The sequence below is a fragment of the Thermobia domestica genome, chromosome 5 (assembly GCF_964235325.1).
Source record: "Thermobia domestica chromosome 5, izTheDome1.hap1.1, whole genome shotgun sequence".
NCBI lineage: Eukaryota > Metazoa > Arthropoda > Insecta > Zygentoma > Lepismatidae > Thermobia > Thermobia domestica.
The window spans coordinates 72420620-72492708 of NC_137458.1; the positions used below are offsets into that span (position 1 = coordinate 72420620).

The 72089-nt window shown below is 35.9% G+C and overlaps 1 protein-coding gene across 1 annotated transcript; it reads right to left on the bottom strand.

The window, feature by feature from the left end:
- Positions 1–25711: 25711 nt before the first annotated feature.
- On the bottom strand, positions 25712–30925 carry LOC145685134 (uncharacterized). The gene has a single exon (XM_081757483.1). It carries the CDS (start codon positions 30923–30925, stop codon positions 25712–25714), a length of 5214 nt encoding a protein of 1737 aa, XP_081613609.1.
- Positions 30926–72089: the final 41164 nt, after the last annotated feature.

Consider the following 72089-nt stretch of genomic DNA (forward strand, 5'->3'; position numbering starts at 1 on the left):
GGTTCCCAGGACTACAGTGGATGGTCCCTGGAAATGGCCCCTGTGCAGGACCACAATGGATGACCCCTGGAAATGACTCCCAGGACCCATGGCCCCTGTGCAGGACCTATACGAACAGTATGTGAGCATATATAATTGATTAGAAGCTACATGCTAAAAAAGGTGGGAGTAGATAAAAGGAAATGGTCCCTGGTTTCCAGGACCCATGGCCCCTGGAAATGGCCCCCATACAGGACCACTGTGGATGACCCTAGGCCCCTACGCTTCATTAGAAGCTACCTATTAAAAAGATGTGAGAAGTGAAAAATATGGCAAGCCATACTCCTTGCTAAAAAGGTGGGAGCAGATAAAAGGAAATGGCCCCTGTGCAGGGACAGTGAATGACCCCAGGACCCAAGATTGCCCCTATGCAGGACCCACACGAACAGTATGTGAGCATATATAATTCATTAGAAGCTAACTGTTAAAAAGATGTGAGAACAATAGAAGCTATCTGTTAAAAAGATGTGAGCATCCCTCGACTTGAACAACGTGAAAAGTTAAAAATAAGCCCCTCCCCCTCCTACAAGTATACTATGAAAAGGGTAATATTTATTATAGCATTTTTCTTACTTATGAGCTGAAGACTGAGTGGCACAGACGTCCTTCCTTGAGAGCCGTTGAAATTGAAATGAACGAGAGAAAATTCGTTTGGCGTGGCTTTAGTGATGTCAAGGTTAACTTTGTACCGTATAAGAATGATAAAAGTGATTATAGACTTTACTTATTTACATGAATCACAGATTACTGGCAATTATCTACAAACATTTGTATGATTTGAACTTAATGAGAACTCTGAATAACAATCACGTGCAAGGTTAAAAACCTTTATTATTGACAAGCATGAGTGATATCTAACAGAGTTAATCATAGATGGATCACGAGTTTATGTGTCTAAGTTTAAATGATATTGACGATAGAGAAACCGATAATCACGAGAACTGATGGGTTATTGATCGCATGCTTGCAATCATCTACAAACATTTGTATGATTTGAACTTAATGAGAACTCTGAATAAAAATCACGTGCAAGGTTAAAAACCTTTATTATTGACAACCATGAGTGATATCTAACAGAGTTAATCACAGATGGATCACGAGTTTATATGTCTAAGTTTAAATGATATTGACGATAGAGAAACCGATAATCACGAGAACTGATGGGTTATTGAACGCTTGCCCTATTACAAACTGAACTTGTATTTGTAAATATATATATATATATAAACAATTTGGAAACGTTATTACTTAGAGATAACCATAGAACGTCGAAAACATTTATTTTGTTATTACAATCTAATACGAGAAAATAAACTGTAACTTTAGAGATTAATGCCCCGAACTGAACAATTATTATTGTACGGATTCAATGTTCACAGTGAGAACATTGACCATGCCCCGCCTATATGCAATAAAGCACACGGACTTATGGGTAAAAAAAAAATGGTTCCGCCTATACTAAATAAAGTACTTATATATAAATCCCTTTGCTCCCTTTTTCTATATATTATAATTGTTGCTACTGACAGTGCCTTTTATAATAATTAATTGTGTGATTTTACGTGCGTGTGTTTGTGATTTTTAAAAAGTTTGGACGACCAGCGAAAATTGTAAGTTATTATTGTAGTTGATATATATATATATATATATATTCACACATATTCACTGACGCGCCTTTTGTACATTAATATTTAAACCTAGGGCTAACGAACAAATGTAAAATTGTAATTCACTTTAAAAGTATAACACATAATCGTTAACGTGCCACCACAGGCATTTACATTGAAACGTGAGAAAAAAGTGATTAATTGTAAAATATTTTTAGCATTAATGCCGCACCTATGTTTAAAATGCTATTTATGTTGCGCGCTTACACAAAAGATTTATTTTTTAATTATAGCAAACATTTACGGAAATAATTTTAAAATACCATTTCCCCTAACACATATAGGTTACGCCTTTGTTATAATTGCACTTACGCGAAAGCGAAATAAAAATTACTGTGTGCCCCTAACACATGTTGGTTGTACTTTTTAAAATTGCACTTACGCGAAAGCGAAATAAAAATCAGTGTGTTCACCTAACACATGTTGGTTGTACTTTTTAAAATTGCCCGTACGCGAACATAAAATAAAAATTACTGTGTTCACCTAGCACAAGCTGTTTGCACTTTTTACAATTGCACTAACGCGAAAGCGAAATAAAAAATTACTGTGTGCACCTAGCACATACTGGTTGCACTTTTTAAAATTGCACGTACGCGAACATAAAATAAAAATTACTGTGTGCACCTAGCACATACTGGTTGTACTTTTTACAATTGCACTAACGCGAAAGCGAAATAAAAAATTACTGTGTTCACCTAACACATATTGGTTATACTTTTTACAATTGCACTAACGCGAAAGCGAAATAAAAATTATTCTGTTCACCTAACACATACTGGTTGTACTTTTTAAAATTGCACGTACCCTAATACAGATATTTAACCCAAGGCGAACACCAACTTACATTTGAGAACGCGTTATAAAATAGTTCGTGTTATATAACTTTTGCGGACAAATTACTTGCCTAGCACAAAAATTAAATTGCCTATCTATTATTAAGCTAAGCTAAGATGTTTATATTTGCTAATGTGCCTTAGTGGAAAACCACATTTTTTTTACTAAGCTATTGTAACGTAACCGTCGCTAACGCGCCTTTACTTGAAAACCATATGGTTTATTACTAAACTAACCTAAGCTGGTGATACCTGCTAACGCCACCTATGGTAACGTAACCGTCGCTAACGCGCCTTTATTTTAATGGTGCATTATCCACCTTTGATAATAATGTATAAAATAATTATTATTTTGTTTTAACTTGTTGCTACGCGTTTGCTAATACTGAATAGTTGCTTGGAAATGCACACCGGCTCTGCCCTACCCTGAACCACTTGTTTGCGCGTATGTTTTGCCCTGCCCTAAACCACTTGGTTGCGCGTATGCTTTTTTATATAGAATAAGCGACACTGCTTTGTATATACCATGAACTTAATTGTGGAAATAACAAATGTATACCCGTTTTGCACGGCCCCGCCCACATGATGGCACGCACGCACGTTTTTTTTTCACGAATGTACTTTTTACTGCTACATGTTTAAAACTAATAAATATACGTATGCTTCCGTATAAATGCACGCACACATGGACACCAATTGCCACGCTTTTAATTTTATTTAATGTAATTATTGTACGAATGCTTCCGTATAAATGTAGACACGTTTTTCCACATGGAAATCGAATGTTACGCATTAACATTAATAATAAATATAAGCATACTTCCGTATAAATGCACGCACGCATGGGCACTAATTGTTACGCTTTTAAAATTAATCACTGCTATATTTTTATGCATCTACAATAACAAATACGCAATATAATTGATTTTACAACACGGAAAACAACATTAGCTTGCGATCGGCTAACATTCACATGGGTGTAGGCCACCATCATTTGCTTAACGCACATAAGAACAAATATATTTTCATAAGTATTTATAAAATAAATGTAGAAAAAACATTATCAATTTGAAATATTTCTAGTACATACTAAATAATTTAATGCTAAAAATGATATTAAACTTACCTTTATATATAATCTTCTTTAATTACATCTCGAATCCACTTCTCAACTTTACGTATTCTAATAAACGCGTGGACAGGAAGTGACTCAACTTCCTGTAGCAGTGTTGGTAAATCTTAATACTTTGTGTTTAGTTAGTGAATGGTAATGGAAGATTTTTGATTTAAAGAGATTAATAAATAAGAAATTATTATGAAATGGGGAATTGTTTTTGGTATACTTTATTTACAAGTGCGGAAAAAGTATATGTATTGCCTAGTTTGTAAAATAAAAATAAATGAAAATGCTTTAGGTCAATTTGTATTGTAGCCTGTAGGAATATGAGCCGATTCACTACCCTTTATGATATTTAGACTGCAAAACACAGATTATAATGTAGCACATTTGCTTATTTTATGGATTTTGCGATGGATTATATACGCAAACTAGAATGCGAAGACAATTTAGTAAGACATATTGTGTTAGTAACAGACAACTTACTAAGACACATTGTATTAGTCAAAGACTATGCAGTAAGACACAATGTGTTAATGAAAGACTATTTAGGTGGTAATCAGGGGTTAGTTACGGAAGACTAAAGATAATCAAGGGGTAGCTACGGAATACTAAAGATGGTCAGCGACTATTTAGGGGCTAATTAGGGTATACTAAAGATAATCAAGGGGGGATACTAAATATGGTCAGCGACTATTTAGGGGATATTCAAAGGCTAGTTAGCCCATAGTAAGGATAATCAAGGAATAATCAGGGGATATTAAGAATGCTTAAAGGCTAGTTAGCCCATAGTAAGGTTAATCAAGGAATAATCAGGGGATATTAAGAATGCTTAAAGGGTAGGTAGCCCATAGTAAGAATATTTAAGGACTATTAGGGGATAATTAAAGGGTAGTTAGCCCTTACTAAAGATATTCAAGGACTATTAGGGGATACTTAAAGGGTAGCTAGCCCATACTAAGGATATTTAAGGACTATTAGGGGGTATTCAAGGGGGAAGCTTAATTATAGAGTGCGGAATGAGGACTTTTTTTGCGATACTTAGTTTGAGAATAAATATTGCGGTGGGGCGCAGTACAGAATGAGGGCCTTTTGTTTTGGTATATTTAGTTTGAGAATGAATATTGCTGTAGGCTGCAGTACAGAATGAGGGCCTTTTGTTTTGGTATATATAGTTACAAAATAAATATTGCGGTGGGGCGCAGTACAGAATGAGGCCCATTTGTTTTGCGATACTTAGTTTAAGTATAAATTTTACGGTGGGCCGCAGTACAGAATGAGGGCCTTTTGTTTTGGTATATTTAGTTTGAGAATAAATATTGCGATGGGCTTTAGGATATTTTACAATTGGAACAAGGCTACATAGATTTGTACTGTTATTGGAAACACGTATAGAATGTGAATCGGAAAAAAAATGCACAGAGACGTGTTGTTTTATGAACCCGTTTGCAGACGACTTAATACTATACTAAATGCTTTTGAATAAGGCCGCTAGGTGGCAATACTTACCACATGATTACGTCAAAACATGCGTAAACTTGTTTAATGTAATGACATATATATAATAATTTCTATTCCGTTTTAATATCATTTTATTGTACGCCGTTGGACGTAACGTGTTGTTTACCCCTGACTTATTACTAGTGCTAATAGTAGTACTGAATTGAAAATTATAACATTTAGTAAAAAATATTATTACTGTTTTACAGTGTGTGTGTGTGTGGACCCTGCAGTTGCAATATATAAAAATTAGCGAGGCCATTTTTAACAGTTTTGAAGAACAACTAAGAATTAGAAGGTGAGTGTATTTCATAATTATTATTAATATATTTATTGAAAGCAGTTAGTAACCAAGACTTTTTTAAAACCAATTTAATGAACATTTGTTTAGCTGAGCTTGTTTTTTTAACCATTAATTATTTAACCAACACTTAGTAAACAAGACTTTTTAAAACCAAGTTGTTGAACATTTCTTTAGTTGAGCTTGTTTTTTAACCAGTAATTAATAAACAAGTTTCTTTTATAGTTTTTCAAAGCAAGTTATTGATTATTGCCTGTTTTGCTAGATTTTTTTATTACATAGAACTCAAAATTTTTCTTTTTCTTTTGTTTTAGATGGATTTCCTGTGTTCAACTGGTGAGTTCAATATGATTGATGAACTTTTCCTGCATGAAGTTTTACGCGGGCTTGATGACTATTCTCGTGTCTTTAGTACGTGGAAGGCGATAATGGAGCTGCAGCGATTAGGTCATCGAGCCAGTGTAAGATGTGATGCTTTATTACACGCTCTTCGTGCATTGGAAGGTAATGACCTTATACTTTTAAATCATTGCGTTTCAGCCGCCGATGTGCTTGAGTTATTTGTACATGAATTTTTTCGTAATAAGGAGTTTTACAATTATGCTCAAGACAGATTTATGTATTTAATGGCTTGCGGAGAAGGGCAAATAGATAGAATAAATAATACAGAGTTATCCAACTTTTTTGATTTTGGGTCGCGATTTGTTTTGGATGAATCTTTAATTCCATCTGAATCACCCATAACTGTAACCCCTCAAGAAAATTATAACTTGAGTGATGAAGACTTGGCATTTTTAGATGGAGTAAATCTAAATTCCGATGAAGAACAAGAAGTGAGGAGATTGGTTAAAAATGTGGACGATGCTGTGGTTAAACCCACGCAACAAGTCCAGGGACAAAATCCTGTATACAATCACCCTTGTGCACAGGATAATCATGGTTATGGGGACCAATCTGATCCTCAACCTGGACCCTCACATGCCCCTGATCCCGTGTTTGTTGGATATGGGAGCAATAATGGGAAAAGTACAAATAGTACTGATTGTAGTGCTAGTGGTAGTACTAGTAGTAGTAGTAGTGGAAATAATAATGAGGGGGAAAATCAGAGAAATAATAACTTCGAAGTAGTAAGAGAGAGCAGAAAACGGTTTCGTAAGTTTCACCTTACGGGCCATGAAATCGCGGTTAGACCTGTGGATAATGAAAGACGTATTGATAATCCACAGGCCTATATTGAAAGCTTATTTAATTTTGCATTAGAACATGTGTTATCTAATGCTCGCCCCACAGATTATATTGGACTGTACATTGATAGTAGCAATAGTAGAAATAACAAGTCTGTATATGTTCCATTTAGAAGAAAACCCGATTTTTCTGCTCAAACTGTCCTTTCCTCAGTTGAACGAGTTTTAAATTCAAATGAGGATTTCCTTTTGGGGCATGAGGTATTGTTTCGCTTCCATGTAGCGGAGAGTATGCATGGAAATGGAAGAAATGCAGCAAGTGCTGTTGAAAAGTATTCCAAACATCAAGATTATTTGGAAAAGCGTTTAATACGCATAGAAAACAATAATATGTACTGCCTTCCCATGGCAATTGTTTGGGGGATTACAAAGCACACCGCAAGTAAGGAAAGTTTATATAAATTAAAAACAAGAGATTATGATACATGGGTTCTTAAAGCAGAAGTTCTCTGCGAAATGGTAGGAGTTGACGTTAAAGCAAAGGGTGGATGTGATTTTAAAGACCTGGATTTGATACAATCATATTTAAGTGGGGAGTATCAAATTGTGGTGTATGAGGAAGATGAAAACAATGACCGGGAATATATAGTACGTTACCCGGGAGAGTATGCAGAGAATAAAATTTTTATTTTTTATAGGAGAGGTGACACTGTTGGCCATTTTGAACCCATTCCATACATTAAAAAATTACTTGGTAAATTGAAGTATTGCTATTATTGTTTGCAAGCATATAATGGGTTAGCATATAAACATAAGTGTGAAACTCACTGTTCTCTTTGTGAATGCAAACACGTACGAAATTATGAAAGTGATAAAATTAAATGTAATGCGTGCAATAGGGAGTTTGCTGAGGGTACATGTTTTCAGAATCATAAGAAATGTAATAAAGGCGGAAAATCTGTGTGTGATAATGTTAAGATTTGCAATAATTGTGGTATCATCTTTGATAACAGGCGTCGAAAATCAAACCATGTGTGTGGTGAACATTTCTGCACGACTTGTCGTAAGCATGTTGATATCACTCACACATGTTTTGTACAACAACAAAAGCCTGTACATACTGATAGGTTTATGTACATTGCATATGATATAGAAACGATGTTAAAGGCACCAAATGCTCGCGGTGAAAGGGAACATGTGGTAGTACTTGTATGTTGTAAGCATATTTGCCACAACTGTATGAATAAAGGTATCGATGAGTCCTGTAAAACTTGTGGTGATAATAATGGAAATCGTTCGTTTTCTTTTAAGACAATGACGGACTTTATTAACCATGTATTGGCAGACCGACCTGACTTTAGACGTATAATTTGTATTGCACATAATGCTAGCAGATATGATGGTCTTTTCTGCCTTAGAAATCTAATAGAAGAGCAGCATCTTATTCCTAATGTGGTAATTCAGGGTCAGAAAATTTTTAATATTAATATTGGTAATCGAATTTTCTTTAAAGATTTTTATTTATTTATTGGATGTAAATTATCTAGACTTCCCAAAACTTTAGGCCTGCGCGGAAATTTAAGAAAGGGAGATTTCCCATATTTATTTAACACCGAGGAAAATCAAAATTATGTTGGTCCCTATCCCCCAATTGAATTCTATGACCCTGAAGGACGAAGCACTGAAGAAAAACAAGAATTAATAGCCTGGCACCAAGAACGTGCGGCAAGTGGCGAGGAGTTTAACCTCGAAAAGGAAATGCTGTCTTATTGCGAAAACGATGTTAGAATTCTAGCAGAAGCGATCATCAAATTTAGTGACATTATCGAGGAGAAAACGAATGGTTTGCAATGTTTCATGACATCATCCACCATTGCAGGTCTTGCAATGCGTACATATCGTACTTTGTACTTACCTGAAAATACTATTCCCGTAATTCCCGCGTTGGGTTTCCATCATAAGACAAAGTATAGTACTAAAGCTATGCAATGGCTTATGTATATGGAAAAACAATTAGGGATAGAAATCCAGCATGCTAGGAGAGGTGGGGAAAAGTATATTGGTAGGTACCAAGTTGATGGATGGCATGAGGGACTCAACGCTGCCTTCGAATTTTATGGTTGTTACTGGCACTCGTGCCCGCGTTGTTACCCTTTCAACCGTAACGACATTTTACATGACGCTCAAGACTCATGCAATACAATGGAAAAAAGATATGAACAAACAATGCTCCGCCGGAAGTACCTAAAACGTTTAGGTATAAACCTATACGAAATCTGGGAATGTTCTTGGGATGAAAAGGTAAAGACGGATAAGGACGTACAAAGGTTTATTAAAGAACGTTGTACTAGCCTGCCTGATTTCCTTATTCCCAAGAATTGTTACAATGGTGGACGCACTGAAGTGTTCAAATCTTTTGTGAATTGCACGGGTAATGAGAAGTTATGTTACGCCGATATTACTTCGTTATATCCATATGTGATGTCACGTAAGCCTATGCCCGTTAAATCACCTAAGATACATACGGGGCCGGACTTTCCAGATGTGGAAAGTATTCATGGTGTAGTAAAATGCACTATTTTGCCCCCGAAAAACTTGTATTTTCCGATTATTCCGTATGTGGCTGGAGGCCGATTACTTTTTGGTTTATGCCGGACATGTATGGAAGAGGAAAACACTGATGATTGTACTCATAGTGACAATGAGTGTGCTATTACAGGTACGTTTTGTACTCCAGAGTTACACCTGGCTCTTCAAAAAGGGTACAAAATACTCGATATACATGAAATATGGGAATTCGAACTCATGGATCCTGAAGAGGGGAAATCAGGTGGTTTGTTCGGAACTTATGTGAATTCCTTTCTTCAGATGAAGCAGGAAGCCTCTGGTTTTCCTGCTTATTGTAAAAATGAAGGAGACAAGCAAAAATATATCGAGGACTATTATGCCCATGAAGGCATACAGTTAAATTATGATAACATTAGGACGAACCCGGGATTGAGGCAATGTGCAAAACTTTACCTCAATTCATTATATGGCAAATGGGGACAGCGCACTGATATGTCACATAGTGTAATCGTTAGTGACGAAGTTACGTTCCTTAGGTATTTAACGTCGGCAAGGTATGAAATTCAAAGTGTGGTCCCAATTAATGATGATCATTTAATTATCACATATAGAGATAATGAAACTGAAAATGTCCCACTGGAATTTTCAAACGTTATATTAGCTGCCTTTATTACTTCGTGGGCTAGACTTGAACTATATAAATTACTAACGACTGTAGGACCAGACAGAGCCATTTACTGTGACACTGACAGTATTATGTATATACAGAAAAAAGATGAGGAACCTTTGTTACCACTTGGAAACTATCTGGGTGATCTAACAGATGAAATTCCAGAAGGTTGGGAATTTACAACCTTCTACGGTCTAGGTGCGAAAAATTATTGTTATAGGCTAATTAATGCCAATGGGGATGTTCGGCACATACTCAAAATTAGGGGGATAACACTAAACGATAGGACCTCTCAAAAAATTAACTTTGAGAGTTTCTATAAATTAGTGTCTGGACAATTAGAGTCCACAGTAATAGAAAACCCAAATAGTATTGTGCGTAAACCAGGGTTCCGTATCTTTAGTCGTACAGAGACTAAGACACACCGTGAGGTAAATAAAAAACGTAAACGTGTTGACGAAGATGACGTGACTGACAATATACCAATAACAAAACGTGCGACTTTACCTTACGGATATAGGCCCACGAACGAGTAAATGTGACTTGTGTGAATGTTTTTTTTCTTTTTTAACCAGTTCGTTTTTTTATGGAAACTCTGCTTTTATATTCTTTTGTTTCTTTGGAAACTCCCTGTTAAAATTTCCAGTGGAAAGTCGTTAATTATTTGTTGGACTGCTTCTTATAGAAGTGCATTGTTAATTATTTTTTCCTTCGCTTCTTATAGAAGCTCGTTGTTAATTATTTTATTGTTCTTTCGCTTCATTAGAAGCTTATTGTTAATTATTTATTTGTTTGCTTCTTATAGAAGTTCAGGACAATCGTTGATTGTTTTCTTACAAACCTCTATTTCTTTTCTTTTTAAATGTGTGAGTGTATATAAAGCAAAAGCTCTATTGCATGCATTCATTTGAGTACAACATGTTAAAGTTTCAACATCCCTCTACCATTTTAATTGCGGGTCCATCAAGGGCAGGAAAAACATGTTTTGTAAATCGATTACTTAATGAACGTGATCAAATGTTTAGTATAAAATTTAATGATATTGTTTGGTGTTATGGTGCAGTAATACCAAACCTCGATGCACATGCAAAAATACGTTTTGTACAAGGAATACCTGACATGAATAATTTTGAAATTAAAGAAAATTCATTATTAATACTTGATGATTTAATGTCAGAAACTAATGGCGATGTTGCTAATTTATTTACAAAGTATGCACATCATAAAAAGTTAACTGTTATATTTATTATTCAAAATTTATTTCCAAAAGGAAAACATGCACGTGATATTAGTTTAAATGCACATTATATTATAGTATTTAAAAATCCTCGTGATAAATTACAAATACAATATTTAGCAAGGCAAATTATGCCTCGATATAGTAAGGAAATTGTGAATGTATTCGAAGAAGTAACACGTGAGCCTCACACTTATTTGTTATTCGACCTAACCCAAAAAACAAACGATGCATTGCGAATACGTACAAATATTTTTCCTAATGAAATTATGCATGTATACGCCAACATAAAAGACATGCATACAGAAATTTTTATTTAGTTGCTATCAAGATGTTGAAGGTAAAACAACACTACAACACGCTCCGTGCTCTGTGCAAATGCAAAAATACAAAACGAAAACAAATTTTACAAAATGCTTCAGGGGATTTAATAAGAACAATTTCTCAAGTAGCTAAAAACACAATAAAAGGAAACATCCCTTTAAATCCTCGTCAGAAGCAACGATTACGTAGACATAAAAAGATCTTGCGCGCTTTATCTCAGCAGCGTACTGCATTAAAGAAAAAGAAGAGGTTGTTACTACAGAAAGGTGGTGCACTTTTACCATTAATTTTGGGACCACTTCTAGCAGCAGTAGGCAGTAGTATTTTTAGTCGATAATTATGTCAGAATTACGTAAAATGATTTTAGTTCCTGAAAATGCAATACATGAAATTCAGTCCAATCTTAAATCAATAGATTCACATCAATCACGTTTAGATGAAGAAATGAATAATATTTTAAAACGTCATGATATTAGTGTACAACAAAAATGGAAATTATATCAACAAGCTTTGCATCGTTACTTACAGTATACATCTTCTTCTTCACATAAACCTATTACATTACCTGTTATTCAGGATGAACAAAAAGAAGAAGAAGAAAAATTATCATCACTTGCTTTGCAACAGGATAACAATACTTCTATTTTACCATTTGTATCAGACATTTTACATTCAGTACCGAAAACACTACGTAGGAAAACAGATCTATTATTAAAGCAGTTAACAAATTCTAATAAAATTCAGTGGGATAAGTCTGGTATAGTACGTATCCAAGGAAAAACAATACCTGGTTCAAATATTATAGATTTAGTAAATGATGTTGTTCGTACAAGAAAATATTCAAGAAATCCTATAGGTATTTATGAATTTAAAAATTTATTAGAAGATCTTAATGTTCCTAAAGAATTTATTGGTACACCAGCATCAAAACTGAATACTAATAGTAGACAACGTATTCGTAAAATAAGAAAATCATCCAGTCCTAAAGCAGTATCTAATTTATTTAAACATTGGAAAGAATATAGTATGTAAAAAAAATGACAAAATTATCAAAAATATATTATGATTATTCAAATCCTAATTCTTTATCAAGTATACAAACATTACATCGTAAAACAAAATTATCTAAAAAGAAAATTAAAAATTGGTTAGCTTCTCAAGATGCATATACATTGCATGCACCAATTCGTAAAGTTTTTCAACGGAAAAAGTATTATGTTAGTGCACCAAATGAAACATTACAAATGGATTTGGCAGATATGCAAAACATTGCAAAGTATAATAATAATTATAAGTATATATTATGTTGTATTGATATTTTTTCACGTTATGCATATTGTGTCCCCTTAAAAACAAAAAAAGGTCCTGAAATGGTAAAAGCAATAAGAAAAATTTTTAAAAATTTCAAGTTACCCGTGTTTAATGTCCAAACCGATTTAGGTACAGAATTTTATAATCGTCATGTAAAACAATTGTTTAAAGAATATGAAATTAATCATTATAGTGTTCATTCCGAAATTAAATGTGCTTTAGCAGAACGTTTTATAAGAACGATAAAAGAAAAATTGTATCGTTACTTTACTGCAAAAAATACTTATCGTTATATTAATGTCCTAGATCAAATTGTCAATAATTATAATCATTCATATCATTCAAGTATTAAAATGGCGCCTGCAGAAGTAAATGATTCCAATGTGAATCAAGTGTGGAAAACATTATACGGAAATACAATAAATAAAAAGAATACAAGTTGTAAATTTAGTCCGGGTGATTATGTTCGTGTTAGTAAGTATAAACATGTATTGGAAAAAGGATATTTACCTAAATGGTCACAAGAAATATTTATTGTTGATAAATGTATTAAATCTAATCCTGTGACTTATAAATTAAAAGATTGGAATGGAGAAGAAATTAAAGGAATATTTTACGCCCAAGAATTACAAAAAGTAATTATAAATTCAAAAAAAACTTATCTTATTGAAAAAGTATTAAAACGTAAAAATGGGTGGATGTATGTAAAATGGTTGGGATATCCGTCAAGTATGAATTCATGGATTAGATCCGATTCTATTCAGTCTGCAAAATGAATTCAAACCTTACACATGACTTTTACGTTACTCTTCCTTCAAATGCCAGTAGTAAACTTTTTAATAATAATACAACAGCTTCATTTCGCGTTAAATTAGCACAACCTATTGATTTAAGTGGTGGGGAATGGGGTGTTGCATTAACACAAATTAATATTCCGTGGAGTTTTTATAATGTTGGTGAAAATGAAGAAATAATAATTACTACTGTTATCAATGATAAAGTTGAACGTCATCATGTTCGTGTTACACCGGGATATTATTCATCTATCGAATCTATTCTTGAGTTAATTCCTGAAAATGTTCGTATGTTACAATATTTACAAAATAAAAATCAAATTGTAATTAAACATTCTTTAAAATTAGAAGATCAATGTATGATTGGTATTACACCAGGATTACAACATATTTTTGGATTTATTAATGAAAATACACACGATATTAAAAATGTAGTATACACAAAAATTAGAAATGTTGATTTATTATTATCACGTGGTAAATTTCCATGTAATTTAGATTATAATATTCCCAATTCAATTAATGTTTGTGTTGATATTGTAAAACATCAACAAAATATTGGACCGTTAGTTCGAAAACTTAGTGTATATAATGTACAACACGGTAATGTAAAATCTTTTGTGTTTCATACACCCCATTATGTTAAAGTTGAAAAGAAATATTTTGATACAATAGAAGTAAACTTAAAAGATGAACACGGTTTAAAATTACCATTTCGTTTCGGGACTTCAAACTTGACACTTCACTTTAAACGAAAATGATTTCTGAAAGTATTGATGATAGTTTTTACATTACATTAGTTTCAAATGCTAGTACAAATGTATATCCTACAAATAATCCAACACATTTTATTAATCAGTTGAAAAATAATATACGTTTATCAGAATCCGATTGGTACGTAGGGTTAAGTGAAGTACATATTCCATTAACATGTTATAACGTCACCGAAGGCGAAAATGTTGTATGGTACAAATTTAAAAATGCAAACCCTATGAAAAGTAAAGTTGTTGTTGGATATTATCCATCCATTCATCATTTAATAGATGAATTAAATACAATATCAAGATTTATACGATTTAGCTTTTCAAATATTGTACGTGTTGAATGCGATGATCGTGTAGAATCTGTTACATTGTCACCTACATTAGCTTTACAATTAGGTTTTTCTGAAAAATCAGATCTTGTAAAAGAACGCCGTGGATTCAAACAGCCATACGTAGATATTGGATATCCACATCAAATTTTTATTTATACCGACATTATACAATATCAATTTTTAGGTGATACAAAAGCTCCGTTACTGCGTATAGGAACAATTTCAGATATTAATTATGGAAAAGTTCAAACAATTACTTTTGAAGATATTCATTATATGCCACTTGCAAAATTTTGTTTTAACACAATTGAAATACTATTAAAAGATCATGCAGGGCGAAATTTGCCATTCCGATCTGGGACACTGACCGTAACACTTCATTTTAAACGCTCTCCTGTTAAATAATAATAATAATAAAAAAATGAGATCTAGACGTGTTACTTTACATCGTGGACGTGGAATACCATATTTTTCAGGACCTGTATATCAAAGGGGACATGGTATAGGGAGTTTCTTTAAAGGGTTATTTCGTTTTGCATTACCATTTCTTAAACAAGGTGCAAAAACTGTAGGACGTCAAGCATTGCAAACCGGTATACAAGTTGCGGGTGATGTATTGGAAAATAAACCATTTAAAGAAGCGGTTCGTGCACGTGTAAAAGAAGCTGGTAATAATTTAAAGACAAAAGCTATTAATAAAGTTGGACAGTTGCTAACTGGTAGTGGTAAGAGACGGTCACGCAAAAGAAAGGCTCCTACAATTGTAAATTTTGGACCACCAACAAAACGTAAACATATAAACGATATCTTTTCATAATGTCGCTCCTAAATTCCGATAGTTCTGAATGCTGTACCAATGAATTTGATTTCTTTTCAATACCAATGACACAAACAGCTATTGAAGCAACCATAAATGCTGAATATCGACCTATTTCTACATTAACATCAGAAGGACCAATTGAATTTGTTATTCCTGGAGAAACAGGAGAATTTATTCATCCAGCATATCTATATCTTTATGTACGTTGTAAAATTACAAAAGATGATGGTAAAAATTTAGTTAACGATGATGTTGTAGCACCAGTAAATAATTTCCTACATTCATTATTTAGTCAAATTGATATTTCGTTAAATGATAAATTAATTAGTTCTTCATCAGGATCTTATCCTTATCGTGCATACATTGAAACTTTATTAAATTATTCTCATGATGCTTCTCAAACACATTTAGCATGTGCTATGTGGCATAAAGATACTGCAAAAAATTTTAATAAATTAGATAATACAAATGATGGTTTTCAAAAGCGTACCAATAAAATAAAAAATAGTAAATCTTTTGAAATGTACGGACGTCTTCATACTGATATTGTAAGTTTAGATCGTATGCTTCCTAATAAAGTAAGTTTACGTGTAAAATTACATCGTAGTAAAGATAACTTTTGTTTAATGTCTCCTGAAAATACAAGTTACAAAGTTGCACTTGAGGAAGTTATTCTACATGTACGTCGTATTGATGTTGCTGCAGATTTAGCTATGCAATTAAATACACGAATGGTTTCAGAAACGGCCAAGTTACCTCTCACAAGAGTAGAAACAAGATCTTATACTATTCCTGCACAAGTCAAGTCATATAACCTTGATAATCTCTTCCTGGGTAATGTTCCTAAAGGTCTGGTTATTGGTTTCATTTCCAACACAGCCTTCAATGGTAAATCACATCTTAATCCATATGAGTTCCGGAACTTTAACGTTAACAAACTGCAATTACATGTTGGATCAAAATCATTCCCTCCCAACCCCCTTACGCCTGATTTTAATAATGATTTATACCTTCTAAGTTACTATACTCTGATATCAGGTACTGGTATATATTATCAAAATTATTCACATACTGTTACTCTTGAAGAATATCCTAATGGATATACTCTGTATGCATTTATTCTATCTCCAACTGGAACTTTAGATGACAACACTTGGGATGTAGTTCGTGATTCTCCTGTAAATTTAAAAGTATCATTTTCAGAAACTTTAACTGAACCAATTACATGTATTGTCTATGCGCAATTTGATTCGTTAGCACAAATAGACAAAGATAGAAATATTTATACTGATAACACCTTTTAATTTATTCAGTTGAGTAGAATGAGGGTTGTTGTACACTTCTCCGCATTCCATAATAATGATGAGGAATTTATTGTAAAGGAATTAGCAATTGTAAATCCTGACGTTCCGTTTTTACAAAATTGGATATTTAAACCACCATATCCATTAAATAAGCTGTCTGAGCCAATCATAAATACAAACAAATATCTAAGTGAAAATGTATATGGCATTACCTGGCACGAAGGCGATGTAGAGTATTCACTTCTTAAGGAAATAATTCAATCATATTGTTCAAATACCACCAGTATTTACACGTATGGATTAACTAGAAAGTGTTTTCTTGAGGAAATTCTGCAAAGAAATGTTACAAATTTGGAAGAAATAGACTGTCCAAAGTATACTGCATTAAGTTTTCACGTTCACAAGTGTGCACATAATAAACATCGTTTTGGACAATATAGGTGCAGTATTCATGAAGCATTACTATATAGTGAATATGTAAAAGTGTATGATTATGTTTTACATGTAAAAAACAGTGATAATTACATACCTACTATAATTAAGAAAAATAATAATCATGTATAGTGACGAATTGTTAAAAGTGTTAGTGACTGATAAAGTGACTGGTGCAAGTGTTACCGGGATTTATCCTATTGATAAACTTCCTGTAATGGTAGAACCACCTGCAGCACTTGTTATTAATCTTGATACATCCAATTCAAGTGGATCACACTGGGTCGCAGTGTACATTAATGGGAAAAAACATGGATTTTATTTTGACAGTCTTGCTATGGACATTCCCAAGGAAATAAAAAATTTTTTATCCAAAAATACTAAATTATATTTTACAAACAGTGAACAATATCAGCACGATGATTCTGTGTTATGCGGATACTTTGTATTATATTTTTTGCATCATATTATTCGCACTCAATCATTTGAAAAGTGTTTAAAATTGTTTAACAACAAAAATTTAAAAAAGAATGATGATATTGTTTATAAACATGTAAACAACATTTTAAAAAGAAAACACAGGTAATTTTTTTTTTATTTTTTTATTATTGTATATATTTTTTACAATAAAAATTTTTAAACTATATTCATGCATTTAATTTACAAATCCTCGTTACAATCTTGATAATGCAATAGTTAATGCTGTTGATCTTTCATATTTCCACCAGTAATTCAACTGTTGTGCGTTACGATATGCACATCCTGATTTCTTTACAACATTTTTGTGAAAAGAACAATATTCATTAAATGTATTTCCACACAAATCATTTAATGCTGGACATTGTTTTGTTTCTAAATCAATAACATTATCTAATGCAAATATTCTCTTAATCCAAAGAGATTTTTCTAAACCTTTACAATAAAAGGTTGAATTCATAGCACATAATTGATATACAAGGTTACGTATGAATGATACAGTATATCCTGTTTTGCTATCCCAGTTCAATCCGTGTAAATTCAATGTCAGCCAATCAATTTGTTTTTGGCAACCTAATGACAATAAGTTATATTCTATTGGTGATTTTACCAAGCAATGAAAATTTACTGTATCATCACATGCGCTAAGACAAAACTCACGAATAATAAATTCGTTATCAGACATTTTAAAACCTTGAATATCAATAATGTATTGATTTACGCAAGGTGAAATTTCATTTGTGCGCTGAATAAAATATGGTATAATTTGTCCAACAAATTCTGTATTTTTTAAAAGATCACAAGTTTTACGCATAAAGCATATAAATGAAATTTCACTATGTTCTTGTTCATACAATTCAAAAAGTTCACCAAGAGTTTTATCAAGAGATAAATACTTTGCTGCAAATGATCCAATATCATGAAAAGTACTTGATTTGCAATCCAGAGGATTATTCTCACGTAAGTATACATTTATTGTTTTTAATACACAATTCACATTAATATTTTTAGCACTACATAACACACATAAAACACTCACACTATTCGGATACATTTTTCCTTCTGTCTTTTCTTAATAGAACCTCTAGTAATTCCGGAAAATAGTCTATATCATTTAATAGTTCCAAATATGCTTCATAAAATTTTTCTCTTGTTAGTATTCCAATAATGTGGGTGTTGGCATACAGGTAAAACACATCATCTTCAACACTAGGGCTTGCTATAACACTCCAAGCACGGACTTCCAATGATTTTGGGGGTAGATTCATACAATCATGCGCATACACATGATACGATCCTTCTCTGCAACCATCACATATTAACGTGTCGTTAAATTTCCATTTTTCAATAGCTTTCTTTATACATTCTCGGTCCACATTTTGACTATTACAAGAACAGTCTAAACTCCAAAATCTTGATGGTGATGATGCTGGGGTTTCTGAAACTGTTAATACTGATGAATCTATTTCATCAATATCAAATTCTTCATCTGAAGATGATTCATATAATTCTGTTTCAGCATCAGATAATGATGCTTCAATATCGCAGTAATCCTTCTTCTCATACGACTGCATTGTCTGTCTTTATATATTTTCTCTCTTAGGACTTGTATTTAAAGTACTTTCAAATTCATCACGTGTTCATCTTATGCCTAATCAAATGTACTTACTCATCAATCACATGCTACTTAATCATACAATTGTAGCCCCAAATTACTTATCACATGATGTTTAGTCATGTATCAACGGTCAAAATTACACATCGTCACATGATGTTTCGTCGTTCAACAAGTTTATCTAATCGTACAAAGGTCAATTCATCCGGTTTTTCAAAGCGCGCAAAACCTCAGTTCATGTCTTAAGTTCTTCGGTAATGGATGTGCAAGAACAAGACTCCGTCTTTAGTACGGACATCAAATATGGCTAAATAATGCAATAAAATAAAATAAAGTTATTTCCTATTTTCCCAAGTTCAATTCCTGTGTCCACATAAATATAATTTCATATTTTTTTTTAAAAAATTCATTAAACAGGGGGAGGGTGTCCCTATACAGGGGTCAATCTTGGGTCATGGGGCCATTTCCAGGGACCATCCACTGTGACCTTCGTAGTGGTCATTCAACCTTTCCTTTCGTCATCTATCATTGTGAAACACATCACGTGTTCTTTATCAATCAATTGACCTTTCCCCCTTTCCTAACCCTATTGCATCACCTCCTTCAATACTCCCCCCTTATCCTTAAATAAACAAGCGATAAACTATCTCTTATCAAGGCGCGGTATCTCTTTTACGGTCACGATACTAAATCTATACTACTCCGCCCTTTGCCCCCCACATATCCCCCCGCGAATTACCTTACGGATGTTCCATATTAATGTAGTTTATAGTTGCGCGTATGTCTTGAAATACCTATAGTTTTTGTCTCACCGACGATATAGTCAGTTTCACGTATCGCTGATTACGAATCTGAGGTGAGAGTTTTAGAATTCAAGATGGATGATCAATATGGCGGATCAAAAACACGAAACTCCTGAATGTAGCCACAAATAGCTGTTTACTAGGTTATTTTGGGTCATTGGTTACGAATCTGAGGTCAAAATTCTTGAATTCAAGATTGCAGATCCAATATGGTGGATAAAAACGTCAAAGCCACAAATCGTAGTAGACTAGAGTGTTTTTTTAAATCGCTGTTTAAGTACGCAACATTCCTTGATACTTCAGCCACCACGTAGAATTATTCTGCACCCTTGCCCTTTACCAAAACCCACCACAGATATCTTAATGCTGAACGGTGTTAAAATAATTCATCAATTATCTGTTCATTATTTTCATCATTTCGGTTTGCAGCATCTAATGTCGTACTTAGCAATGAGTCATCGGGATATCTAATATTCTGTAAATGTCGTGCATGGCCTAATTACCACAAGACACTTGCAACGTGCGCACATGTACCTAATGTACGAGCACCGCTTTGACATGTACAGTAGTAACCTTGAATAACATTTTGATCATAATCCTGGTCATCTTCATCATTGGCTACATATGCTATGAAAACTTGATGCTTAGTTGCATTGCGGAACCTTGAGTAGAGACGTATGCGCAGGAATCCCGGTTCAGTTACGTTTTCGTCAAGTTGGAATTGCTCATCGTTATCTCGTATTAGTTTATCTTGGACGTAAGAGGGTGAGGGATCTACTTGATATGTGCCTACAGTCAAATCTCGTAAGTAGTTTAAGTTAAGTACAGGGAAATCAACTAGGCCTTGATCATTCAGCGGTACCCATTGACCGTTCCTTCTAATAAGATTATCTACCTCCACTCTTACTTTAACAACGTTCGGCATGATTGACCTATTGCTCATTTCTCTAGCTAATTTAATGGTTGCATCTTGCATGAAAATAACGGGATGGTATCTGTTCAAAGTAGCTCCAGCTATGCGATAGAAACTATTCAGTTTCTTTTGTTGTTGCAGATTCAACGTTTGTGCTAGAAACTTAAAAACAGATCTTAGATGCCCGTTTCTTGCCTCGACTATCCATCGACTTTTAGTAACTAGTCGAGAAGTATTCGCATCTTCTGTTGATAGTTGTCTTTCACGTGGTAGTACGAGTGCGGGCATTCTATGATCAATTCCTAAATATTCCAGTAAAGGAATTTCATCGCGGTATCCTCTGTCTACTAACACAATGACCAGGATTATGATCAAAATGTTATTCAAGGTTACTACTGTACATGTCAAAGCTGTGCTCGTACATTAGGTACATGTGCGCACGTTGCAAGTGTCTTGTGGTATTTAGGCCATGCACGACATTTACAGAATATTAGATATCCCGATGACTCATTGCTAAGTACGACATTAGATGCTGCAACCGAAATGATGAAAATAATGAACAGATAATTGATGAATTATTTTAACACCGTTCAGCATTAAGATATCTGTAGTTGGTTTTGGTAAAGAGCAAGGGTGCATAATAATTCTATATGGTGGCGGAAGTATCAAGGAATGTTGCGTACTTAAAGAGCGATCTAAAAACACTCTAGTCTACTACGATTTGTGGCTTCGACGTTTTTATCCACCATATTGGATCTGCAATCTTGAATTCAAGAATTTTGACCTCAGATTCGTAACCAACGGCCCAAAATAACCTAGTAAACAGCTATTGTGGCTACATTCAGGAGTTTCGTGTTTTTGATCCGCCATATTGATCATCCATCTTGAATTCTAGAACTCTCACCTCAGATTCGTAATCAGCGATACGTGAAACCCATTATATCGTCGGTGAGACCAAAACTGTAGGTATTTCAACACATACGCGCAACTATAAACTTCAGTAATATGGAACATTCGTAAGGTAATTCGCGGGGGGATATGTGGGGGGCAAAGGGCGGTGTCAAGTGGGGGTAGTTTGATAGTCTAACATGTGGTTGTTTGGGGTCCTTGTTGAGTTGATTAAACCAACAAATTGTTTTACATGCTGAAATCAGTTCAATCCTCCCCCCCAGCTACTTGGAGGCGGTTTTTTGGGGGGAAGGAGTGGATTTCGGTCTTTGTGCCCATTGAGACTTTTGATCCACATGTTAAGAACTATCAACCAGCGAAGTTTCAACAACATTAGCCGAAAGCCACTTTCCATAAGAAAAGTGCGAGGTCCTTTATTTTCAAGTCCCCTCCCACCTCCCTATTTAATGTGTTAAAACATTTCATTTTAACAAATTTGACAGCAAAGTGACGTGTGGAGATTCTGTAAGTACTTACGTACTTTCGCTCGTCTCTGGTTCTCATACAATTAAAATTATACGGATCGACGCTGTTCACAGCAAATAACCAATGGACAAATGAAACAGGTGTTTACTGCTTATAGTGAACTTCTTAGTATTAGTGACGAACTTTATACGGATGGTCATTACTATAAAGTACATATTGGACTCAAAATCGTGAAAATGATTCTCAAAAGGAACTTTCCTGCGTTACCTTAAGTTCTCTTCGCTGTTGGGTAGCGTATCAAGGACGGACAAAAACTTGTGCGATTGCGACAGTGAAACAAATTTGGTGTCCCAGTGTAATCGCCAGACATCTAACGCACGTCTGGACCAACGATCTGGTAAGTTCTCTGACGGCATTTCCGATTTGGGTGGACGGACTTCACGACCTGTAATACAACTTACCTGCATGATATTCTTAACTACAATGGCCCGTATGCAGTCGTTCTGACGCGTGATTAGTGCCATACTAAAGAGTTCGACTAACATATATTCCTGCAGTAGTCAGGCCTTTAGTATGATGCTAATCATACGTCAAAACGACTCTGCATAAGGCCCAATGTTTTCACAGTACTTTCGACCTGAGTCGGATTTAAATTTGGTGGGGCCTAAGCTACTGAAGGTAAAGGGACCCTTTAAGTATTGTGATGAAGAAACTACATACAGAAATGAATAAACTAGTGATATTTTAGGGGGCAGGCTAGCAGAAGGGGCTAGCCTACATCATATGAGTCTACACAACACGAAGCACTGATGCTATATGTAGATTTTATTTTATTTATTATTTTTCTTATATTTTGGAAATGTATATCCAGTTGTTTCCTTTAATTTTTTGGACCCCAAGAGAGCGGGGTCCTAAGCTATAGCTTATTTAGCTTATACGTAAATCCGGCAGTGCTTTCGACTAAGGTCTGCCTCCAAGTAGTGCTCAACTCCTGCTTCGAGCACCTTCCCGACGGTTGTTGTTTTTGACATGTGAGGTGATTTCTGTGTTCAGATCAAGTGATAACTCTGCAATGGTCTTGCAGATGATAACGGTATGGATACACACATTCTTCCTCATGGGCATCCCGACATCACTATGATAGGTGACTCATTTGTTCAGACCGATTGTATTTCACCCCAGTCAGTGCCTTCAGCGCCTCCTCAGTTCGACCAGATGGTTAATGAGTTACTTGACAGAGTACCTATCTAATCTGATGTACTAAATTCGATTGTCATGAGCTTCCCATGCTTTGTCTACCTAAAGTGTAGCTGACGTTCCTAAACCTTATATTAGTGAACTGTTTAAAAAGTAGAAACACCTTAGTCATGATGTCAAGAGACTAGCAAAGTTCCCAAAATACAGGGAAAAAAAAATAAACGAAATATTTAAGTTTTACGTCCCACGATTATGCCGCCTAGGCTAAAGGAGAAGGTGATAATGGAAAATGAGTGAGATGGTGGAATGAAGAAAGTGGGAGGAAATGGGAGAACCCGAGATAACCCACGTATACGGTGTTTGTCTACCATAAAGCTCACTTGGCCTGAGCTGGGATCGAACCAGGGACTCCATGCACCAGAGGTTAACGCTCTACCACTGAGCAATCGCGCCCCCAAAATGAGGAAAAGGCATACCTGTGATACGACTAGTAGAGTCAGGGATGGATTGACCATTAAGTGAAATAAGCACGTGCTTAGGGCAACGAAGGAAAAGAACACAACAGAAATTTTTTGTATCTGAATCTACCATGGGCCATGCAACACTGCAAATGCTGCAGCTGAACCAGGACCTACAAAAGGGTCCCACAATAAATAAAAAAAAAAATACATATTGAAACATATACAATAATAAGAGCACTCAGAGTGCAGACCTCCGCCAAGGGTCAAAAAAAATCGAAGGGGAAAAATTACCCAATAGGCTAAATTCAGTAAAAGCAGGATGCAGTCTGTGAAATTTGTATACATTCTATACAACGTCACGATGAAAAAAAAAGTAATCTTTGGAGGGGGTGAATAAAAGTAATAATGAGGTAATGATTGATAATATGAGGTAGTCTAGAAAGTAGTGAGCCTTTTGCGCACGATATGGCGTTAGTGTCCCAAATTTCAGGCTATAGAATGTCAGCAGGTCACGTCTAATTATTCGACAGCTGACAGTTGAAGCTAGTAGAGTGCAAGAAGTGTTGAAATTCTTATAATCAGAAGTAAAGTATTACGCCGTAAAGATGAGTGAACTTTTCCGCAAAATTGCGCTACATTTTACAATTTTGTTTCAATGAAGACGCAAATGCTGCGCAGGCCCGTGAAGACATTTGTAGTGTTTATGGACAAGAGGACAAGATACGTAATTAAAAAAGAAAAAAGAAAAAGGTGGTTCAGTTGCTTTCGTTCTGGAAATTTCGATATCTAATATGCTCCTCCAGAGGGTAACTAATCACAGCAAAAGTCGGTGATAGTTTGCTAAAGTCGAGCAAGACTGGCATGTAAGCACTCATGGCATCGCCAATGACCGAAATATACAGTGTTAAACCATTTGGAGAGGGAAACATGGAAGGAAAACGAGGAGTGGAAAGAAGAAGAACACAACTGATCGATAATTTGAAAAATTGAAGAAAATATTGAGAGTTGAAAAAGGAAGCTAAAGATCGAGAAACGTGGAAGCAGTGGCGGCGGTTGGACGTTAAAAGTGAGGGGGCAAGACATGATCTGAATATTTGTATATAAATGTTAGTTTTCCTGGTTGTTTCTAACATTTTGTTTGACGAAAGGTTGTATAACTAATAGGATACTATATTTTCAGTTAAAATACCGTATATCGTATATAATAGTTTATTAAGTAAATTGAGACTTCAATATATTTGTATTTCATAACACACAAAATTATATGAATTCAAAAAATACAAACAAAGTTGCTAGATGAACATTGTTATATGTAGATTAATGCGATATTAACACAATACACGTAGCTACCGTTGCTTTCTTGGTGTCACGTTTTTACACACACACACTCACCCCTGCTGGGGAGAAAAAGTATTAGTTTTTATGTTGCTGCCTCTTCATTTACTTACTGGCGTTAGTTTTTATTGAGAAGAACGCTCAGTTCTGAACATACCGCCCGCCTTGAAGGAATTTCTTCAACAAATCTATGAATGATTAATTTGGTTCATGAACTTAATATACACAACAATATATAACACAAGTTATGAATGAATGATATAAACATAAACAGAACAATGCACACACAACACAACACTATGAATCACACAATGTACACACTATGAATACACCAACACATTAACTCTCCTTAGGAAGCGGGCACAATTGACGAATAGATCTTGTTGTTGTACCTCTGGTAGTTTTCACTGTCGCCACTCGTACTATTCCGTCCTTCCCAGGAAACAATTGCACAATACGTCCAGTTTTCCATTTTAAAGGTGGAATGTTATCTTCTTTGATGAGCACCAAATCACCTTCCAGAAGATTGGGGAATTTTCTTCTCCACTTGGATCGTTCTAGAAGACTTGATAGATACTCCTTTGACCATCTGGACCAGAACTGCTGATGAAGTTGTTGTATGTATTGCCATCTCGAAAGTCTGTTGACAGGAATATTTTTCAAGTTAGGTTCTGATATGGTAGTGAGTGCGTCGCCTATTAGGAAATGACCAGGTGTTAAAGGATGTAGGTCGTTTGGATCATTTGATAATGGTGTTAGGGGTCTAGAGTTTAAGCAAGCCTCAATCAGTGTCAAAATAGTGTTCATCTCTTCGTAGGTGAGTGAAGCATTTCCCACAGCTCTCTTTAAATGGTATTTGAGAGATTTAATTGATGATTCCCATAAGCCTCCGAAGTTTGGTGATCTTGCTGGAATAAAAACCCACGTGATGTTATCAGCTGCTAGAAAGTTATGTAATTTTTGTTTATGGTGTTCTGATTCAAATAAAGTCTTCAATTCTTGTAGTTCCCTTTTTGCACCAACGAAGTTACTTGCATTGTCAGAATACAGTTTAGCGCATTTTCCTCGACGAGCCATGAATCGCTTTAATGCTCCAATAAACGCCTCTGTATTTAGATCACTAACAAGTTCAATGTGAACCGCCTTAGTCGCAAAACACACGAAAAGTGCTATATATGCCTTATGGAGTTTGGCTCCCCGTCGGTTACTCGATTTAAGGTAAATGGGCCCACAGTAGTCAACGCCGCTGTGAAGAAATGGTCTTGTTGGTTGAACTCTGTCAGCTGGTAGATCTCCCATCATCTGTTTACCATCTTTAGGATTGTTTCTGAAACATGTGACACACTGATGCACAACTTGACGAACCAAGTTTCGTCCACGTATTGGCCAATATGATTGTCGCAAGGATGATAACAATAATTGAGGTCCGGCATGCAATAGCTTCTTATGTTCTTCTTGAGCGATTAACTTTGTCAAGTTGCAGTTAGCTGGAAGTACAATAGGATGTTTCTGTCCTTCAGTAAGATCTGCTGCATTTAATCTTCCTCCGACTCTGATGATTTGCCTCTCATCCAAGTATGGGTTCAAATTTCTCAGTTGACTTTGGTTGTCGACTTCCTTTCCTGATCTCAACGCATTTAATTCCTTGTGAAATGCTTGTTGCTGTGATAGTTTAATAAGACATTCGAGTGCTTCATGTAATTCACTTACTGTAAGATGTCCATGCTGTCTGTCACAATTAGATTTTCTCATGTTGTGTGCAAATCGTAGACAATAAGCAGTTACACGTTGCAATCTTCTTAATGATGAATATCTGTCTAAGAGTTGACACGGTGTTGTAGAAACCATTACTGCTGTATTCTTTCGTCGCTCGGGAACATCACTTAGGTCACAAACATCTTCCCTCGTCTGTGAGTCTAATTTCTCAGATAGCCAGGAAGGCCCATGCCACCATAATTCATTATCAAGAATTTCTGACGGTGTTAATCCTCTCGATATATGATCTGCTGGATTCTCCTCTGTTCTGATGTGTCTCCATTCATAGTTACAAGTCAGCTGTTGAATTTCCGCTACACGATTTGCAACATACGTCTTCCATTGAGAACAAGGTCCTCTTATCCATGCTAATACAATGGTGGAATCTGACCATAAAACAACCTTATCGATCTTGCAGTGTAATGCTTGTATTACTTTCTGAGTTAGCTGTGCAAGTAACAAAGCTGCACAAAGTTCTAGGCGAGGAATAGTTGTCTTCTTCAAAGGTGCTACTCGAGATTTTGAACATAGTAAGTTTGCTGTGAATTTTCCATTTTTTGTACTAGATGTTACATATATACAAGCTCCATATCCATTCTGAGATCCGTCGCAAAATCCGTGAATTTCTACCTGCGATTGTGTTTCTTGAATAACCTTCCGCTGAACATGTAGTGATTCCAACTCTTGAAGTTGCTGCTCAAAAGTTTCCCACTCTGAATGCAATGAGGCTGGAACTTCTTCATCCCAATTCAATTTTAATTCCCACAAACGTTGCAGAAATATTTTTGCCTTAAGAATAACTGGTCCTATTAATCCTAAGGGATCAAATATGCTCGCTACTGTAGCAAGAATAGTTCTCTTCGTGATTTGTTGAGGGTTGTTTCTTGGTTTGACAGAGAAAGAAAATGTGTCTTTAATGGGATTCCACAACAATCCTAAACTTCTTGTGATGCAATCATCATTTGGTTGAATGGTGAAATTTGATTCTTGAAGTTCACTGGGTATTTTTGAAAGCAGTGAAGTGTCGTTGCTACACCATTTTCTCAAACAAAAACCACCTCTTTGCAGAAGAGTTGTGAGTTGACCTTGTAATTCATGTAGTTCTTTCTTCGTGTTTGTCCCTGTTTGAAGATCATCAATATAGAAATCCCTCATTACAACTTCTGCTGCCTTAGGGAAATTCTTCTTCTCTTCTATGGCTAGTTGCTGAAGACATCTAGTGGCTAGAAAAGGAGCTGCTGCAGTACCATATGTTACAGTTTTGAGTCGATATATCTTTATTGCTTCTTGAGGGTTTTCTCTCCACAGTATTTTCTGGTAGTTTGCATCTGAATCATGTACCCTAATGTTGCGATACATCTTCTCTATATCAGCTGTCATGACGTATTGATGTTGCCTGAATCTTGCTGTTATGGAAAATAATTCTTCTTGGATTGTAGGCCCAACTCTCATCGTGTCATTTAATGAAAGTCCAGAAGTTGTTTTGCACGATGCATCAAATACAACCCTGAGTTTGGTAGTAGTACTGTTCTCCTTCATTACGCAATGATGGGGAAGATAGTAGTCTGGCATCATTGTATCGCTCTCTGCTCTAGTTATTTCTTCCATATGGCCCAAATCTTCGTACTCTTTCATGAACGCTATATATGCCCTTTTTTTCTCAGGATCCTTCATAAGCCTTTTTTCCATTGAATAAAGTCTTCTCGTTGCAATCTCCTTGGATTTACCAAGATTCCTCACATTTTCTTTAAAGGGAAGTCTGACGATGAATCTCCCAGTCTCGTCTCTCCGGTGTGTTTCTTTGAAGTGTCTTTCACATTCTGCCTGCTCTTGACTTAATGGATGTTTTGTTGAACATTCTTCTATCGTCCAGAATTTTTGTAATTGCTCGTGTATTTTTTCTGTTGTGGAGAGGTGACACACATTTGTCGAAATGTGTGGTTGATTGTCTATTTTTCCCGCTACAATCCAGCCAAACAATGTTTTGTGCAAGGTTGGATACCCTGCCTTGAGTTTTATTTGCCCTTCACAAAGTAGATCAAAGAATACTTCCGCCCCCAATAACATGTCAATACGCTGTGGTATGTTGAAGCTAGGATCTGCTAATTCAATGTTGGAAGGTATTTCCCACAATGACGTGTCTACACGAACCATAGGTAAGTCTTGTGATATTTGCGGCAATATGATGAAGTCTAATGTGGCTGAATAATTGTTATATCTTGACTTAATTGTAGCCTGAACGCTATGGCATGACCTTGTATTAGCATTACCTATACCATTTATGTGTACAACGCTATTACTCTTTGTTAGTCCCAATAATTGAACCATTCTGTTTGTTAGAAAATTGGACTGAGAAGCACAATCGAGAAGTGTTCGACACATTTGAAAATTACCCAGTTTATCTTTAACATATACTACAGCTGTGGATAGCATAATGCTTGGTGGTCTCCTAAGATTCTGCGGTACGCTGTTTGCAGAACGAATATTCTTACCTTCATATTCCTGCTCGAGAGATGTGGTCGCAGCGAGCGTGTTTTGACCTTGACCTATTTCCCTTTCATCTTGTGGTTCATTCGCTCTAGTGGGCGATGGACAACGCGAGTAGTGCAGTAATGTGTTATGTTTTTTATTGCATATTTTACAATTACCTGATAAGCACTCATTTGCCTTATGCGCTCGTTTGAGACAATTTATACACAAAGAAAGACGTTTAACTTCTCTAATTCTATCTCCTATAGATTTTTTCAACAATGATTGGCATTGAAATAATTTGTGGGAGCCTTTACAGCTGGGACATGCATTGTTGTCGGAATACGTTACGTGTGCTGCCGTTGAGTAAGAACTCTTTTTGCCTGCCTTATTTGTTTGTTGATATTTGTTATTTGGGACTGAGGGTGTCTCTTTAGGTCTACGCTTATTATCAACTGCGTCTAAAACTTGGCAACGCTGCTGTAAAAATTGTGTCAGCTGTGACATGCTCGGTAATTCATTCGTTGATTGTGTTTTCTCCCACTCCTTATGTGTTGTATTGTCTAGTTTGGTCGCAATCAAATAAATAAGTAATGCATCCCAGCTTTCTGTCGGTTGACCTAATGATTTTAAAGCCCTCAAATGTTTTACCGTGCTGTCTAAAAGAGATTTAAGCGAAACAGCCGACTCACGTTCCACCATTGGCATTTCAAATAAAGCTTTGACGTGTTTGTTAACAATATACTTTTTGTTTTCAAAACGTTCTTTGAGTAAAGTCCATGCTACGTCATAGTTTTCAGAAGAAATTTCCAAGGCTTGTATTACTTCAAGCGCCTCCCCACGTAGAGAAGAACGTAAATAATGAAACCTTTGCACTGGCTGCAATGTGCTATTGTTATGTATTAATGCCTGAAACGTGTCATAGAACGACAACCACTCATCGTAGCTTCCAGAAAAGGTCGGAAGGTTTATCACCGGCAACCTAACTGATGGATTAGAATTGCTTGCTTCATTGTTTTCATTTTTCTTTGCACTGGAGCTGTGTTGATTTATGAACACTTCCGTCTTAGCTGCTAAATCAAAATAAGTATTCTCGAATTGCTCTCTTTCTTGCGTTTCCTGATCAATTTCTGATGAACCCTGTAACATTTCTATTTCGGATTGTATTGCATCAAATTCATCATAGCACTGTTTTATTTTCTCGTAACGTAACACTAACTGCGTAATATTCTGATCTTCTGTAAAACTATCTACAAAAGGTTTAAAACGAGTGAGTTTGGCCTTAATTTGACCTCTCTTGAAAACTAATTCTTTCATTCTATCCGTCATGCTTCACTCAAATTAAATACACTTTTAACACTTACGTTCTAAATGAGGCTTTGCTTTTACAGGCTTATTTTGTATAAGTGATACAAGGATAATATTATATTGAAATATGCACTCACTACCTACCTTGTTAACTGCACTGTAGAATCCTGATCCGGCGTGGATGGACCATTTGGTCGATGTAATCCTTGTGTAGGCGCTGGTTTCTTAATAATTCTTCGACGTTGCTTGAGACTTCAATATATTTGTATTTCATAACACACAAAATTATATGAATTCAAAAAATACAAACAAAGTTGCTAGATGAACATTGTTATATGTAGATTAATGCGATATTAACACAATACACGTAGCTACCGTTGCTTTCTTGGTGTCACGTTTTTACACACACACACTCACCCCTGCTGGGGAGAAAAAGTATTAGTTTTTATGTTGCTGCCTCTTCATTTACTTACTGGCGTTAGTTTTTATTGAGAAGAACGCTCAGTTCTGAACAATCATGAACATCTTAAAATTCTGTCTGGAAAATTGTGAGATCAGATTATTTAATAAATTTGCAAAACAAATAAATAGAAAGGATAATATTAATCATAGTAATGAATAATGATGCTTGTTTTGCTAAAGTTATATTGAAACTGAGGATTAATGAAAAACTTAATATTTAATTCCACACATGCTACTCTTAGAAAATGAAAGGCAGTAAATACTACAAGCATATGCTACGACATTTAAAGAAATATTTGCTTTTGCAACTTCTTGAAATATGTTCGTTGCCATTAGGTGCAGTTTTCACTTTCTTGGAACACATCAAAACACAACAATACTTAGAATCAATCCACACTTCAGTTATACAAAATAAACTTAAAACCTAGAATTATGTTCAATTTACTAAATTTTATTGTATATACACTCGTACATCCTTAAACACAACACTTCACTCGTATATTACACTACAAAACAATGGAAAAGGTAGAAGTTGTTTCTTATCACGTTCTTTTTAATCGATATTTCTTACTTTAGAAAGAAGAAAAGACATTTTAGGAACTGTCAATTTTTGTGCAATTAAAGAATAACTTGTGAAATAGGCCCTAGTTTTTTGCATAATGTTCTTTCGATTAGCTTCAAAGCGGCTCCCTAACATATCGAGCCCTTGTAAGAAGGAATGAAAGTATGCTGAAATTGTGCTCCAATAGGTTATTTTTTGGGGTTATTTTCCGTGGCGATTAAAACGCAATTACTGTAGCTTTCTTTACTCCACGGGAAGACAACCAATACGTATTCACGCAACAGCAAATATTATATGGCAGCATTTTTTCCTATTAATCAGTAACACATACAAAATCGTTACATTTCCAAATGAAACTATATACATTAATTGGTTACTTCAAAAAAGTGCGGGGGCAACTGCCCCCCTTTGCACCCCCTAATCGCCGCCCATGCGTGGAAGGATTCTTTTCAGACCTGAAATTAAGGGGAAAATGCTTTTATTATTTCCAGGATCTGCCAACAAGTAGAATGCTTAATGATATTATAATAATTTGAAGCTTCTGGTTCCTTGACAGTATGGATAAGTGAGAGCGCTTTTATATCGCGGGAATATTAATGATGTATAGAAGTGACTACCTGTATAACGAAGCCATAACTACAGAGTTCTTGTAAACGTGGCCCCCTTATCCTGGTTTTCATCCTATTCCTCTATTCCTGCTCTTAATTTTCAGTTCAGAACAGCCCTTTTGAAACCCAAGAGGAAGTAAATTGACCATTCTACTGGCTTAGGAGTCGACGCCAGGTTTACTTTTTAGGGGTTCAAGTGAAGGGGCACATATATTTTGGGGTGTAGCTATTTTTTTTTTTTTAACCAAAAAGGCTAGTTTTATATTACCTGTTTTATATTTACTTTTGGAAAATAAAACATAAGTTTGCGGACAGGGTTTGCCTCCAGAAGGGCGTCCCTCTTGCCCCCTTTGGTGTCGTCACGGAATAGAATCTCTGCTTTCGAGTAAAATAGATTAGACGTGTTGTTGCTAATAAATAATAATAATAAAAAAATAAAAATAAAAAACAGGAAAGTCGAACTGCATCATTCAATTGAAAATAACTTAAAGTGCCAATTTTTGCAGTGTAAACTTCTGGGAAAACTCCCCAGAAGGTTATGGTAAGATCTGGGTAAGACCTTGGAAACCACTAAACCACACCCCTTTGTTGAACACTGTTGGCTGCAAACCAAGCTTCAATGCCGATTCTCTTAACATTGGAATATTGCAGTCGTTTATCATCCGTCCTGTAACATAATCACATCTAATATTTAACCTTAATCTTCAAAAGCCTATTTCGAAATCACTTTGAAGTCAAACCTTCTTTGTACCAACGTGTAAATAATAAATACTTCCTTTAAATTTTTCATTGTCCTTGGCGATCTTTGATAACTATTCGTACCTCGACTAGTTTGCACAGTTTAGTGCTTCTGGAATATTGATTAACAAAGGCGGGGAATCGAATCTTTTAGGAGAGCAGCAATCTATATATACATGTATATAAAAGAAAGTGATTATATTTGTAACTTAATAACTCTTGAACTACCCGACCGATCTCGATCAAATTTTCAACATATTATGAGGTTCGGGTCTGGGATGGTTTCTATCATTTTACTTTGAAGGTGCAACCTTGGGGAGGGGGAGAGAGGATATATATATATATATATATATATGATCGAAAATCAGCGATATTCGTGTTGAATCCATAGTTTTCAGGGTCACTGAGATAAACAGTAACACTTCCGATGCCGCTCAAATTCAGCCCCCATTATTACTCCTATAAGGGGGATGGTGACATGAAAAAATAATTGAAGACCTGAATTGCAGAACATCCCAAGTCCACCGGAGTACTTTTGTGATTTTACAAGAAAGACAAAAAAATTATACTTGGCATGCTATTCTGTTTAGCTGATTTTTTTTATATTTTTTAAAAAGGTTTTGATTTTGATTTACGTATTATGCAAATGATTAGCCCTTAAAACATAGATGCTAACATAAAAAGAAACGCAAAATATGAAGAAACAGAGTGGATTTGGGATGTTATGCAATTCAGGTCTTCAATTGAGAATGACCTATACGAGTGTCAAATTCATGGTTTTGGAGGTCGCTAAGTTGATCGGTGACAGTTTTGGTACCCTTTATGTCCAAAATGAAACATATTCTCCCCGTTCGAAGAACAGGGTGCTCTGCTAATTTATTATATATGATCAACACAGATAGAAGGACCGGCACAGACATGTTTTATATATATATATATATATATATATATATATATGACTTAAATAATCACCTCAATACTCTCATTGTAGGCAAAATGTTTTGATAGATAAGCTTCAAAAGAAGGAAGACAGCATATCTTCATTTGCTTCAAGTGTAGCTACAGATAAAGAGTATGCAGCTTTTGAAACGGATGGAACAGTTATTATTAGTAGTATGAGGGTAAATATGACTTTATAATGCAACTGTGTTCTTGTGTAATAGCTGTAGATAAAACCTCTGTGAAGATTTTGGTTCTTGGCACTGTGGGAAATAAATCGGAGGAATATTGATTCACAAGTGACTATCTGAAGCCGTTACAACATTGTTCTTGCATGTGTGGTATACCTTATCCTAATTATCAACCTATCTCTCTATTCTAGCTCGTAATTACTAGTTTACAATAGCCAGGGCCGTCTTAACGCTTCTTTCACCATCTTAATTTCTACACCTGAAAATAAGTAAAATGTAAAATAAACACCTCAACACATGAAATTGGATAAGTTAGTTAAAATTAGATATTTAAAAAATCATAATCAATGAAAACACACATTTCAAAAACGTGAACAAGAGATGTTTTGGAGTCGGGTAACTCAATTACCCTAGGCCTCACGAGAGAATTCCATGTACGAGGAGGTATCGTAAAGTTTTAATTATCACCAGAAAGTTATTAAGATATGATGATGAAATTTTGTCAGTATTATTTTTGGTTCTTATGTGCATGATGTTAAGGAAATAGCTCCTAATTATTGTAATTTTTTATATATAGGATGTGCCAAAAGTGCCGAAAGTGCAAGATGGATAAGATTGACGCTCGTAGTGTGATAAAGTTCCTGCATCTGAAGGATAATAATGCCAGACAAATTCATAACAAGGTGAAGGTTGTGTATGGCGATGATTGTCCATCTTATGATACCATTGTAAAGAAGAAAAGGAAATTCCAAACGGGTCATTATGTCCCTCACAAACGATCTGGAACGCCATCCCTGACGAACGATGCAGAGACTGTAAAGAAATTGGAGTGTTTAAACCTCGAAGACAGACGTGTACCCATCCAAACGATTATGAATGAGACTGGTCTCAGTTCTGGTACTGTGTGTGGAAAATTATAAATGACGAATTTCACATGTCTAAGGTATCTGCGCACAAGATTCCTCGTTTGCTGACGCCTTTCAGAAACACCAGCTTATTCACATCAAGTTGCTGTCGACAAAGCAAGGGCGTGTGGCTTCCAGGCATTACAGCATCCGTCTTATTCTCCCGACCTCGTACCCAGTGACTTTTTTATGTTTTGCCAAATGAAGAATCCGTTGCGTAATCGCCATTTTGACAACACAGATGACGTCATTCATGAGGTGGAAGAGTGGTTTAAAGCACAATGTCCAGACTTCTACAATGACGGTATTCGTAAAGTAAGAAACGCTGGGAGAAAAGTGTAAATCTTGGTGATGACTACATAGAGAAGGGTACACAACACACTATTCACAACAATCCCTGTATCCTGATTTTTTTTTACTGTGATAATTAAAAGTTTAGGACACACCCTCATATTATGTGTAAAATTTAGTCTTAGAGGTCCCAGCGCAGTGTTTTGTCCAAGAGCACAAAATGCTGTTAAGATATCCTTGCTTAGTGACAGATGATACGTTGGCATACGTGAAGTAAATCCTGTCTTTGGGCAGAACACTCAGATAGATAGACAGTTGTTGATAACAAGCTCTGTGAAATTATACTTTTCAAATTAACTATGCCTATTACATATATAATTTTTGTAATAGACTGTTCTGCTTAACATTGCAACTTCTAAGTTTTGGACACCAGTTGAGGAGCTTTCGCCACCTTCGTTCTTGTATTGTCGTGCTGCCAAATCTGTCTTCAACTAAGGATATATACAGGTATATACAATAACTTGATTGTTAGTATCCAAAAATCTGTAAATCAATTGGGTATTCAGTATGCATAATATAACGACGCTAGACGGCTAGCGAATAAATCGTAGCCATGCAGTCTCGCCACTAAAAATTTTAACATTCTTCGTTATCTAAAGCTTGGAAAAGCTATTTCGAAACAAATGACGTTATAATTAAAAAAGAAAAAGAAAAGAAAGAAATTTTCCGATGCAAATAACAAAAGCAGCTTTCTTTGTAGGTTTTCGTAGTAAAAACGAGTTGGAACGAGAACAAAGACTGTAAATGAATCGGCCTACCCTGTTTGCTCAACCTCATCCTGCAGATAAGATTGCAAGGGAAATGACAAAAAAAGAAAGATAAAAAAAACTGCATCGCCAAATAGCCCGCATTAAAGAAAAGAAACAAAAAAAAAGTACACAGACTACCAAGGTCAGAAAGATTACTTTCTGTGTTAAAATTCAGGCAGCTGCAATGAAGGGTGTGACTTTTAAACGAACGTTTAGAAAAAAAAAGTAAAACAAGGAACGAAAGAAAACATGTTGAAAGGAGCGGGCTGTGGGAACGAATGACAAAATATGTAAATGCCTTCCAATGCATTCTACTCACAAATACAATATTTTATGAAAGCTTATATTGAAATGCCAAACATGACTGGAGTGATTATGATCATACCATAGTCGAATTACTTTGATTTTATTCGTTAGGAGTGAAAGATTTCGTTCTCAACACCGAAGTCTTGTGTACAGACGGCTCGGTTTCGATTCCACGTGGGAAGCTTATGTAGGGTTACCAGATTTAAAAAATTAAAAAGGACATTTTGTCTCAACACCACTACAATGTTCGGCGATTCCTTATACTATATTAAGCTTTGCGTTATATACATATAAAGACTGTTGCGTTCTTTTTTCTTTTTTTTTTTTAAAGATATGAACGAGCAAAGAAGCAATCTTATTGGTAGTCACTTTGAGCTACTTCAGGACTTCGTTGTAGTATTATAATTACTGTACGTTCCTATGGTTCAGGAGACTCTGTTACCATTTCCGGTAGGAATACGTTCCGATCCCACTTTCAGCTGTAGCTTCATGTCTCATATACCCTAGTTAGTGAAAGTAACGCTAAATTCCAAAACAAACCGATTTTGAACTGCTTTGATTTGAGTCTTTTAACTTAAATATTTGGTATAGGACTACATTGTAGCACATAAACATGTTTCAGATTCACTATCGTCATCATCACAGTGGCGGATTTAGAAGGTAGAACCCAGGAGGGACCACTGGAGGGACCAGCCAGAACCCAGACTATATGATAGGATCATGAGTTTACAATTTTTCATGGGTCCTGTAGAAGTTTCCAACTTAGCTCTCTTCCGATGGATATTACCCCATCAGGATTCTGCCGCCTATAGTCGGACAATTTGTCCATGCCGACCAGATGCCGCGGTCGGCTTGCCGGCGCCGGCATCTTTCAGCGCGAGTTTCGACCGCGACGAATAGTTGCCTTTGCGAGCGGTCGGCAAACAGCCGGAAATGAGCATTAAATGCGCCGGCACCGCCGTCGGAAAGTTGTCTTGCCGAACAGTCGGCAAACAACCGTAAAGGCGCAGTAAATGCGCCGGCGCCGCAGTCGAAAAGAGGCCGGCATAAGAAGTCGGCAGAGGGTCGGAAAGAGGCCTTTCCGATTGTTTTGCCGGCTCTGTCTGTCGGCAACAGTCGGCAAAGAGTCGGCAAAGGGAACTTTACTTGACGATTTTCGACCGCTTGCCGCCTCGGCAAAAGGTCGGTAACTTTGAACAAGTAGATCGTCGTGCCGCCGCGGACGGGTGCCGGCCGCCTCCGGCGGCCCGCCACCGTCCACGGCGGCAATCCCTCTTTTCGACCGCGACGTCCTGATGGGGTATGGCTATTGGAAATCTTTCAAAAATTTTCAATTAAAAAAATAAAAGGAAACGCTTGCTATAAGCTTGGATTTCTCTTCCAACGAGGATGTTGTTTAATACGTCACACGACCATGCTGCCATTTAAAATAAACAAGTTGATTCCAATATGGTGGCCACCAAGATGGCGGGCGACAACCTCAACTACGTCATAATATTCCTCCCTCCCACCAACATTGATCCCAATTGACTTCGGTTCGACTGCATTTACAATTTCTCAACTATTTAGTTCGGTCCAGACTTTTGGCCACACCCTGTATAACTCCGAAACTATCCGCTTTAGAGCACAGGTCTATCCCTATGCACTTTTTTTCTGTTCTAAAAATATTGTCACAAGTTGTTGGAACACCCTGTTGCTTCAATTATCTTTGTCGCTCTAAAATCTGGGGGGGCCTAGGCCCCCGGCCCCAGGCTGGGTTCGCCACTGCATCACCACCACTTTGTCTATAATTTGAACAAATTTGAAGTTCTGTTTTCTTTAACATTGAGTGTATTTTCTACATGTAGTATCTCTCTTTCTACAAAGATTTCATTTTTTGAAAATATTCTCTTAAATTCTGCATTGCAGTTTGATATGGAGAAAATGGAAGAGGTTATTTATTGTTTTGCAGTTTTTGAAGTTTGTATAACATTCTTATAAAATGAGTCTATACTTTTCTTCATCTGTTGTAACTTGTTTTAGCTTCTCAGATGACACTGTTCTCTTAACCAAACAATACTCTTCACTGAATGCCTCCACGTAAAGATTCTCAGTTTTTAACAAGACTTATTTTTATGTCATAAAAGAAGGACAATGAGGAAGTTTAAGCCACTGAGATTGAATTCTGATAACAGATTCGAGTACAGTAGCGAACAGATTTCACTAGCGTATATTTTAAAATTAGTTCAGCATTGTTCTTTATTATGGGAAACTTTATTTCATCTAAATACAGTAGTACTCCAAATATTTGAGAGTGGTCCCGGATTCGATTTCCGGTGGGGCCACTCGGCCGAAAAAGTGTAACAGTTTTTTTTTCAGGCCAGCCATCTTGATTGAGACTTTTCCTGGGCTTCCCTCATTCACACAAGCCAAATGCCGGGATGGTATCGTACCTAACATAATGGTCCTAGGCCACATCCTTCCCTTCATCGGAGAGTATGTTCACAGAGGGATACGCGACGGGCTAAATGGCCTTAGATGCCGACAGCCCAGAAGTCTAATTCCTAATTCTAACCCTAATGCTAATCCAAATATTAAAAATATCCAGCTCTCCAAATATCTGGATATACATCACGGAATAAAAGGAATACATTAAAAAAAGAACAGGTATTGTTGAATATTAACCTATTATTCTGTTAAAAAAAAAAAGCTATTATAGATATTTTTTTTTATTTCACAATATAATTATATTTTAAGATTGGATAAATTATCCGGATTTTTACACATCCGGATTGCGTCCAGAATTCCTTAGTCCGAATAATTGGAGACTGCATTACATACTCCCAGGAAAATCGTCTATTGATTCGTTGATTAGAGTTAACTAACCTAACTTTTCAGCACCAAGGACGTTTGAAACAGGATTTATTGTGTAAAATAGGATCCGGACACACATTCCGGTTTGTATGCGATATAAGTATCCTCCAGCAGAAAACGAAATCCATAGAACGTATATGCGCCTTTTAAAATAAAATAAATAAATAAATAAATAAATAAATAAATAAATGAAAACTGAAGCATTGAATGTAACCCACTTGTTTTCTTCTTTCTTGTACTATTTTCATCTTATTCAACGACAGAAACACGAACATAGAAAGCCCTCTCAAATGGTTTAGTGGCTAACGAATGCGCCTCTCGTGCACGGTTCGATTCCCGTTGAGAGAGCATTGAAAATTTGAACGTATTACGGTGGTTCGGATTCCACCTTAAACTGTAATCGACGTCTCATATAGCCTCGGTGGTCAAAGGGGTGCTAAATTTTAATCCGATGAACATAGAAACATTGAAACGATATTAAATAAATTTCCACGATTTTCAATAGAATTTTAGTTGAGTTGATTTTGATTTTAACGTCCCCTTGAGCAACGAGGCTGTATGAGACGGGGCCTAAAGATTAACGTGGAATCCAAAACAAATGAGTTCGCGACGGGAATCGAATCCGGGTCTCCCACGCCAAAGACGCATACGCTAACCGCTTAGCCACGATGGAGCTCGCAATAGAATCGAATCCACGACGAATTTGCAACCTCGAAAGTCACAGATCATACGACCTGTGGCTACCGGCTTTTAGACACCTAAAGGACAACCTAAAATGATGTATAGTGTTAGAAAAATTATCATATGCGCATTGCAATTTACATTTCCCCTATTGTCGAGTTGTCGTAGGTTACATCGAACCGAGATAGCGTGTCTAGATTTTTCTCTTTTGCAAAGTAAATAACCTACCTTCTACATAATTACGTATAATCAATACCCCTATCTACAATGTTCCGCTATCACTTTGACCTGAAGATTTAGTCTATTCTACTTCATTATATTGCACGTAAATCCCATGTTCTACATATATGCCTTTTCTAAACAGTTTGAAACAAACAACTTTTTTTGTGAGTGTTAAGTGTATGGATGTTGTTAAGCCAACTGGAGCATCTGAAAACAATGGGCTGTAAGCCAAGTTTTTGGTATAAACTTCACGCCAATTGCGTCTGCATTACAATTAGTTCTCTGTTTGTGGCCACTCAACTTTGACTTCATCAGCATCACTTTATAAGCACTCTTTCAACAATTTTCTTTCTTCATCCCTGTTATTCATATTGGAAGATATAACAGAGACAGGCAGACAGGGTTTTTAACAATTAAATGTACGAGAGAGAATTTTAGGCGTTCTCAGCAAGGTTTCTGTGATCTCTATAAACAGTAAGGCTTTAGTTCTTGAACAGGTTTCTCTTTCATTAACAGAAATATGTTTGATGTAGTTATACTCCCTTTAATTATCTTTAACTGCGTATAAAGATATGGGCTAAAGTCAATACACTTCTTTTTCACCTCAACCATAGGTTGGTTGGCAACATGGACAATTTAGAACTTTTCTCTCCTTTGGGAGAGCTATTTTATTCTTTGATAGGGGTTTTTCTTTGTATCTAGATATTCTATCCTTGGTCTTCCTCTTCCTGGTTTTCCTTCCGCCTTTCCCTCATGTCAACACAGTGATCCAGTTGGAGTGCCGAATAAGATGGCCAAGCATGCTGTTTCTTCTTTTTCCTATTATCTTCATGATCTGTCGTCCTTCGTTAGCTTCCTTTAATACGTCTTCGTTCCTTTTCTTTTCGGTCCATGATATGCGCAGCATTCTGCGCCAACACCACATTTCAGATGCTTCAAGCTTGGATATTTCAGCTTTAATCAATGTCCACGTCTCCGATCCGTAAAGCGCCACGCTCCATATCAGGGATGTTGTGCAGCGTGGCTATTTGTTCTCGACACGATAAAGAAATGAAATAAAATGAAATTTTAAGTTTAACACCCCAGAGTTATGCCTTTTATGCTAAGGGAGATAATGATTAAGGCAAATGAATGATGATGGAAGAATTGGTAGCATGAGAAAGTGGGAGGAAACGGGAGTACCTCGAGAAAACCCATGGACACAATGTCGTCCACCACAAAATTACCTAACCGGGTATCGAACCAGCGACTCTACACACCAGAAGCATAAGCATTCTACCATTGAGCCACCGTGCCTCTCTGACACGATAAAAAATAATGTGCATACAGCATGAACAAGCTACCAATTTAAAAAAAATGACTATAGTTCAAAATCAAATAAAACTCACCAGCTGAGCAAAATGATGAAAGACAAAACGTTACACGATAAATGAGCTGTCGGAAATTAGACCGAACTAACTACATTCTCGTACTGAAGGAAATTTGTCCTTATGGAAACAGTGGCAAGTTGACACGAACTCTGCCAAAAACAAATATCCATTTATTAAAATGCTACCCAGGCCCGTAGCCAGCCCTAAAACTTAGGGGGGGGCTGAAGTTAGGGGGGGCGATCCAACCATATGATAGTTCATCACCATATTATAGTTCTTTTGCAAGCCTACTGTAAAACTATTAGGGGGCCAGCAAAAATTTAGGGGGGTCCGGCCCCCCTAGACCCCCCTGGATACGGGCCTGATGCTACAATAGCAACGAAAATGCCTGAGCTCCAACCTGTAACTTCGGATTTCAAACATTTCATATGCAGTTATTTGTGATTTCACTTTTAACAAATATTTTAAACTATGTGCATTTTAAATAAATTATTTAAATAGATCTCTTTTTAATGAAGTTTGTTTTTCTTAAATTATTGATCAAAGCCTTCGTATTTTAATAAGCCTTTTCCAAAATCAATGTAAATTAATTCTGCTGCCATCTTTGGAGTTCTTTTAAACTATATGTTAGTGGGAGAAAGTTTATATGTTTGTGGCCAATTTTTTCGACAATGACGTCTCGGAAACTACAGGCTCTAGAAAGATGACGTTTTCACCGATCGATTGCAAATTCTGCGTAGATTGTCCAGTTCTAATTGAATATTTAAAATACATGGCCATTATTTCTTTATTACATTTTTAAGGGTACACTGGAAGTGTTAAAATTAAAAAAAAACTCAAGCAGTATATCCTGCGAGTTATATATTCCAACACCGCATCATTGTATACAGGGGTTGCATATGCCTCAGGCGTTTATTTCATGGCCAAATAATAATGAAAGAGGAAGGATAACCATTTCTCCAGTCTAAGATAAATCTTTATTTTAGAGTGTTTTGCCCAATGAACACATTATATCACTGACATTATAATTAATTGTGTATGTAACGTATTTGCTTATTACATACTGCATGCAGGAAGAAAGAAAACACTGGTCATTCATGAATTAGAAACTCCAACCGGAAGTAGGCTCAAATCTTGCAAACAGTGCGAGGTATTAGGAAAAAAAAATCTCTTTATGATACCCCTTGTCGATTTTTTTTTACAAGACGTCTTTCACGTGTGTCTGTAAAGGGACAAGTACAGATCTTGTGAGGAATGACAAGGAGATTCATGCTCATATGTGAATGATGCGCTGTGTAGAGAGCGTAGGTTCAGCTAGTTATATATAAAAAGTTTGCTTTTGTTATTTTATATCGACGAAAAATAGAAAATAAATACACTCAATTATAGCCTACTATTAGTATCATTTTACTGATCTGAAACCTATTGCTCAATCTAACGTAAGCATAAAATTATTTGCGTTTCGCGTATTTCACATTGAGCTTTTTGCTACGACAATCTAAGCACAGAAATTGACGTGCAACATTCACACGCAGCCCAGAGATGGCTCTGTAATGTGGTCACAAAGTCATGTGCCTTCCCAATTAGTACGAAGAAAATAAGTAAGGAAAAATATAAACAATTATTTCTTATACACATGAGGAAACCAGCAGAAAAATAGTTATTTTAACTTTAAAATAAATTTTGTATCTTCATTTTAAAAATACTTTGGATTGCAGTACAATCATGAACACAAGTTTTTAATATTTTAAAGACGTTTTTTTTTAATATTTTAAAGATATGATAAACGATGTTAACGTTAGTTAACAGAAAAGAAATAGAGTTTATTGATATGGCCAGTGGCGTATTTACGATTTTGTTTCGGGAGGGGCTTTGCTAACTTTCGGGAGGGAGGCTTTGCCTGGAAATGTGAAAATTCTGCAAGATATTTCATTTACTTTACTATACTAACAAGTAACATTTCGGGGGGGGGGGCTTAAGCCCGGAAGCCACCCCCCTAAATACGCCACTGGATATGGCTAATGCTCGGCATGTGGTTGGGAATTGAGAATTGTATAAATAAAGCTGAAAAATACGTTGGCTTTACGTAGTTTAAAGTAGGGTGTTCAGAAAGTAACTATGCAGTGCCATGTTGTGGCGTGCTAAGTCATCATGACTGATATGATTGTCAATTAGTAATACAACATTTTCCACCACTGTTTAACATATTTGAACCATATTTGAACCCTATTTGACCAGGTATTTGTAGACTACAGTATTTGTTCACAGGTCCGGTTTGATTAAAGACTAACGTCTTGTGTAACATCATTGCGATCCAGGTCATACGGCAAGTTATGAACTGCATAAATACTTTCTGAACACTTGAACACTCTGTATATGTTGACCATCAACAATTTGCCGTCATTTTCCCAACAGCTGCAAAGTCTCACTCGTGATCGTAATTTTATTTCTTTCGTAGGAATTACGTTGGGACCGTAGTATGATGCTTGATAGGTCCTATGTTGGCTAATGATTAGCATACGGTTAGGAATTGTTAATTGCAAAAATAAAGTTGAAAAGTACGTTGACCCAACACAGTTTAAGTGTATGTTGGCAAACCAACAATTTGCCAGCATTTATCCAACACTTTCCATCTTGCATTACCGATCTCAATATTTTGTAAGTACCATAGAATATTACCATAGAAAAGCGTCCTACCATATGTACTGTGGAAACCCGTTTTGATCACCTGCGCGGGATAGGAACCAACTGACGTTCGATTTCGTCACAAGAAGTTGGCTCTGCCATCGATTTTCATACGTGATCGTAGATTGTCACAGTTATCAGCATGCTTTCAACTGCGTCGTTCACAGTGGCTTCACTTGTCTGTGAGCAGTAGTTTCAGTGTGGAAAGGTCAGGTGGGAAAATTACTCTTACACCATATGTCATTTGTTTCGTCTGTTGTAGCCATTAGTAACTTAAATCAAAGTCATCGTGTATTTATTTCATTTCAGTTTTTTAGACTACTGTATGTAAATTAAGACATTTTTCCCTGCCTATTCTCTTGTGCATCCACATCACGACTCTATCACCACATCCTAGTGACGGTTGGATTCGAATAAATTCCATACATCTAAAGGTAGTTTTTTCAGTCATGAAGCAACAGGAGCTGTGACTGATCACGTGACATTTCAAGTTTCTCGCCGATAGTCTCAGTTGTCTATTAGTGATATGTTCGCAATTGGGCCGGTTAGCAAAATTCGGTAAAGCAGGACCAATGTTGGAAGTTCATTAGCCTACTCTTTCCAATTGTTGGGTTTTCTTTAGGGATGGGCAAACCCTGTTTTTATAAAAACCGGGTTCTAGAGAAACTGAAATCCGAAAAAATCGACATGTCGCTCTTCTCCAAAAAACGGTTCAATTTTCACCGAAATTGGTTTTCTTCAAAACCGGTTCGGTTTCCACTGAAACCGGTTTGGGTAAAAGCTTTTGGAAAATACATAAAAACTATTTCTGTAAAAACGGAATCGGTTTCTGGAGAACATCGAAATACTATTCGGGACGGAACCAATTTTGAAAAGAAAACGGAACCGGTTTTCAAGAAAACAAACTGGATCGGGTGGAAAACCGAAACCGGTTTCGGTGAAAACCCGTTTTTTTAATGTTCAACAACCGGTTTCGGTCTTCCTTAAAAACGAAAAACCGGTTTTTGTGCCCACCACAAGTTTTCTTACTACGCGTACGGCTAGGATATGGACTTCGTTTACTTCCTATAATTTCCTGTAATGTCGATTTATTATCATAGGGGTTTATTAATTGGATTGCAGATGTGTACAAGGAAATTTGGCGAACTCACTTACTTCAAATGGTACAACCGTCTCATAAAATGACAGGACAATCCACCTCTCTTTAAAAGCCCGCATGGTTATTGCTGTTTCCATATTAGGTCTTGGAATAAATATCTCAAATACTCAAATTTGTCTTGTTTATTTCCTCTTACGAATAAGAGTACAAGACATATTTTAAAAAGAGAGGTAAGTGACCAGAGTTATTTAAACACTATTGTGCGTGCACTAAGCTTGGGAAATTGTTTTGAACTTCTTGGCAATTCAATTGCCGTAACTTACTAATTAAACAACACTCTTCATTAAATTTTCCATCCACTTCAGCTTCCTTTTTCTGTATAAAAATACAATGTATCCTCTTCAACAGAAAACACCTGCAAAGATTAGGCAACTTTACATTACATGGTGTTGGCACAACTCCATAATTCTTCGCTTCGCTCTCGATCTTTCTCTCTCTCTCGCTCCCTCGCTTCCATGTTTTTTTTTCTGTATCCTTGTTGACTGTTCGAAAGTCAGTTTCCACTCCGCTTCACGAATACAAGGTGGGGGAGAACCAGGGGGGTCGGTTGGTTGGTTGGCTGGGGTTCGATTCCATCTATCCTTCCGACTTCCCCCCATCGTTGTCCCCAACCTACCATATATTGTCCTTTTCGGTGACAATGGTTACTTGTTTGTCGAATGATTTATGGATCTTCCAAGCTACGTGCCAACAATGCAGGGAGTGATCTCGAGGGACTAAAGTTCGGCGAACAAACCGACACACAATTGAACTCCTTCTCAAATCGAATTGTAGAGTTGTACTAGTTGAACAAGTACGTGGAGACTGTACACATTTAAAAAAGAAAAGATAGATAGAAAGAAAAAAAACTCCTTTGAGAGATTAAACCTATCGCTGTGGAAATAGTATGGAAGAATTTAATTTATCAGCTACAAATCAAGAAGAAAGTGTTTTTTTTTAAAAAAAAAATAAATAAAATAAAATAAAAAACTGAACCTGTTGATTATATTACAATACTCTTTCCCGTACTTTCTTTTCTTTCTCTCTTTCAGCATCATTTATTGGGGTATCCGGATTTCGAATCTTTAATATCTTTTACAAAAATCTCAATAATAACCGTTTTTTTTAACAATCCTTTGGTAAAATGCACTAAAATCATTATCATCGTACATATTCTGCTATTATTCGCAGGTATTTGCTGCAACTAAGAAGCTTCCATCTCCACGGCCTTCTACTAACCTCTTTGCCTCTTCACGTAAGATTTTTCTGCTTTGATATCGTCCTTAATTGTCTCCTTCGCCCTCTCCCTCTCTTTCCTGCCACCATACCCTTTAGCGCGTCCTTCATGATACAGTTCCTTCTCAGCCAATGTCCCAACCAGTTTTTCTTCGTCTTCTCAGTAATATCTGAAATTATTCTTTCTCTCCCACCATTTGTAATACCTTCTCATTCGTTTGCCGTTCGACCTAGCAAATTCACTTCATTCCTCTCCACACCCACATTTCGAAAGCTTCCAGTCGTTTTTCATCATTTTTGCGTGTCCATATTTCTGGCCCATACAGTACAACACTCGACACGAAACATTTCATGAGTCTTTTTCTCAATTCTTTACTCGAGGTCCCACAAAATAGTATTTTCTTCCTCCTAAAGGCTTCTTCCGCTATTCCTATCCTTACTTTAATTTCACGTTCACATTTCATATCATCAGTAATAATATTACCCAGGTATCAAAAAATAGTCACCTGTTCTATTTTCTTCCACCCTAATTGAATCTATATTTGACACCGATCTCTTCATTCCAATTATGTCTTTCTAACATTAATTTTTATCCCATATTCTTCACAGCCTCTTCCCTTTACGCGAGATTCGAAATTTCTCGATGCTAACCGTTCGATCTTCATTTGATAAACTTTGATCAATAATTTGCAATGTTAGTTCGACTTTACTAATAGAGATATAAAGGTTAGAAAAGGAAGGCTGGCGCCTTTACACTTTCGATTGAACATTTTTATGTCAATTGTTTGATTATCATTTGATCAGGTATGATCAACAATTTTCAATGTTTGATCGCCTTTACTAGCACAAACATAAGCTATTTTTAGCAAGGAACTTGCCATCCTTTCCTCCAGATTTGAAATTTTTCGATGCTGATCACTTTATCTTCTTTGTATCAGGTTTGACTTACAATTTCCGCGTTATCAACTAACAGAAGTATAAAAGATAGAAAAAAGGAGTACTAGGTCCTCCTACATCTCCGATTCAACACTTTATTACGTCAGTCATTAGATCAAGTATATTAGAAGCTAGTGGTCTACTTTACCACGCTTTATGCACTCTGGCTGGACGTTTAGCGGACGCTTGGCCTCTTTGAATGGACTGGTTCCACTAACATAGGCACCGGTCCATAGTTCCTCTTTCTAGACTGTAAGCCCTCGTGCACGATGTGCACCGTCAAGATCTGTCCCTGAACCTTGGCTCGCATTAGCGATGTAAAAAAAAAAAAAAAAAAAAAAAAAAAAACCCTCTAAGGGAGTGTAATAATCCCACTGAACGATGAGAGCGTAGTCCCATTTACCAGTTACTTACTGCTGGAGGCGGATTGCTTGCAAGGTATGGTGAGCGTTTCAAAGCAAGCTCACCTCCCGCCCATGCTTGCCGTTATTCAGATTTCTGGGATAAGCTTTCATGAGCTATCAAATCCAACGGTATGACAAAGCCCGGCAGAGTCCAACCCGATCCGGGAGCCCCAGGCATGCCCGAGGGGGCTTGTTTAATCCTGGGCCTGCCTACCTCTCACCTCTGTCCATTCAACGGCAATAAGCTTCGCGCACAGGGGTACCACGCACACGTCGAGATGTTTTTGTATCTCATCCCGTATCCTATGATACGTGTTAAGTCACCCTTTGAGTTTGATGCCAGCTCTTATCCCACAGAGCTTCCTCCCTTTCAGTGGGGTCAGAAACAGTTACCCAGATATCTGGAATTGGCACTTTTCCCCAGTCCCCGTTCAGTCCCTTGAATGCAGGAATCTGACACTCTCCTCCCGGTAGGATCGTCCAAGCAATACGGGACTTCCTCTAATTACGGTAGAGATACCGTGCGTTACCAGAGCCAATGACTGATGTAGATCGTTTGTCAGGCAGACATGTTCATTTGGGAGCCGTGTCTCAATTGGTACGGTCGCCCAAATAATACCTATCTTTTACGTGTTTAGGAACCACGTACACGTCGTAGATAAGGTACCGGTACATTCCGAAACCAATGGTGCGTGTATGCCACCATTGGGAGGGTTCACCACACCCTCCTTCGGTAGGGCCGTTCAAGTAATACGGAACCTTAATTAAGGTAGAGGTACATCGTACATTACCAGACCCAATAACTGATGTAGATTGTCTACCTTTAAAGACAATGGCCATTTGGGAGCGGCGGCAACCCTGGTAGGATCGTGAATCCTATTCCCTAGGCATAGTCATCACTACCTCAACACTTTTGAGGTACGAGTAAGCGTTAGGATACTAGGGAACCGATCCCGAACCCAAGAGCACGCACGAAATGCTCTTTGAAGGCAATACCTACATCATCCTCCCGGTAGGGCGTGCATCGCCCCTCTGGGCACACCACTATCCCTCTTTCATACGTGTTGGAGTACCACACAGTCTTATCTCCCGGATCCAAGGGCATGACTTGCCCATTTACGAGAATAGCCGAAGCCTCACCTCCACCGGTAGGTTATATTCTCCCACTGCATACCGTGTTGCAATATATACTAATAACACGGGAGTATGTAGAAACAATAGCACACCAGGCCACCACAATGTATCAATTTCCAACGTCTGATCGGCTTTACTAACAGCGATAGACCGTTTCAGTAAGGGCCTAACAACACGCTAGTCCCATTACGCCACCTAGCACAGGTTGGTTTGTGCTTTTCTCGCTTATTTTTATGGCGTATGTCCGGACGCATCATTTATATCGATCATGGTTAAATCTTCCTAAAGTGAATCCGCATCCAGAACACTCAGGAACATAGATCCTTCCATAAGAAAGAATTCATTAGATACTAACAGTTATTTTCCAGAAGAAAGAACTACGTGTATAAATCACGAATTCATATATGGATCCGTAACGTTTTGAATTTGACTTTATGAAGTTTGTACTTTGTTACACACACGAATTATTTTTATTATTTTTATTTTTACATTATTTTTATTGTTTTACAGCAAGAATGCTCTATCCTACTTACCTGAGTAATATTTCAATTAACATAAAAATATTGCTGATCGCCAACTCTGGAATTATAAAACCTCGAAAACTTTACCACATCTTCCTACGGACAAATACAGGTAATTAAAACGAAGCGGAAAGCATTCATAAGAGATGGCAATATTGCGTAGTGTACCCGATGCCTGTCACCGTGACCTTGTGCAGTGAGTTGTATTTAAAGAGAATTCAAGTTCTCGAAGGACATGCAGGAATACATTATAAATTATTTCCTGTGACCTAATTGTAAGTTGTTAATTGAAGAGATAAATGAAATTGTCTTTATAGACTCTAGTACCGGCTGCTGCGGGTTTTCTTTTAAAGAAAAAAATAAGTTTCTGATTTATTCCCGCCACCTCCTTTATACTTGAACTGGAAATTAATTTCAGCGGACATTTCTCTATCCTGCCAATATATATCAACTTCTGTGTTAAATAACCGAAACAAAATATCACAGTTAAGGAATGGGGCTTAAAAAACCAAAGGTCCATCGTTAAAGAAACGAAATCTCACCATTTGATCGTACACAGTGTGGCAATAGGGGGCCGCGGTGGCTCAGTGGTAGAGCGTTCACCTCTGGTGCTAGGAGTCTCAAGTTCAAACCCTGCTCCCGCCAAGTGAACTTTGTGGTGGACAAACACCGTGTGCGTGGGTTTTCTCGGGGTTCTCCCGTTTCCTCCCACTTTCTTCATTCCACCATTTCATTCATTACTCATCGTCACCGTCTCCTTTAGCCTAACCGGCATAACCGCGGGACGTAAAACTCAAAAATTTCATTTCATTTTCATTTCACAGTGTGGTAATAAAGTTCCCGGACTGATTTCGTAAAGTGAAAAATATGACTTGTAGGAAGGTGATGCCCCTTCAGCTTTCTACGTGGTCAAACTCTCCTCTCTATCAGCATTGGCAGGTCGGAAAGCCAAAATTTTTGTATATCTAATGTAATATCTATAGCAATCCGTATTTTTTAAGAGAATAAAAATATCTGTAATGATTGTTGTACTTATTTCTGTAAGCTTTTTCTTTTATTGAACACTCTAACGAAGATAATGTGGCCCGAAACCTTGGAAGGTTTTGAAGATGATTCACTAACAAGGAAAGCTATCCAACTTCTCGACGAGTATCGCATTGAAATTTGCACAAGTGAAAGGACATATTGAAAGATGGAGATATGCTTACTCTTACGATTCGCAACGTCGTCGAACCGGAAATAGAATGATCGTTCTCCCATAACCCCTGAAAGTTATGTACTATGGCCATACACGCCAGAATGTGATACACTGGGACGTGTTTTCTCACGGAGAAAATATTGCAAACTTAAGATCATAATAGTCGTTGGTGATTGTGATCTCTAGTACGTCATTGATGCGAATCGATGTCAAATGGAACACGATAAACGACCGTTAGTTCCAAACGAATACGTTTACCCGGTGTAGAAAAGGGACACGCTGAAGCCACAATGCAAAAATGGCTGTCTATACTTATTATTAATGTTATTAGCATGATTATTATTAATACTACTATTATTATTATTATTATTATTATTAATAATAATAATAATAATAATATGATTAACATTATTAATATGAGCAGTATGATGAGTAAAAGTAATAATAATAATAAGACAACAAATATGCTATATTTTTGGGCCTGTTAAGTAACGAAGGACTTTGGCCCGTGTTGAGTGTCCTCTAGCGCTGTTTAAAATCCACAACCATACCCCAACCGGGATTCGAAGTCAGGACCCTTGAGTTGCTAGCTTGACGCCTCAACCAACACAAACATGAGGTCGGCAATAAGACGAAAAAGACGACAAAGGTATAATAATAATAATAATAATAATAATAATAATAATAATAATAATAATAATAATAATAATAATAATAATAATAATAATAATAATAATAACGTTACGTTTTTTTTCTTTTAGCTTGTTTCTTATTTTAGCAAGGACTAACAGAATACCCGTTCTTCGCACGCAGAGAATACGTTTCATTTTGGACTTAAACGGTTGAACGTGGGAACTGCATCGGAACTGTTCGCCTCAGCGACCCCGAAAACTATGGATTCAACACTAATGCCGGTCATTTTCAATCACTGTTCTATATTTCCACTCCTCCTCCCCCAAGTTGCGGGCCTGAATTTGGATTTAAATGTCATCGGAAGTGTCACTCTTCATCTCAGCGACCCCGAAAACTATGGCTTCGACACTAATATCAACCAATTTTGATCACTTTTAAATGTCTTCCCCTTCCTCTTCCTTAACTTGCACCATCAAGGTAAAATTATAAGAAACATTCCAGGCCCGAACCTCATCTATGTAGCAAATTTGATCGAGATCGGTCTCGTGGTTCAAGAGTATTAAGTTTTATTTATTTTTATATGTCTCCATCTTCCCTTCCTCTACGTTGTACCGTCAAAGTGAAGTGATAAAAGTCATCCCATGCCCGGATCTGATCTATGTTGAAAATTTGATCGAGATTGGTCGAGTGGTTCAAGAATTATAAAGTCACAAACATAGTCACTTTCATTTTCATATTATAGATTTGAGTGAACTTACACATTATGTATTGAACAATGTAAATGTCAATTTAAAAATTTCAAAAAATTCTTAATTTCTGTAGGTCACACCAAAAATTCTTTTCTGTATTGCTATGAAAAATCTGTAGATCTTCAGGTAAATCTGAACACCTGACAATTCTGCTCTCAAGGCACAACTTTGTTCGTTGCATGCGCTGGTACAAGGACTGGAAGCTGTTCTAGAATCAGTAGTGTAACTGAAAATAAATGCAACAGCTTGTGTAAACACTGTTAGTTAAAGTGTACTTTATTTAATTTGCTTAGTGCAGTACCAACTATGAACGAATGTTCTCTTGAACATTATTTTAATAGTTAATCTTAGTTTACAATACATATACCATCCATAACTTACCGGTTTAATTTGAATCCTCTTGGATGTCCTTCGGTTCCTACGTAACGGTCACTTTATGGCCTCCATTTCGTCAAACCTGTTGCCTTTAATGTGTGTGTCAACTTCGGGCACAGGAAGTAGTTCGCTGAAACTAAAGCTCTCATGATAGTGACCTGTATTTTTGGCTTAGAAAAAATTATATAATTACAGTTGTGTGATGGGTCATTGTAGTATAGATTCCAATTGTTGGAGTTGATTATGTCTTGGTACGGGTCACCCACTGGATGAGTCGCTTCATATGGCGTTCTGGAACAAATATATGTTGAACGAGACCTTTGATATCGACAAAGACTTGACTCATTACATCTACATGCAAACCTAAGTTGGTGTTCACTTTACTGGACTGAGTCACGCTAAACTGTCGTCTATTACTAGAATTGTTTGCACCAGTCAAATCTACTTATACAGAGTCTAGACAATATCCGTAAGCATTCTGTAACAAACCATGAGTTTTCCTGGCTAATTTTTCCAGTTTTCCAGTTACAACAGTTGTATGCTCTATGTTGAAAATACAAGCGATTTATTTCGCACTAGGTAGTATGTAGCACTTTAAACGTCATTTCTTGACTGTTGGTTGGACTGGAGCGTATTGAAACTTGCTCCAATCGCTCTACACACATGTGCATTCGCAGCTCTGTTGTCACTAATGTGATAGATCTCTTCCTACGGTTGCGGAAACTTCAATCCGTGAACATTATTTACCGCACCCAGTCAGGATTCTTATTATTCACTTCTCTGAGATCCTGCCAGATAACCTTAAAATACACTGTGTGATCAAAAGTATCCGGACACCTGGCTCAAAATGACTTACAAGTTCGTGGCGCTCTCCGTCGGTACTGCTGGAATTCAATATGGTGTTAGCCGATCCTTAGCCTTGATGACAGCTTCCACTCTCGCAGGCATACTTTCAATCAGGTGTTGGAAGGTTTCTTGGGGAATGGCAGCCCATTCTTCACGGAGTGCTGAACTGAGGAGAGGTATCTTTGTAGGTCGGTGAAGCTGGCACGAAGTCCAAAACATCCCAAAGGTATTCTATAAGATTCAAGTCAGGGCTCTGTGCAGACCAGTCCATTACAGGGATATTATGGTCATGTAACCACTCTGCCACAGGCCGTGCAGTATGAACAGGGGCTCGATCGTGTTGAAAGATGCAATCGCCATCCCCGAATTGCTCTTCAACAGTGGGAAGCAAGAAGGTCCTTAAAACATCAATGTAGGCCTGCGCCGTGAGAGTGCCATGCGAAACAAGAAGGGGTGCAAGCCCGCTCAAAAAAAAAAAAAAAAAAAAAAAACACGACCATACCATAACACCACCACCTCCGAATTTTACTGTTTTCACTACACACGCTGACAGATGACGTTCACCGAGCATTCGCCATACCCACACCCTGCCATCGGGTCACCACATTGTGTACCGTGATTCGTCATTCCACACAACGTTTATCCACTGTTCAATTGTCCAATGTTTACTCTCCTTATACCAAGCGAGGCATCGTTTGCCATTTGCCTGCGTGATGTGTAGCTTATAAGCAGCCGCTTGACCATGAAATCCAAGTTTTCTCACCTCACACCTAACTGTCATAGTACTTGGAGTGGATCCTGATGTAGTTTGGTATTCCTGTGTGATGGTCTGGATAGGTATCTGCCTATTACACTTTACGACCGTCTTCAATTGTCGGCGGTCTCTGTCAGTCAACAGACGAGGTCAGCCTGTACGCTTTTGTACTGTACACGTGTCCCTTCACGTTTCCACTTCACTACCACATCAGACACAGTGGACCTAGGGATGTTTAGGAGTGTGGAAATCTCGCGTACAGACTTCTGACACAAGTGACACCCAATCATCTGACCACGTTCGAAGTCTGTGAGTTCCACGGAGCACCCCATTCTGCTTTCTCACGATGCCTAATGACTACTGAGGTCGCTGATAATGAGTACCTGGCAGTAGGTGGCAGCACAATGCACCTAAAATGAAAAACGTATGTTTTTGTGGGTGTCCGGATACTTTTGATCACATAGTATACATCTATCAGTGAAAACAACATATAGCTACAGATTACTTTAAGGTGGTTTAAAGTGCAATTGTTGGATGATCTTTGCCGACACATTTAATATTAATACTAGTTAATGCAATAAAATATTTCCCACATATCATGAAACTTCAATTCACTATCCATACAAAATAAACAATATCATAGTTTCATCTCCGGAGACTGTCAAAGATTTAGGAATAATGTATGATAGAAGTATCACGTTTAATACGCGTATAAGTTAGAGGCAAAAAGTTATGAAAAAAAAAAAGTCACGAAGTTTTTATTCAGTGTAAATATCACGCAAAACCATCCATTTTTCTCAATGTTTATATGTTAATGACTAATCATCTAAGCCATGATTTAACTACGTACCATAATATTTGTCAGTTAGCACATCTTTCATAAAAGGAGCTGAGCTCTGTTACAGTTTCCATAAATAAATAAACAATTTTATTGTGTCCCTTGACATCTTGCCATTGCGCCCTCCTTATTCACTTTTGACTCCTTCTATGAAATCGGGCTGGATATGGGCAGTCATATGTCTCATTCTATAATTAAACAATAATTAGCGTCAATTAGCCGCTTTGCTGGATAAAAATAACAAAAAATTAGTAATATGTTCCGTTAGTCAGTCATTTTTTACTATTACTGAAGCGCTCTCACAGCGACAGAAATAAAGAAAATATAATAAAAGATCAGAAAATAGTAAGTAATCTATATAAATAAAAATAATATATTAAAATGCTACAATAGCAATTAAAAGCGACTGAGCTCCAACCTATAACTTTGGCTTTCAAATCTTTAATTTACGGTTATGTGTGATATCACGTTTAACAGAGACAAACATAACATTTTAAGTATGTGTACTTTAAATAAATTAGTTAAATACAGTACATCTTTTTCATAAAGCTTATGTTTTAAAATCATTGTTCCAAGCCTTTGTATTTTAATAAGCCTTCTCTAAAATCAATGCACGTGAATTGTGCTGTAATCTTCCGAGTTCTTTTAAACTATATGTTGTGGACATTTATATGTTTGTGGTCAATCATTTCGACAATGAGATATCGGAAACTACAGGCTCTAGAAAGATGACGTTTTCACTGATCGATTGCAAATTTCATGTAGATTGTCCAGTTCTAATTGAATATTTTTTTAAAAAAAAAAACATGGCCACTATTTCTTTATTACATTTTTACGGGTACATTGGAAGTGGTGAAATTAAAAAAAAAAAACTAAAGCATCACATCCTACTCATTATATATTCCAACACCACATTGTTGTACATAGGGGCTTATATGTCTCAGGCGTTTGTTTCATGGCCAAACAATAAGGAAAAGGAAGGATAACCATTTCTCCAATCTAAGATAAACCTTTATTTTTGGAGTATTTTGCCCAATGAACACCCCGTATAACTGACATTATAATTAATTGTATATGTAATGTATTTGCTTATTACATACTGCATGCAAGAAGAAAGAAACTGGTCATACATGAATTAGAAACTCCAACCGGAAATAGGTTCAAATCTTGCAAACGGTGCGAGATATTGAGAAAAAATAATCGAAAAAAAGTCTCCCCTTTATGATACCCCTTGGCTGCTTTTAACCAATACGTCTTTCACTTGTGTCTGTAAAGGGACATTGTATGTTGTGAGGAATGAGAAGGAGATTTCTGCTCATATGCGAATGATGCGCTGTGTAGAGAGCGCAGGTTCATCTAGTAAAAATTAAATATTACTATTCTGGGCCGAATTTGGATTTAAACAGAGAGCTCCTTTGTGGCTAAGCGGTTACCATACGCGCCTTTGGCCTGGGAGACGCGAGTTCGATTCCCGGCGGGAGTTTATGTGGTTCGGATTCCACGTTAATCAGTAGGTCTCGTCTCCTATAGTCTCACTACTGAAAGGAACGTTATACTAACTCAACTCAATTGGATTTAAACGGCATTGGAAGAGTTCAATCTCAACGACCCCGAAAACTATAGATTCCCTAACAGCACAAGATGTGCTAGGCATGTGCCATTTAGATGTTTCGGCTACTTTTTAAGTACCCGATACTTGGTACATATGATATTCATGTGCTAAGTATGTACTTCAGCTACCTACAGTTTTAGGTACTTGTTACACCTAATTGATATTTGCAACTATGTACCACAAACATAGCATTTATATACCTAACTCAGTTTCGCACTCTAACAGTCATTTGTTTTTATGTCATCACTTGGGACATATATCTTGTCATGTTCTAGGTACGTCCTTTAGGTACATATTGTTTCAGATATCAAGTACAGTTTCAAGTACCAAGTCTGTAGCCAAGTCGGAAGAGCACGCGGCTAGCAATCCAAAGGCTGATGGTTCGCGCCCACTTTAGGGTAACCCTACATTTTTTTTTTTTACTTGTTTAAAGTGTTGTTTAGACTCAACTTAATGTAAACATATTTTGGGGGAGTAATTTTGTGGTTCATTGACGCTTTGGCATGGGGAACATACCTAGAACATACTAGGCACGTTCCTCAGGTACATGTCAGGCATGTGCCTAGAGACGGACATAGACTAAGACTATCGCTTGCCATCCATGTGATTTCTCTCTCAGAGGTACATAAGGCACATACTGGACACATTCCCATGTATCTGAGGAAGCATGATAGGCATATGCCTGCTATGTAATTGTGCTGTTAGGGTTCGACACCAATATCGGCCATTTTCGATCATTTTTATATATCTCCTCCCCCTCCTCTAAGTTTTCACCCTCAAAGAAACATAATAAAAACCGTGCCAGGGCCGAACGTCATCTATGTTGAAAATTTGATAGAGATCGGTTGGATGGTTCAAGAGTTATTAAGTCACAAGCATAGTAACTTATTTTTATTTATATATGTAGATTAAAATTTAAAAGTTAATCATGACGAATGTCTAATATCTCATTAACCAAACCGTGGGGATATCTTTTAGTACTAGTGTCATTATATGATAGATGGCGTCGTTATCGTATTTGTAAGTTTTTAAGTTTACAAATACAAACGAAAGAAAAACATAGGTTTTCAATCGAAAGAAAAATAAATGTTCTTCTTGATTTTCTCGTAAACATCGAATGAGGATTTACACCCATCCATATCATTTTGGTCAACTGAATCGTCTTTGGCCATTTTTGAATACTCCACTATGTTATATAAATATCGTATATTATTTATATAATGAATACAAGTTATTGCATACTCAATAGAGGTTGTAGTTTTAGTTTCCTCCTCCAATGAATAAGTAAAATATATACAACTCCATGAAGTAAGTTGAACCAGTGATTGGAAAAAGGGAATAAGTACATTTTATTCACGATTTTAAACTGAAATAGCAGATGTGTTTCTTTAAGATAGTTACATCGTTGAGTAGAAAACAGGAATATTTAAGCAGCTCCATATGACCAATGTAGAAGACGAAATTTCTCGCTGATCGGAATAAGGGGATAACTACGTTTCTTATTACCTTCTTCCAGTCACTACAGGACACCACCACAACTGTAAGACTGTGTGTAAGTAGACAGCCGCTAGAGCTCCCTGCTGTCATTACGATTAGAGATGTGGGACGGGTAAATATCCAGTAGGTAGGTAAATAAAAAGTGGGTATTTACCCAGGTATTTACCCTTTTTGTATTTACCTACCCAAAAAATGGGTATTTTACGAAAATTCAATTATATGAAGTTTTGAGAATTGTTAACCGTACTGGTGACCAAGGGTGCCTATTTCTCTGTAACTTTGGGGGGCCTATTCATAAAAAATACATATAACAAGAAAAAATACATATAAAAATAGGACTACATATTCATAAAAATACAGGGGGCCCACACGAGCTTTGGGCCCGGGCCCCCCATGATCGGCACCCTTGCTTGTGACGTTTTTCTGTATTTTAGCAGTTACTGAAGGTATTAAAATATTACATACTTATATTTTACATTAAAATGCATAACATTCATTTGTTTTATAGAGATTTTGCAGTAGTTTGTATTGTTGCAGAAGTGCAAGACATGACAGCATCATAGTACTGATTTGAATATCAAAAAAGAAAGATAATCGTTGCAGTTGGTTGCGCATTGGTCTTTAACTTCAATACTAGTCTTGTGCTGTGTTCTAACTGTTCTGCAAGTTGGCATTGCATTAATTTCTGTCTAAGCTATATTACTTCACTGTCATCTCAAAAGTGTTTTGAAAGACTAGAAATATAACATGGAAAAGTCGTGCCATGGTGCATGGCAGTTCTTAAAACCAAAAACAAAGGTGTTGTTTGCAAGTTCTGTAATAAAGAATATAAACATACGAATGTCAATAAAATGACAAATTATTTGAAAAAGTGTTTTAAGTGTCCAGCTCAAGTGAAACGGCTTGAAGTAACAACATTCTACAGTACTTTTTTCGGATACCGTTACAAGTACATCATCTGCGAAAGAATTGGCTGAATTATTAGAAATTGACAATCCTGATTGTTCAGTGTTAAGAGAAAGCCCTGCTCATCTATCGATGGGTTAATGTGCAAATACAGCTACTAGTTCTTATTCAAGTAAATCATTGGGTACTTTGTCACCATTTGTGAACCACATGGATGCAGTCACAAACGTAAGCTGCAAACAGTTTAGTATATCTTAATTTAGTAAGGTGGATATTAACCCTTACGGTACCAAGGGGGTGTTCGTCGAACCAATTGAAGTCTGACTTTTGCTTTTCTGCCCTAACAAACAAACAAACAAAAAAATCTGCATTGTCAGAAGGAATGTTAAGAACAGAATTCAATTGCATTTCTTTCTCAATGGCTACTGGTTTACCTTGCAGCAGAACCCTACAAGTAGAAGTGGGTTCATGAACCCCTCGCTCCATTGGTAAGGCATGCATTTGAGTGTGCCTAAAGCTTGAATGTGAGCTGTCATATATAAAAAAATTAATGTTACGTATACCTACAGGGCAATGTTCAATCGAAGTGATAACACCTCAGCTGGGAAGAGAAAAACCATCAACAACAATATAATGTAATAAAACATTAGAATGAAATTGAGACTTGAATGAAAGTAACATTTCATCTAAGAAATGTAAGAAAATGTAATGCAAACGGTTCTATACCACGACGAATACCACAACAAAGATTACATTACATTACACTGAGCAATGTTGTTGATGTTTATTCTCTTCCCAGTTGAGGTGCTTTTACCTCGATTGGGCACCATAAATATACCTGGTAGATAACATTCATTTTATGATAGACAGCTTACATTGAAGCTTCAGATACCATCACATGGGGTACTTACGAGGAACAAATGGCAACTTGAACCTCATATTCATGTTCAGGATGTTAGATTCATACGAAATAGACACCAATACCAACAGTTTCACTTTGACTCAAAATGAGGATGGGGTGCCACAGGCCACCAAATCGAGTCTTTGCGATTTTGGGGTCTTTCGAGCGTGATTTCTCATTCATTCATTTAAAAAAATGCTTAATAATAACCAATTGACCCTGTTCAGGTGTGGTGCAGGTTTGCAGGCAGTTTTGACCATGACGCACCCGCGGTACAATTATGGATATTATGTTATTCTGGGGTTAAAGTAACATCTAAAACCTATTTTTTCATATTTTTGTCTCGAAGAACTTCATAGGTAAAGAGATCAAAATATTGGATGGAATTTTTTGAAAGAGGCAAATTGTGGGGGTTAGCTGATTCATTTTTCAAATGAAGCCTTCGTGTACACCTATACATACATCTGAGTTTGAACAACATCGATCAAGCCAATCTTGAGAAATAATTCCACTACTTTTCCGATTTTACGCCATTGCTCACGAAAAAATGAGAGTTAAGAATCAGTCAGAGTTGAAGCATGAGAGATTAGTGTCTTCTGGGAGTACCTACAGGGGGACTCACTTATCGTCTCAAGATTGACCTGGGGCCATTTTACTATACTTATTCATCTATGTCCTTTCTTCACCATGGTTTGAGCGGCTTTTAAACTTTAGTTTCACCGAGACTTAAAAAATTAAGAAATTGTAGTATAACTTCAAGTTTTAGGTTGTCCAAGCATAGAAATCTATATAAACCCTATTTGTTGAATCTGTGGGAGACAGCCCCAGTTTTAAATGTAAAGTCTGCGATGATTCCGAATTGTCTGATGATTTCGACTCTGATCTTACGATTGTTTCTGAGTTGGACGGTAAAATTTGTGGTCGTTTATAGTGCTCCAAATATGATAGAGGTTAGTTGCTGTTCTATACTGAATAATTTAAAGTATAGATATTACCTTCACTGAGTTACTATACAGCTTATTTATCATATTAATATTTTAAATATGCTACTCCAATAAATATTTTCACAAAGCATTAGTGTTAGTGATAAACTCCATTTGGTGAACACTAAAAATCAGGAGTTAGTCATTTAAATTAGGAATTAGTTATTTAAGTGTTTTACGAAGTGTTATTCCTTATTTTAGGGATACTTTTCTTTCAACGGCAAATTTAGTAAATAATTTGATTGACCAACTTATTAAATTTATTTACTTTCATTATTCTGCAACTTTCGTAAATTCGGTAAATGTGTAATTTGTTTAGTTTCTAAGTATTTTCTAAGTTATTACTTACTAAAGTCGAGTTTCTTTACTTTGACATAACTATATCAACAACTTAGTTGTTACACTGTAATTTCTTAAACAGATTGAATTTATTAGTTCAATAAACCAGGAGTAAAACATAAGACACTTATTGGTTCAATTCTTTGCATAATTGACAATTCAGTACATCTCATTGCCTATTGATAAAATACCAAAAATAACATTATTTTGCTTGAAGAAAGTAACCAGCTGTATTTGAAATCCCAGTTGTTTTTAATGATCAAAAAAGTTGTTTTCATCTGCATTATTCAATTTTTTAAGGTAATGTTAAAAATAAATAGGCCCTATGTGTAATAAAATTGTAGTAAACTTTAGATCCTCAAAATAGGAAATTAATTATTAATAATTCATTTTCCGCTATTAATATATTTTCTAAACACAAAAGTGTTTATCTTCGTAATAGAGATCTTGATGTTATTTAAATAGTTTAGTTAGTGTGTCCATTGGTGATTTGAAAAACTGGAAAAGATATTGGAAGATAAAAGATGTGCCAGAAAAAATGGAGAAAGCAGTTTCATCAGACGCGAACCTAAGGAAGAACTTAAATTCAGTGTCACTGATACTAGGAGCTGTTGGCAGGCAGAATACTTAATAGTAGTGTATGATTGGTTTGGTGACAGCTGACTTCACTTTCTTTAGTCATCGTTATGTTCTGTCATCAATTTTATATTTTCGTGTTGGTTTGGTCCACTATCGAATTCTACCGCGTAGCAGATTGGACTCCTTAGGGGCACATTAAGGTAAGAATTCACGGGGTAGAATGGACAAATATTTTGCCCCAAGGGTAATAGAAGGAAACTTAGTGTAAGTAGATAGAAACATAATGGTGATTAGCTAAGAAATCCGTACTGTGTTACTTATTAAATATCAAATTCATTTTTTAATTACTTGAAAAAATGATTAGTTAGGTGGTTATTTAGTATTCCTGTTGCAGGTGATACAAATGACCATTATATTTTTCATTGACAATGATAAAATCTATTTATGGATAATTGAAACATAAAAAACCCACTAAAATACCCATTTTGGGTAAATACCCGGGCATTTACCCAGGGTATTTACCTGCTAAAATAAATACCCAGGTTTTTTACATCCCTAATTACGATACTTCGCTGCCTTCGCATTGCACAATATATAGAGAACTTTTTGGCCCAATCAGTGACAGATTTACATGTTTTCAGTGATACAAGTGGTGGTCAAAACTGCAATTAAAATGGCAAGAATGCTTTCCATCCTGACCGTCTTAAAACATTTTACAACTATACAGCAATGTCTGTCAGAGGTCACAGTTTTGTACTATGTGACCGAAATTTCGCTGCAATCAAACGAGAACTCAAACGACACAATCGCATTTATTTACCAGCACAGTAGAACCATATGATCGCGAATGCAAGAAAGACTGATACTCCATTTGAGGCTTACGAGATTGTCAATGAAGAATGATTTTAAACATTGGTGGCAACCGTTTTACAAGAAAACTCCAGGTAGCATTGTGGACAAAAATGTGAAATTCCAAATAAGTAAATACAGACACTTTGTTTATAAAGCAGAATCTCCAGGTTATGTGCAAGCTCATGAGTTTATCAATGGATTAAGAGCTTATATTTATCGATTACTGAAAAGTAATGTCACAAACGCTCCACTGCCAACATTGAAGGCATACGATGGGCATGTCCCGATCAATCAGAAGAACGATATTTCACAAATCATCAAATAAATACCTGACCCATACAAACAGTTTTATAGGATGATTTGTTCATGAAAGACTACTGAACAATAAACTGTGGAAGACGAAGATGCAGACGGCTAGGACTCTATGTAAATCCATTCTAACTGTGAAATGTGCATACAAACAATTAGGTTTTATTATCAGAAACGCTGCAAACTTTAGAACTATTGATTCTAGTAAAGTTTTATTTAATAGTCTAGTAAGAAGTAAGTTGGAATACGGATCCTTAATATGGAAAACTTCTACATTCTCCCATTCCAATAAAATAGAAGCAGTTCAGAAACGTTTTCTACGTTATTTGTATTTCCAGAAATACCACATCTCAGCTACAAGATATAGAATATCATATCAGCATTTGCTAAATGAATTTGAGTATACTAAATTATCTAATAGACAAAAACTAAATGAACAAATATTTTTATACAAACTGGTTAAAGGTATATACGATAACAGTTCGTTTCTGGGACTATTAAAATTTAACACAAAAATAGCAAACACTCGACAGAGGTGCTTATTATTATATGATACACCTAGAATGGAGCATTACGGCAGTTCACAATTGATCCGATTGTGCAAAACATATAATATTATATCACAGAAATTGCCGTATTTAGATTTCAATATGTCATTTCGAACCTATTGTGAATTGTTGCGACAAAATGTTTTATGAATTCCTAAAAGCATATTTACATGTTTATGTATAAGAGTATTAATTTCATGTATTTTTGCTACTGTAGCTATTTCAGTTTTAAGTAGTTTGTTAGATATTAATTCTATATATTTATCTATATTCTTATTACTTTTTTATTCTTTTTCTTTTAAATCTATTACAATAGTAAACTTGTAAAAAAATATTGTACAGGTCTTCTGTAATTGGAGAATATATTCTCTGTTGAAGACAATAAATAAATAAATAAATAAAAAATAAGTAAACAATGTATTTTGATACGTATTTTGTTCAGATATCTATTGTATTACTTTTCTTGCTGTACGAATACCATGTGCTGTACAGAAAAATGAACGGTGACAATAAAAGTGTTCAAAGCCTAACACGTGTGATAGTTCGGATACAAATATCGAAGATTAATATATAACATTGCATTCAACATGTACATTTTCATAGCTTTCTATCATAAATTGCACATTACATACCCTACACACAATTACAATTGCGTCCAACTCTAATTGATTAGAAAAAGGGATTTTTTCCCCCATTTTTAAGCTTTTCTAACTAATTGCAGTGAAACAACTACAAACAACACTTCGGGACTTTTCTGTTTCGTTTTTGAAAGCTTAGGTCTGATGCACTTATTCCCTTTTTCCAATCAGTGATTCAATTATAAATTATATCCTTATTTCGTTTTTATTCACCGTGTAGCAGGATTAAAATGAAACAAAAAATTAATAAATGAAATTAAGCTGTCCAATGGAAACAGTATCAAATAGAAATCATGAAAGCTCTGCAAATATCCTATTTTAATTATATAATCAACACAAGTTATGAATATTACAGTAGGGCTGTAGTTTTCGTTTTCTTCTCCAATAAATAAAAAAAAATCATAAAAATGTATGAAGTAAATGATAAATGATATCCTTATTTCATTTTCATTCACCATGTAGCAGCATTAAAGCAAAAAATAAATTGATCAGTCTAATAGAAACAGTATCAAATAGAAATCATGAAAGCTCTGTTAATATCGTATCTTATTTATATAATTAACACAGGTTATTGAATACTACAATAGGGCTATAGTTTAGTTTTCTTCTCCAGTAAATAAATACATAAACCTGCATGGAGTAAATGATAAATTGAGCCTATATCCTTATTTCGTTTTTATTCACCATGTAGTAGCATTAAAATAAAAAATTAAAATAAATAAATGAAATTAATCGGTCTAATGGAAACAGTGTCAAATAGAAATCATGAATGATCTGTCATATTTTTAATAGAAAAGAAAAAGACATGTTGTTCAGATCCCAAAAATACGTAGATACAATACACTATAGTTGCTGCAAAATGAGATACTTAAACCAAACCAACCGAACGAGTTCCACATATATATATTATATTTTACGCACATAAAAACAAAGAAAACTAAATCAAAATGGTATATACAGCGATATGTGTTGTGTAATTCTGCAATATGTATGTTAGGCACATACTCAATACCTTTTTACTTTTCGTTTTCCGAGGACATCCTTGTCAAACGGAAAATTTAGAAACGAAAGAATAACCTCCGAAATAGTAAACGAAGAATTATATACGAAAGGGGAGATAGAAAATGTGAGATAAAAAAAGAAAAACTGAATCCCTCTATAGAAGGACGTAACATAATGTAGTAAGCTATTGTTCAAGGCACGAACACAGCTGAAAGGGCTACGTGTTGACCAATTTTAATCAAAAAGAAAAGCAGTAGAATTCGTTGACAATCTCTGTGTTTGGAGTGAGAACAAAACAGAACACACACACACAAGGAGAGAGAAAGGGAAGAACATAAGGCATTTCTAAATTTATATTTCCTTCGCTCCGTATTACTGTGCACTAGTTTTTACCGTTTTCCAATTTCGTCAACGATAGTTTGTCTATACAGAGCGGTAATAATATTTAATCTATGGATGAACTTGTAAAGGACATTAATATGTGAAAGTGGTCCACTTGTCCGTCAGTTATTAACAATATATTTAGTCAAATGTCCTATCTTGTTTCTTCGAGGTCTCTACAACATGCGAAAATCCACAGCAGCTTCGCAATGGCTACTCTCCCCTATAGATCAGTGCTATTCAACCGGGGATGTTGCATCGTTTGGCCTAATCCTCGTTTCGCCTAACCAATTATCTGACACTTTTATGACAGATAAAAGATAAGATTTATGTCCGCCATTTTAGGCGAAATAAGGATACTCGTTTGGCCTAATCCTCGTTATGCCTAAAATGGCGGACTATAAACAATCGTAGAGATAAAACTGGAGGGATTTTTTTTTAAATATTCCCTACTATGTGAAGAACGGAGAAATACAAATTAGTTTTCCCATAACTATAAATAATTTGTAATAGGACTATTTGCTTTCGGAAAAATGTTTCGAAAATTGTACAGTTATTTTTCCGTTCCATTTTGAGAATAGTAATGCCCACACAGAGTGTATAGTGGCTATATTTGAGATGAGAAAAAAACAAGTTACACCTGTTATTAATTTTGTTTAAAGGTGAGTGTTGTTCAAAAGTAACTTTTAGTTTGCAGTTTGTTTCCAAATATTTGATATTGTCAAATGGTAGTACTAATCGGTATGTTAAAGGAAATATTGTTTGTGTGTTTCTTCTTATGAGGATGCAAAAGTTATTTTATTGTAGGTTTTGCTGATCTTTCAGAGGATTTCATTCAAGTTCCAATGCTTTTTTTAAACTGTTAATGCATTATAAGGGATCCTATTGTGATTCTATTGTAATTATAATTCGTATGAAATTTGTAAATATTTCGAGCTAGATCTGACAAAAGATTCGTAAATTTGCTCATAACTTAACAATGGACAACTGTGATCGCAATGAGTAATTTGTGACAAATCGCTGAGCTCACAAATTGCTCTTTGGATAATTCCACAATTCAAACATCTCAATGTGTTACTAAGGAAGAAAGAAGAAAAATATATTCCAATTCTTATTAATACTTTTGAAGTTACAACTTTTGAGTTGGAATTACACTCGTTTCACATACTACCGGGAATGTCCATAGCACAAGTTTCTGAGATATACAATGAGATTGGAATCCGGGCTTCTCGGTGGTTGTTTCAGCAGGAAGAAGTGGAATGCTCCTCCAAACAGGTGGTGGCCAACCGGGATCTGTTACGAGGGTGGTTGTCCTGCTGGTACACTCCATTTCCACTCGTATGACAGAAATAAATACATATAGATATAGTTGACTCTGGAGATCTTTGTACTTCGATACAATACGGGTGAATAGTAGGTACCAAAGGTCCAAAACATTGCTTACAGAAAAAAAAAATCTAAATCAACATGGAGTCTCCATTATCTTGTACAATTCCAGCCTGATATGATTTCGTTGGACTCGCACCAAATTATAGATCAGTATCGGCGCTATGAGATTGAAATCGACACTCATCGCACCATGCTACTCGTTTTTATGGTCCAGTCACGGCATTTTGTTGCCAGTGTAAGACTTTTAACCGCAGTGACGTTTAATGACAAGTGGTAACCTCGTGGGTTATCGGCTTCTGAAGTACATACGATGAAGCTAACGTTGTCTACTAACTATCCGGCTGAACCCCTTATTCAGTTGGGTGGTTGTCTGGACTACGGTTTACTGGTATACGGTACAGTAAGCAAAGTTGTGAAAACATTTATACCTTGTTCTCTTACATGTGAATTTCTTTTTGCATTGTTAAATTACTGTAGATTTCCAAATTATGCACATTTAATATTGAAACCGGAAATATATCTACAACTTCTGACAGCAATAGAGTGATAATGTGAGAAATGCAACCTGTTTATCGGAAGCTGAATTCTCATCAAAAACAATTTCTCGTTATCTCTTATGATTTTTAATATTTAGGAATCAATATTGAAACCGGAAGTTGGACTAGTTCTTACTTTAATAGAAGACTCAAACTGAGATGAACTCTATTCTTAAGATTTGGAATGATACAATTATTAATACGTAGAAATCAATATCAAAAGCGGAAGTTGTATTAGTTCTTACTATTTCTGCCTTCAATAGAAGAATGAAGTTGAGATGAAATCTATTCTTAAGATTTGGAATCCATACCATAAATCGTTTGGATCGATAGAGAACGTGTCGATATATATATTCGTATATATACATGGTCATAGTAAATACATAAAGGAGTTTTAGTAATCCTAACTCCTCGTCTATATATTTCGCATTTCTTAATTCTTCATATACTAGGGAATTTTCTCTTATAATTTCCCTCTAACTGAATTTCCACGATTTTTTCTTATTGTCCGCCATTTTAGGCGTAACGAGGATTAGGCCAAACGAGGACCCTTTTTCACCTAAAATGGTGGACACAAATCTTATCATTTATCTGTCATAAAAGTGTCAGATAATTGGTTAGGTGAAACGAGGATTAGGCCAAACGTGACGACACGCAACCAGGGGTACGCGTAGGGGTACGCGAAAATCTCCTCAGTAGAACTGGATGTCTCTCATATGTTTTGAAATTTCCCAAGTTATTTTATTTTTTCGGATGTGCACTTTACCCCCTGTAAATAGTCATTTGATTGGCATACTAATTGTCCTTTTGTTGGGTCTCTATATGTTCCCCTTTCTAATCAACAGAACATGTGTATTAAGTTCAATAAGTTCATTTCGATTTAATTTCTTCTAATCAGCTTCAGGGGTACACAATTGGATGGCGAACTGTGTCTAGGGGTACGCAAGAAAAAAAGGTTGAATAGCGCTGCTGTATAGATGATCAGTGTTTCTTCTAGGTAGTGGCATATTATGCAGAATTTTATTCAGAGCTCCTAAGATCATATCATTTCAGGTGTTTGTATACAAATCTTAATATGTTAAATATTTATTTTCATAATGTCTTGCTAAACAGGGTGGTTAAAAGCCAGAAACCGCATTGCATACACCATTGTTTCCACGTATACTTCTGGGTAAGCTTTGTCTCCAAATTTCGACCCTACTTTTACCCTCATCAGAACTATGATAAATTAACTTTCCGGCACGAGTGTTGCTGTAAAATGAACAAAATTCTTATAATACTGCAAAATATAACAGTATGTCTAGATATAATCATTTTGATGGAAATTTGGAAAATGTATATCAACTATACTCCAAACATCAATCACAGACCATTATCTTATCATTATAAATGTACCAATAACACTATCAAATCAAGATAAAATACTATTTTGCCAATTAGTCGATTAATCACTTTTCAATAAAGAAATAGAAACATGTTACAGGAAAGCATGTAAAAAGCATTAAAGGTGTATTTAGAAAGCTAAAACCGTGAATAACAAAGAGGGTTAATAACTTCAATACGAGGAAGAGACTTAGTCGATTAGTTATGAAGAAACAAAAGTAATATAAAATTAAAGGACTTTTACAAAAAGTATAGAAATAAAGTAACACAATTGGTTAAGAGAAGTCAAAATTGAGTATTATAGAAAGAAAGTTTCTGACTGTAAAAATAATTCAAGTAAATTGTGGAAAGTTGTTTCTGATATTATCGATAAGACTGATAAAACATAAATAGAAATAATGGAATTACACACAGAACAAGAATTTTAGGAATGATCCAAAAAATGGATCAGAAGATTGCAATCTTGGCCAAGAATTTTAGGAATGATCCAAAAACTGCATCAAAAAATTGTGATCTTGACCAATAATTACTTTTTGGATCAGGGGCCATAACATTTTTGAACGGCCCCTAAATCGACTTTCAGTAATTTCTACGGAATAAGCACATCATACTGAGTTCAGTGATAGTTTTGATTTGGCTACATACATTTGTATGTAGTTCTCCAGTTATAAGGCCTATAAGAATTTTTTTGATTGAAATATATTGGATCTTTTAATGAATTTTTGGATCAGGGTCTATAAAATTTTTGAACGTCCCTGAACTCAAGTTTTCGTATTTTCCACGGAATAAGCACATTATACTGACTTAAGTGATAGTTTGGGTTTGGCTACTCTGTATGTAGTTCTCCAGATATAAGGTCTACAAGAAAATTTTTGATTGAAATATAATTGATCTTTTGATCCAAAAAGTTCGTAAAATTTGAGCAAAACCCATGTTATTAGTAAATACGCTCAATGAACACTACAAGTCTGGATGAAAAATGAAATGGACAAAACATTAAATAAAAAAGACTTTAAAACTAAAATAAAGGTAACTAGTTAAATCTTTCTTTACTCCCATAACTGAACAAGAAATCGAGAAGATCATTAACAAATTAAAATCGAAAACCGCACCTGGAATAGATGAAATAAATGTAAATGCACTAAAGAAATGTAAATAACATATCCTTAAACCACTGTAATATACATATTTTAGCTAATTATAGAAACGGGAACGTTTCCCGATGAATTTAAAATAGACTAATTTAATTACTTAGCAATTGTGGCAAACTATTGAAAAAAAATATAAAAATTGAATAGTTGATTTTATGGAACAAAATAATGTTTTTTTTTCAACAAATCAGTATGGTTTTCGAAGTGGTAGAAATATATCAGATGCTATATATAAATTAACAGAATTTGTTAATAAAAGCATAGGTAACAATGAAAAGGTAATTACAATATTTTTAGACCTAGCTAAAGTAATTTAAAACAATATCGCATAAAATTCTGTTATACAAGCTTGAGAAATGAAGAATACGAAAAACAGCGTTATCTTGGCTCCACAGCTATTTCAGTAGAACTGTTCAAATGGGAAACTTTCAAAGTGAACGTATAACTATGGTGTGCCACAAGGAACAGTCCTAGGACTAGTTCTATTTTTAGTATTTAATTAATGATTTATTAAACTAGAAATAGATGGGCCTGTACAGTTTTTCGCTGATGATACTTCCCATACTGTTGCTGGCAAGGCGTGGGATGAAACTTCTTAACAGCCAAATTAGAGAAGAGGAAAATATGATCGTAGCTTAATAATAATGCTAAAACTATTATTACTAAAGTTATTACTAAATGCTGATAAAACTAGATATTTGGCACTCTCAGCTATTTCTATCGGGCAACTAACGAATTAGTAACTAAAATTGCATAATTGTGAAAGTACTATAAGATGTCAATTTAAAAATCTTATTAGAGAAGAAAACATAAAGGGCCTTATGCAGAGTCGTGTTGACGCATGATTGGTGCCATACTAAAGGGTTCGACTAACATATGTTTCTTGAAGTATTCAGACATTTAGTATGGCGCTAATCATACGTCAAAACGACTGTGCATAAGGCGGAAAATATTTAGATATAAACATTGATTAACATTTAAAGCAGAATTGCCATGTTCAATCTTCTTCTTTCACACCTCAACCATAGGTTGGTGAGCAACACGGAAATTTTAAAACTTTTCTCTCCCTTGGGAGAGCTGTTTTATACTTTGATAGTGTCTCTTTTTCGAAACTGCATCTAGATATTCTATCCTTGGTCTTTCTCTTCCTAGTTTTCCTTCTGCCTTTGCATCTGTCCACATAGTGATCCAATCAGACTGCCGAATAAGATGGCTAAGCATGCCGTTTCTTATTTTCCTATTATATTCATGACCTATCGTCCTTCATTAGATTCCTTTAGTACGTCTTCATTCCTCTTCCTTTCGGTTCATGATATGCGCACCATTCTGCGCCAACGCCACATTTCAAATGCTTCCAGTTAGGATATTTCAGCTTTACTCAATATCCACGTCTCTGATCCTTAAAGTGCCACGCTTCATACCAGAATCTTAACAAATCGTATTCGAATGTCCAACGACACATTTCAATATCTTACTAAAATTTTAAGAAAATTATCATACAAATTTGCCCATCTGAGAAATGTTAATTTGGAAATATATATATATATATATATATATATATATATATATATATATATATATATATATATACTCTACCCGTGTTGCTGGGCATGGTATCGAATGCGTCACTGTTCATGTCAGCGACCCCGAAAACCATGGATTCGACACTGATATTGGTCATTTTCGGTCATTATATATATATATATATATATATATATATATATATATATATATATATATATATATATATATCCTCCCTCCCCCCTCCCCCAAGTTGCGGTGCTGAATTTGGATT

Coding starts and splice junctions, on each gene's coding strand:
- LOC145685134 (XM_081757483.1), bottom strand. CDS start 30,925: ATGACGGATAGAATGAAAGAATTAGTTTTCAAGAGAGGTCAAATTAAG.